Source organism: Triticum aestivum, chromosome 2A (genome assembly GCF_018294505.1).
Source record: "Triticum aestivum cultivar Chinese Spring chromosome 2A, IWGSC CS RefSeq v2.1, whole genome shotgun sequence".
Classification (NCBI taxonomy): Eukaryota; Viridiplantae; Streptophyta; class Magnoliopsida; order Poales; family Poaceae; genus Triticum; species Triticum aestivum.
Window position 1 is genome coordinate 757,039,524 of NC_057797.1, and position 50,581 is coordinate 757,090,104.

General features: G+C 46.7%; 1 protein-coding gene across 1 annotated transcript; it reads right to left on the reverse strand.

Annotated features, from left to right (window-relative positions):
* Positions 1 to 5,434: 5,434 nt before the first annotated feature.
* Positions 5,435 to 49,547, reverse strand: LOC123186493 (mavicyanin-like). The gene is made up of 2 exons (XM_044598253.1): positions 49,341 to 49,547; positions 5,435 to 5,746 (listed from the first exon to the last, which is right to left on the reverse strand). The coding sequence occupies exons 1-2, from the start codon at positions 49,545 to 49,547 to the stop codon at positions 5,435 to 5,437; spliced, it is 519 nt and encodes a 172-aa protein (XP_044454188.1).
* Positions 49,548 to 50,581: the final 1,034 nt, after the last annotated feature.

The window sequence follows — 50,581 nt, forward strand, 5'->3', positions numbered from 1 at the left end:
TAGTTCGAGACAGTTAGTAGTTTAGGCCCTTACGGCTGGTGTCTAGGGTATAAAAGGCAGCGTCCTGAGTCTTGTACCCAGATTAGTTGGGAGTTGAATAAAAAATACCAGAAAACGCCTCACGGCGAGGGGCACCAAAGATGCGTTTTTGCGGTTCCTAAGGTTTCGTTGCTGCTGTTCCTGTGTTGGTCTTGTATCAATATTCGGTACAAGTCTACTCGTTTGGCTTCTTGCTATATCGTTTTTATCCAAAGGCTTTTCTTCTTCTACGTCGGTCTGTTTTTTTTCTGCGACGGTTGCTGCTGTTCATTGATATTTTGCAAGTACCATGAAGGACCGGACCAACCAACGACTCATCGTCTAGCCGAGTCTACATCAGGCGCCGCATGGAGAGGCCTGACCGACATCGTCGTCGGTGGGGCCTCTCCTTCCATTTGCCCGCTCATCGACGGCTGCCGCGGGACGATCCGACCGAACTGAGGCATTTTGCTCGCATGGGGCACGGTGTCGGACGCCATGGTAGCATGGCTTGCTGGATCTGTCTTCTAACGACCCGCTTCCAATAAGGATCCGAATCTCTTGTGATCTGCTGTGCTGTCTTTGAATCGGTAGCTAGCACACACAATACTCGATGAAATACCACAAAATCACATGAAATGTAATGTCAATCCATAGTATTTAACTATTTATTACCTGATAGCCCTAGGGCTAGAATACACAACAAAAACAACAATAAAGATGCGGAGTCCCATCAACGTCAATGACAAAGTTGAGTTTAAACCTCATAACCCTATTTTGTATCCTTACTCTTCGTCTGGAAAATCTGTAACATAAAACTTTGCAGCCATATAGGTTAATACATTGAATGTACTGCCAAGTTACATCTAAGGTGTTATAAAATACCTATCATACATGCATGTTGGCTTGTGCAGTGGTACTAAATTAATATCTTGCATAAATCAAAATTTATCCTACTATCAAAAGATTGTGCTATGTCGGCAAATATTATATGATTTAATTGGGCACCACCAATTCAATCAATTCCCTTTGTTGATTATCCCGCTCAAATTTATTAAATGTAATGATATCTCTCAACATTTCCACTTCTAGCCGCTCAAGTTGTCCGTAACCAGGGACACGGCTAATCAATGAGTTTTATACAGTCTGCAGAGATTGGTGCATGTTCCCCACAAGACACAATCATCACTTTGTAGCTCCCACACTCAATTGTACGGAAATTGGGAGATTGTGATGAGGTCTTCCAGAAGAGTTTCCCTTAACTCTGATAGTGCCCATCCCACCTACATATCTACTAAACCAAGTTAGATCACGTAGTAGTTGTGGCTGCACATGTAAGCTAGTAGTAATAAAAAGGTGGTTGATCTCTTTGAGCCTGATCGAATGGCCCACTAGTTTGCTCTCCCATAATGGTAACACTGTACCTTGCCACCATTTATACTATTTTGCCTAGGTATTTCATGAAACTATGTTGGTCCTATTTACTACATTGCCAGTCACATCTCATCATGAATATCACTTCACATGAACCCCATCCACTTTAGCAAATAAAATATAATATTTCTACAATGATGGCGACAAGGAAGTAAGCTCAGACCTACTCATTGAACTACACTAGGATCATACTACATATTTATCATACATACTCCTACTCATGCATACTACTCAAAAGGGACTAAATGCATAGTAAAATATAGGTTCATGTGCATGAACAAGAGATGGAACTTGTCTTGGTCTTCACTTGTAATAGTACAAAGTCTGATAATATTCTGCTTCGCTCTTTGGTCAATCTGATGTAAGTAAATAACACTCAGTGAACAAGCATGCCATATAGAAGAATAAAAAAGAACACAAGAACAAATATGGCATAGTATAAAAGAACAACAACATACTAAGTATTATATCTAATATAGATTCTTATGATGTTTTAGGATAAAAGGAAAAGAATTAACTCAAAAGAGTTAATGAAAATAAAGATATAGTTAAGCCAGGATTCAAATTTGAATAAATACAAATGGCTTGAATATTTGAAACTAAGTTACATAATGGATGAGGTTTTAGTAGAGATTTATGCAAAAACAATCACCTGAAAAGGATTTCTAGTTTACAAGTGATGATTAAAACAAGGCTTGAATTCAAATTTGAATATCCCTAAAAGTATAAACTAAAGCTAGGGTTCATTGGATAAAAGTGAATCATAAGAAAACAAAATGCAAAATGAATTATTTGAGGAATAATTTTTTTGAATTATAGGAATTCTATGGTTTGAATTCAAAATTCATATTGAATCATGAAAAGTTTGAAAGTCTGGATCAAGTGGTATATATGAATAAAGAATAACCTAACGATCATAATGCAGTAGATTTCACTAAATTTGGACATTTGGTTTGAAAACAAGACCCTATTAAAGGTTTAAATACAAATTTGAACACAATCAAATTTGTATGTTCAAAAGATGAAACCAAGTGTAGCATATGATGATGCATTTCATGAATATCATTTTGCAAAAAGTTCCCTTGGATTCATACTTGGAGCTAAAAAGTTATGACGGTTTTAAATCTCAGGTACTTTTCTGCCAAATTGCCATATAACTCTACGCGGCATGATATTTTGAATTTAAATGGGGAACAACTGGCGACGTGATATTGCTCAGTAAAGGTTCGTTCAGGAAATATCAGGGGCTGTTGTATATGTGTCAATGGACACATGTGCTGCGTCCACGTCACGGGGTCGCGACGCTCATTGGAATCCCAGCAGGAGAAGGTGAAGACGGCGGCGGCCGGCGGCGGGCTCTGGTCGAAGTGGGCGCTGTCCTCCGTGGTCCTCCGCGTCAGCGAAGAGCACAATGGGGCTCCCCTGGTCACAGTGATCACTTTCATAACTTAAATGTCATCGGGCAAAACTTGTGTCAACTACCGCTTGTGTCTGGAGCACGGGCGCGTCGGCAAGATTCGCCGGACGCCAGGGTGGTCTTTTCCGTGTGGATCTGCGCGAGTAAATGGGTCAAAGAGGCGCGCCATTGAGAGAGAGAGAGAGAGAGAGAGAGAGAGAGAGAGAGAGAGAGAGAGAGAGAGAGAGAGAGAGAGAGAGAGAGAGAGAGAGAGAGAGAGAGATGGAGGTGCCTGTGGTGGTCAATGGGGCCTACGGCCGCTAGAATCAACCGTAGAAGCGAGTCTAGCTGGTGGAGCTTCCAGAGCTCATAGAGCTCGACTCTGACGGAGGGTGTCTGGTATTTATAGGGGGTATATGTTGTCTGGGTCAGTGAGATAATCACGAAATCGCGGCAAAGCTAAGCTAGCAACAAATCGACGGGATCAAGCTTATACCATGCAGGAGGAAGGGGATGATCCATGGGGTCCACCCGTCGGCGACTCCAGGTAAGAGAGAAAGGGGGCATGTGGTGGCCCTTAATCTGAAGTGAGATCGGACGGTCCATGTTGCCTCATGCCGCATACTGATTCGGCTGCTAAAACGGACATGGCGTTATCAAGTCTTGTGTTGGGAATTCGTAGGGTTAGAATTTAGAAACAGTGTTTGTATGTGCAATATTACACAAGTACAACCTTGTGGCATTATCAACTCTTGCGTTGGGAATTCACATGGTTAGGAACAGTGTTTGCTCTAGAATACAGTGATGTACTGATGTTCACTTGTAATTTGCAGAAGGACAACTTGCAATCAACCATAGTATTTGATCCTGCCGGAGATCTCTCATTGTCTACTTGCAATCTAGAATACAGATTCCAAAATGAATGTTCTAATATGTACCTTGGTCCCAGTCGAGGCCGAGCGAGGCGAGGTCGCTGAGGATGGCCTCCTCGGAATTCCTGGTGGTACTTGAAGATCACGGTTCAAGCATCCCCAATGTGGAATTTGCTGATCGCCACAAGGGAAGCGGACGCTGAGCGGGTAGCTGGCGGCGGGCAAAGCACGGTCACGCCTAAAAAAGGAGCCTGATGCGGAGCTACAACGGCGAAGAGGTGGGAGAGTGGCAACGACGAGCTAGGCCAGGCGGACGGGTGGCAGCCGGGGTCCGGGGCCGTGGGGAGCAACAACTATGACCATGGTCAGCCGGGGATCCTCGCGCCGCCATCTACACACGGGCGAGAGATGGGATTGGCGAGATGCGTTCGGGATTGATGGATTGTCAAATCTTTCTAAAAAAACATTCACACAGGGCCATAATTCCCTTGACTGATAATTTTAGTTAATAGTTTAAATCAACGGCTGAAAATAATTAGCAGGGGTTTGTGTAATACAAGTTTAAGTTACGAAATATTGGGCTCTCACGGTTTAGAAAGAACATGTTTCAAGACAAATGTTGTATTAGACCAAAAGAATCTTCATTAACAAATCCTCCAAAATGAATCAGCAAAACACAAAGGCCGAATACGTCCAACATACACATAACTACTTAATTATACACACAGATAGTTGTACTTCTCTATACAATAACGTACACATGTGCGTGCGACTGCCGAGATGCACTCAAGCCACGACGTAGGCAACGACACGCAAAACAGCAAGGCCAAACTCCACGGCCTCCACATTGGTTGCAGCAGAGACAGGTGTTGGCGGGGGAGTGTTGCTTGCACTTGGGCTGCAGGCTGGGGCGGGTGACGAAGAGGAGGAGCCTGGCATGACATCGATTTTGACCTTCATGCCGCCTGCACAATGACTAGGGAAACCGCAGATGAAGTAGCGGGTGCCGGTGGCGGTGAGGAAGACAACATCATTCTCGGAGTTGAAGGTGGTGACGGGGGCTGGCGGTGCTGCAGGAGTCATAGTCTGCCTTGCTAACCTCGAGGACGTGGTGTGCCTGATTGGAGTACTTGAAGACGATTTGATTGCTGGTTTAGAAGTTCCTAGAGGACGCCCAAGTGACGTAGTTGGTGTTGAGGTCCCATGCGCTGCCCGGCTCGCCCATGTTGTAGCTTTCCGCAGACGCAGTGCTCAGGACACCCAAGTGACGTAGTTGGTGCTAAGGTCCAATGCGCCGCCCGTCTCGCCCACGTTGCAGGTTACCACATGTTAGCTTATATATTAGACCCGAGATATATGTTAACATGTGCTCCACTTAGATATGTAATACTTCACTAATTACAAGTTCAATTGTAGCCTATAAATACATATTTTCAAGACAAATCAAACAATCATGCTAATTATATATCTAATCTAAGTATAAACCTCTGCCTGCTACAAGTCAAAGTTATGCAAGTCTAGCTTATCAAATTCTAGAATGAACATGTTTCTTGACAAATATTGTATAAGAGAGACAAGAAAAATCTTTATTAAAGAAGAAGCCCGAATACATACAACCTACACATATAATTACTTGGCTACACATATACTTGCTAGTAATAATTACTTGACTATACATGACTTTATACATGTATGTGCAGCTGCACAAATGAACTCAAGCCATGAGGCCAGCAACGGCAAGCAAGGCGGCGAGGCCAAAGCCCGTAGCCTCCACAGAGATGGCGGCGGAGATAGGCGTCGGTGGGGGAGCGTTGCTTGCACTTGGGCCGCTGGCCGGGCCAGGCGACAAAGAGGAGGAGCTTGGCATGGCATCGATCTTGACCTTCATGCCACCCGCACAATGGCCAGGAAAGCCGCATATGAAGTAGCGGGTGCCGGTGACGTTAAGGGCGATGACATCATTCCCGAAGTTGAGGGTGGCAATGGGGGTCGCAGTGCTGCATGAGTCGTAGTCGGCCTTGCTGACCTCGACACTGGTAGAAAAAGGGCCTGTTGTCCCGGTTCGTAAGGGCCTTTTGTCCCGGTTCCTGAACCGGGACTAAAGGGTCGGTACTAATGCCCTGTCCCTTTAGTCCCGGTTCAATCCAGAACCGGGACAGATGGGCCTCCACGTGGCCTGTGCGCGGAGCCCAGGCAGGAGACCCTTTGGTCCCGGTTGGTGGCACCAACCGGGACCAATAGGCATCCACGCGTCAGCATTTCTGTGGCTGGGGTTTTTTTTTGAAGGGGGGAGGGGGTTGGGGTTTTTGGGGGGTTAATTTAGGTGTTTCATATATTGTGTTAGCTAGATATAATTAATAGAGAGAAGTGTCCTCTCTTATGTCCGTGCTTGGTCGACGCTACGTACTATACATACGTATAGAGAGGACTAGATACGCTAGCTAGCTAGTAAGCAAACGAAGAAAACAGAAGATCGTCATGAACATATATGCATACAGAGAGAAGTGATATCGACCACCTCTCCTTCTCTGAGAGATTGGTCGAACAACAAGTTCTCATATATCTATCCGACACTACCGGCTACATATATACAATAATTATCTCTTACAAATATAATCATACGGACTCATGGTCCACATAGTATTCTCCGTCTTCAGCGATCACGTGGTCAAGAAAGAATGCCGCCAATTCCTCTTGAATTGCTCGCATGTGAGCTGGTGCTAGGAGTTCATCCCGCTTCCGAAACATCTAATTTGAAGAAGGGGGTCAATACATATATATATATATGAATGAATGAAACTCAACACAAATGATGGTAATAAAATAAAATTGTGAATGTTGTTATTTACGTACTTCATATTGTTCGTCAGTATAGCCCCGCTCACAGGTCGTGTGGCGAATGGACTCGCACACGTAGTATCCACAGAAATCATTCCCTTGTTCCTGCCACAACCACTTTACAAGAAATAGAGGTCAATCAAACTGATAAGCAAGAATGCCAAATGGTATTGATGAAACTAGCGCTTGAATCAATAGGAGAAGCGCGGAACATGCTACTATAGTACTTACTTTCGGGTGTCTAAATTGCAGCTTCTTCGGGAGTCCTGGAGCTTTTTTGGAGAATTTTTTCCAAACCTTGCCAGATAAAGAAAACAATTACTTGATATATCAGGAAATGAACAAAGTTGCTGATATGGTGGATAATGATCGATTTAACTTACTTCTCGAGCATTTGAGTCATGTCCGCATAGTCCTGGGGATCTTTTCATCTTGAGTCTAAGACGGTTACTAGTCCCTGCTCAAGCTTAAGCTCTAGGAGAATATAGTGGTAACTGCACACGCATGCATAACTCATCAATTACATTACTATAACCTTGACTAATATATAAGGGAAACCGAATACGCACAAGACAGTAACACTCACTTGAAGTTGTAAGGAAAGAGTATTATATCTTTGTTTTCATTTATTACCAACGATCGTAGCAAGTTGGCCTCGGTATCTGCGGCATGAAATTTAACCTGAGTTGCATCTATGAGATATGTGTTAATGAACCCAATATCACCGACTTGTCTTTTCTTCAATTGGCGATCTTCAATCTGCATAATATAGTGAGGATGATTATAAATACATGCAATGAAAGAGCTGAGGTATATAGAGAGACTTAATGACAGAAGTAGTACTACTTACAGACAGTAGCAGGTGACCGTTGTTTTACCGAGGGCCAATTGATTGAAAAACTGAAAGAACTCCTCAAATGGAACAGGCAACAGTTCAATTCCAATGAGGTCATGCTCCTTTTTAACTTTCACATACAAAGTACTCCTCCCCCCAGAGTCTCTGCAGATTTTCAAGTACCAATCATGCAATATTCGCATCATCGTTGATAGAGATCTTTCATCTTTGACGAGAGGCTTCCCGTACTCGTATCTTTGTATCTGCACCTCCATGAAATCATAATGTACATCGTCGGGCAGGTAATCGCCAAGATTGCTATAACCGGGCACCATCCTCGGATCATTAGCGACGTTGTCGCTAGGCACCTTGAGCAGGGGGCACGATTGCTTCGCTTGTTCGCCGAGCTAGGAAATTTGTTTCCCAGCTCGTCGTTCTTTCAGCCTTTGATCACTGACAGTACTTCCCGACCGCTCCGCTTCGGCAAATTCCTTTCCAATAAAGCGCTCATAGTTTCCTTTCGGCGGAGACTTGGGTGGTTTTGTCAGGGCAACCAGAGTGCGCTTCACTTTCACCGGATCTACCTTCTCCTCCGGAGGTGGATGTTTCTTTGCTTTCACCCCTTCAAAGTAGTTCTTCACTTCTTCTCGTGCGATCTCGGCGTTCTTCTCCGGGGTCCTCTCATATGGTAACTTCTCTGGAGTCTTCAGAGAAGGACCGAATCTGTATTTCCTCCCGCCTCTGGCTGTACTGCTAGACGCCGGTAGAGCAGACGGAGCGTTGTCTTCTTTACTTGCTTACGAGGCGGAGGAGAAGGACTACGACGCGCCGGAGCAGCCGGAGCGGCGGCAGGTCTCTTCCGCCCTTGCTGACGAGGCGGAAAAGGAGGAGGCTGGCTGCTCGGGCGCGTCGGCGCAGGCGGAGAAGGAGGCGGAGTGCCGCCACGTGCCGGAGAAGGAGCATGTCGAGTGCCCTGATCGTCACTCGCCGGAGGAGGAGGCGGTGGAGGAGGCGGCGTGCCCTGACTTGCCGGAGGAGGAGGCGGTGGAGGAGGCGGAGTGCCCTGACTTGCCGGAGGAGGAGGAGGAGGCGGAGGCGTCCGGTTCGGAAGGTTGATGAGCTCCTTCCGCCATAGGCATGGAGTCTTCAGAGCAGACCCCAGCCTAGTCTCCCCTTCACCGGTAGGGTGGTCAACCTGGAGGTCCTCAAATCCCTCCGTTATTTCATCCACCATCACCCTAGCATATCCTTCTGGAATCGGCCTGTAACGCCCTCGATGCGGCTATAGCTCCCACGTGTCGAGGCACGACTTAGAGGCATAACCGCATTGAAAGCAATGTCGCAAGTCAGGCAATCATTACAACATCCCATGTAATATATAATAAAAAGGGGGAGATAACATAGTTGGCTTACACTCGCCACGTCACATCAGAGTACATAAATAACATCCATCAAACAAACACTCATGGCCCGACTACGGCGCCAAAAATAGAAAGGAACCCAACATACGACAAGGTCCTGAATCGATAACCCCAACTAGGCACCACTACTGATCATCCGGAAAAGATACGTAGTATCGCTGAGAGTCCTCGTCGAACTCCCACTTGAGCTCGTACTCATCACCTGGAGCGGAATCACCTGGACCTGCATCTGGAGTTGTAGTATCTGTGAGCCACCGGGACTCAGCAATCTCACACCCACGCGATCAAAACTATTTAAGCTCATGGGAATGGATAAGGCAAATATAGGTGGAGCTGCAGCAAGCGACTAGCATTTGTGGTGGCTAACTTATAAGCAAAAGAGAGCAAAAGAGAAGGCGAAGCACGAGCGAGAAGCTAAAGAAACATCCTGCGCAAGCATAACTCCAACACCGTGTCCACTTCCCGGACTCCGCCGAGAAGGGGCCATCACGGTAACACACACGATTGATTCATTTTAATTAAGTTTAGTTCAAGTCATCTACAACCGGACGTTAACAAATTCCCATCCGCCCATAACCGCGGGCACGGCTTTCGAAAGATCAATCCCTGCAGGGGGGTCCCAACTTAGCCCATAACAAGCTCTCACGGTCAACGAAGGAATAGACCTCCACCCAAGACACACCGATCAGACTCGGTATCTCGGTACAACAAGATGATTCGACAGGTTAAAACAAGTCCAACAACACCGCCCGAATGTGCCGACAAATCCCGATAGGAGCTGCACATATCTCTTTCTCAGGGCACGCTCGGATAGGTCAAGCTACGAGTAAAACCAAACCTCAAGTTTCCCCGAGGTGGCCCCGCAGGCTGCCTGGTTCGGACCAACACTCAGAGGAGCACTGGCCCGGGGGGGTTAAAAATAAGATGACCCTCGGGCTCCGGAAACCCAAGGGAAAAAGAGGCTAGGTGGCAAATGGTAAAACCAATGTTGGGCATTGCTGGAAAAGCTTTAATCAAGACGAACTATCAAGGGGTTCCCATTATAGCCCAACCGCGTAAGGGACGCACAATCCGGGAACATAACACCGATATGACGGAAACTAGGGCGGCAAGAGTGGAACAAAACACTAGGCGAGAGGCCGAGCCTTCCACCCTTTACCAAGTATATAGATGCATTAAGATAACATAGCAATATAATGATATCCCAACAGGTAAATAAATGTTCCAACAAGGAACGGCTCCAATCTTCACCTGCAGCTAACAACGCTATAAGAAGGGCTGAGCAAAGCGGTAACATAGCCAATCAACGGTTTGCTAGGACAATGGTGGGTTAGAGGTTCAATCATGCAATTGGGAGGCTGACAAGCAAATGGTAGGCATCGAAGCAGTGGCAAGCAAAAGAGCGAGCAAACTAGCATAGCAAAGATAGTAGTGATTTCGAGGGTATGATCATCTTGCCTGCACAGTTGTCAGAGTTGACTGGATCCTCACAAGCAAACTCAACGGGCTCCTCGGTAGCGAACTCGTCTCCCGGCTCTACCCAAAGACAAACAAGCAACAAGGATACAATCAACCACGGGCAAGACCAAGCAATATGATGAAATGACGATATGCTATGCGGGATGCGATGCGGGATGCAAAATGCAAGATATGACAGGAAATGCATGAACCTGGCATCAACTTGGAAAACCAAGTGTGCCACTGGATAGAGGGGATGAAATCTCTTGAAAACGATATAAAGATCATAGGAATCGGAGCTACGGTTTAGAAATGGCAAGCGTTTTAAGATATGACACCGGTATGCGATTTGCAGCAAGTAGGCATCTAAATGCAACGAAATGAACATGCTACAGCCACCAAACATGAAAACAAAATACATGGCAGTGATGTACACAAGATGGTTGACAAAACACTAGCACTGAGCCATAGGCAAATTCATCCATTAAGAGGTTCAAACAAGCATGGCTAAAACGCAAATGCAAAACAGATTTCAGACTTAGTGAAATTAACACTAGTCTGAAATTTCAGATCACGATGCTCTCTTCGGAGCAGCAAAACAACATGATACAAAACCTGAACATGACAAGTAAGAACATGGCATGGAGCTACTCAACAAGCTTAATAAAACACCCAAAGTGACCTGGGGCCAAAAGGGTTCACAAAATACTCTACCGAGCTCACGAACATAGCTCGAACACAATCAGTTTTCAGACTTAGTGAAAACTGAGACACGCTGAAATATAACTCACGAAGGCATGTAAACGAGCTCGATGCACTCACTACGGTGCAAGTCATGGAAAGGAAAGCATATAACCAGCAAGAAGGCACAAAGTGCTAGCTACACATGGCAAGAACAAAGGCATAGCATGCATGGAACACTAACGGTAGCATCGGCAAAATCGCAAACAAGTTGACGATCTGCCCAGATTAACAACGAAGCAAAAGTTGAGCTCGATTGAGTCAACCTAGAGCACTCCACATATGCCAACAAAGACATGGATGGATAGAGCATAACATAAATATCAAAACTCCCTTACTGATCATCCTCAAAAGAGGCACGGATCACTAGGAAACAAGCTGGACATATAGCATCATGAACTAAAATATCCCAGACTTAGTGAAAATCACTAAGTCCCTGAAATCTGCAATCTCAGGTACCTCTCTTCGCAAGCTTGCACAAGACAACACACACATCCTAAAAATGCATGGGTGGCACCTCTGGAAAGAAGACAAAATGCTTCACAATTCATCCCAAAGGGGCACAGGCATATCATGCACGAATTAAACATGACAAAAATGACAAAAGTGCATGATGAACTAACGGATCTGCAATTTAACTCACGAAGCCTCCTTCTAACAGCATTTTGGGTATCAAGATGACCTCAAATGCAAATGATGCAATGGAATGAAATGATGTACATGTCGAGGCGAAGATTTTGACATATCATACGCCCAAAACGGAGCTACAGTTGCGGAGATACAAGCAGTCAAAGTTAGCACGAAAATTAGGGTTTCGGGGGAGAGAGGTCAACCCAGATCTAGATCCAGCCGCACTGTAGCAGTGGCGCGACTCCCGAGGTTCACCGGCCCGACTTGGAGCTCGCCGGCGTCGGACTTGGCGCGGAGGAGGGGCTCGCCGGCCGGGAGGGAGAGGGCGGCGGGGCCGGTGAGTCGCCGGCGGGGAGGCGCGGACGGCGGCGGGGTCGGCCGGCGTCGGGGATGGCGCGGAACGGCGCGGCGGGGCGCTGCCAGACCGGGGAGGCGAGCGGCGGCGGGGAGGCGGCCCGCGGCGGCGCCGTTCACCGGCGTCGGGGAAGGAGGCAGCGCAGGCGTCGGGGTCGGGCGCGGGGAGCGGCGGCGCGGAGACGGGCCGCGGGGGCCGGCCTCGGGCTCCCGGGCCTCGGCGGCGGCGATGTGGGCCTCGGCCACGTGGCGGCGCGGGACTCGCTGCGGCGGCGGGGCGGACGTTGTCCGGTCGGATCCGGACACGTCCGTCGGTGGCGGGGTTGATCTGTTTTTTTTTAAGGGTTTCGGGGAGAGGGAGAGATCCGAAACGAAGGGGTGTATATATAGGCATAGAGGGAGCTAGGAGAGTCCAAAAGAGGTGCGGTTTTCGCCCACACGATCGTGATCGAACGCACTAGGACATGGAGCAGAGTTTGGTGGGTTTTGGGCCAAATTTGGGGGGTGTTGGGCTGCAACACACACGAGGCCTTTTCGGTCCCTCGGTTAACCGTTGGAGTATCAAACGAAGTCCAAATGATACGAAACTTGACAGGCGGTCTACCGGTAGTAAACCAAGGCCGCTTGACAAGTCTCGGTCCAATCCGGAAATGTTTAATCCCCACACAAGAAAGAAAGCTAGAAATGGCCACCGGAGGAGAACGAAGCGCCGGAATGCAAAACGGACAACGGGGAAAATGCTCGAATGCTTGAGATGAACATGTATGCAAATGCAATGCACGAGATGACATGGTATGAGATGCATGAAAACGAAAACAACACACGGAGACAAAGACCCGAAACCGAGAAATAAATATAACTTGACACCGGAAACGGCAAGAGTTGGAGTACAAATGGGGAAAGTTACATCTGGGGCGTTACAACACTCCACCACTACGAAAAGATCTCGTCCCGAGATCTAGGACTGAAAGAACTCCGGGTACTCAGAACGGAGGTGATCCTCGCGTTCCCAGGTAGCTTCACGGTCGGAATGGTGAGACCACTTAACTTTGAGGAATTTGATTGACTTGTTGCGAGTCTTGCGTTCAGTCTCTTCAAGAATAGCAACTGGGTGCTCACGATAGGAGAGATCTCCTTGGAGCTCAATGTCCTCGAAGTTGACGGTGTGATCAGGAGTCTTGAAGCACTTTCGAAGCTGAGAGACGTGGAACACATCATGAACATTTGCAAAGTTTGAAGGAAGCTCAAGTTGATAGGCGAGGTCGCCTCTCTTGCTGACAATTTTGAAAGGTCCCACGTATCTAGGGGCAAGCTTCCCTTTGATACCGAAGCGACGAGTACCTTTCATAGGAGAGACGCGGAGGTAAACATGATCTCCGATCTCAAAAACCAGATCACGGTGCTTACTATCATAGTAGCTCTTCTGGCGGGATTGAGCTGCTTTGAGGTTATCACGAATGACTTTGCACATATCTTCTGCTTCTGTGATTAAGTCATTACCCAGCAGCTGACGTTCACCGGTTTCAGACCAGTTGAGAGGGGTACGGCACTTCCTGCCATATAGGATTTCAAAGGGGGCCTTGCCCGAACTTGCTTGAAAACTGTTGTTGTATGAGAATTCAGCATAAGGAAGACAGTCCTCCCACTTCATGCCGAAGGAGATCACACAAGCCCTGAGCATGTCTTCAAGAATTTGGTTGACACGCTCGACTTGACCGCTTGTTTGAGGATGGAAAGCTGTGCTGAAGCGGATGTTGGTGCCCATGGCCTTCTGAAAAGAATCCCAAAACTTGGAGGTAAAGATGCTGCCACGGTCTGAAGATATCACTTGAGGAATACCGTGCAGAGAGACAATGCGAGAGGTATAGAGTTCCGCCAATTGAGCTGCAGAGATCGACTCTTTGATAGGCAGAAAATGAGCCACTTTGGTGAGCTTGTCGATGACAACGAAGATAGCATCATTGCCACGCTTGGACTTTGGAAACCCAGTCACGAAGTCCATTTCAATGTGGTCAAACTTCCATTCTGGAATGGCAAGAGGTTGGAGGAGACCTGCTGGCCTTTGGTGTTCTGCCTTCACTCTTCTGCAGACATCACACTCGTTCACGAATTGAGCGATCTCGCGCTTCATTCGAGTCCACCAATAAGTTTGCTTGAGATCCTGATACATCTTCATACTACCAGGGTGGATGGAGAGGAGAGAGTTGTGAGCCTCGTTCATGATCACCTTACGAAGTTCACCTTTGGGCACAACAATTCGATCCTCGAAGAAGAGAGTGTCCTTGTCATCAAGTCGGTAGCACTTGTACTTGGACTGACTCTTTGCAATACCAATCTTCACCTTCTTCACCATAGCATCAAGAAGTTGGGCTTGGCGAATCTGGTCTTCCAAGGTAGGAGAAACTTGAAGGTTGGCGAGGAAACCTTGAGGAACAACTTGCAGATTAAGCTTGCGGAAAGCTTCACAAAGCTCGGGTTGATAAGGCTTGAGAATCAGACTGTTGCAATATGCTTTTCTGCTCAAAGCGTCAGCAATCACATTAGCCTTGCCTGGAGTATACTCGATACTCGGATTGTACTCTTGAATCATTTCGACCCATCGAGTCTGCCTGAGGTTGAGATTAGGCTGAGTGAAGATGTACTTGAGACTCTTGTGATCAGTGAAAATGTCCACTTTCCTTCCCAATAGAAGATGTCTCCAAGTCAACAAAGCATGCACAACTGCCGCCAACTCGAGATCATGAGTGGGGTAGTTCTTCTCATTAGGTTTCAACTAGCGAGAGGTATAAGCAACAACTTTCTTCTCTTGCATCAGTACAGCACCGAGACCTTGGAGAGAGGCATCACAAAAAACCTCGTACGGCTTGGTTTCATCAGGCGGAGTTAGAATTGGAGCAGTGATCAATTTCTGTGATTAAGTCATTACCCAGCAGCTGACGTTCACCGGTTTCAGACCAGTTGAGAGGGGTACGGCACTTCCTGCCATATAGGATTTCAAAGGGGGCCTTGCCCGAACTTGCTTGAAAACTGTTGTTGTATGAGAATTCAGCATAAGGAAGACAGTCCTCCCACTTCATGCCGAAGGAGATCACACAAGCCCTGAGCATGTCTTCAAGAATTTGGTTGACACGCTCGACTTGACCGCTTGTTTGAGGATGGAAAGCTGTGCTGAAGCGGATGTTGGTGCCCATGGCCTTCTGAAAAGAATCCCAAAACTTGGAGGTAAAGATGCTGCCACGGTCTGAAGATATCACTTGAGGAATACCGTGCAGAGAGACAATGCGAGAGGTATAGAGTTCCGCCAATTGAGCTGCAGAGATCGACTCTTTGATAGGCAGAAAATGAGCCACTTTGGTGAGCTTGTCGATGACAACGAAGATAGCATCATTGCCACGCTTGGACTTTGGAAACCCAGTCACGAAGTCCATTTCAATGTGGTCAAACTTCCATTCTGGAATGGCAAGAGGTTGGAGGAGACCTGCTGGCCTTTGGTGTTCTGCCTTCACTCTTCTGCAGACATCACACTCGTTCACGAATTGAGCGATCTCGCGCTTCATTCGAGTCCACCAATAAGTTTGCTTGAGATCCTGATACATCTTCGTACTACCAGGGTGGATGGAGAGGAGAGAGTTGTGAGCCTCGTTCATGATCACCTTACGAAGTTCACCTTTGGGCACAACAATTCGATCCTCGAAGAAGAGAGTGTCCTTGTCATCAAGTCGGTAGCACTTGTACTTGGACTGACTCTTTGCAATACCAATCTTCACCTTCTTCACCATAGCATCAAGAAGTTGGGCTTGGCGAATCTGGTCTTCCAAGGTAGGAGAAACTTGAAGGTTGGCGAGGAAACCTTGAGGAACAACTTGCAGATTAAGCTTGCGGAAAGCTTCACAAAGCTCGGGTTGATAAGGCTTGAGAATCAGACTGTTGCAATATGCTTTTCTGCTCAAAGCGTCAGCAATCACATTAGCCTTGCCTGGAGTATACTCGATACTCGGATTGTACTCTTGAATCATTTCGACCCATCGAGTCTGCCTGAGGTTGAGATTAGGCTGAGTGAAGATGTACTTGAGACTCTTGTGATCAGTGAAAATGTCCACTTTCCTTCCCAATAGAAGATCTCTCCAAGTCAACAAAGCATGCACAACTGCCGCCAACTCGAGATCATGAGTGGGGTAGTTCTTCTCATTAGGTTTCAACTAGCGAGAGGTATAAGCAACAACTTTCTTCTCTTGCATCAGTACAGCACCGAGACCTTGGAGAGAGGCATCACAAAAAACCTCGTACGGCTTGGTTTCATCAGGCGGAGTTAGAATTGGAGCAGTGATCAATTTCTCTTTCAAAGAGTTGAAAGCAATATCACACTCCGGAGACCAAACGTACTTGACGTGCTTCTGAAGAAGATTTGAGAGAGGCTTGGCGATCTTAGAAAAGTTTTCAACGAATCTTCTGCAATAGCTTGCGAGACCGAGGAAACTGCGGAGTTGCTTCACGTTCTGAGGAGGTTCCCAATTCACAATTGCAGACACCTTCTCAGGATTCACGGAAATGCCCTTGGCAGAGATGATATGACCAAGATAAAGAACCTCATCGAGCCAAAATTCACACTTGGAGAACTTGGCGTAGAACTGATGTTCTCTGAGCTTGTCAAGAACCAAACGCAAGTGCTTGGCATGATCTTTCTTGTTCTTCGAGAAAACCAGAATGTCGTCGAGATAGACCAAAACGAATTCATTGGTGTAGGGGTTGAAGATGAAGTTCATCATGCGAGAGAACGTCGGAGGAGCGTTGGCGAGGCCAAAAGACATGACGGTGTATTCATATGAACCAAAACTTGTTCTGAACGCCGTCTTGGGAATATCTTGCTCACGAATACGAATCTGATGATAACCCATACGGAGATCAAGCTTGGAGAATACTTGAGCACCCTTGAGTTGTTTGAACAGCTCATTGATGTTGGGAAGTGGGTATTTGTTCTTGATGGTCTTCTTGTTTACTGGACGGTAATCAACACAAAGTCGACTCGATCCATCCTTCTTCTTCACAAAAAGAACACCACAACCCCACGGAGAAGTACTAGGCCGAATGAGACCCAATCTTTCTTGCTCATCGAGTTGTTTCTTCAACTCCTTCAACTCTTCGGGGCCGAGCTTGTAAGGACGTTTGCACACAGGTTCCGTACCGGGCTCAAGTTCAATAACAAATTCAACTGGCCGGTGCGGAGGCATTCCTGGGAGCTCTTCTGGAAAGACGTCTTGATACTCACAGACAACCGGAATCTGCGAAATAGCATCCAATTCACCCTTCTCATTGAGAGAAAACAACCGGATGGAATTATCCCGAGCGGCAAAGACAATGACATCCTCAGACGAATGAGTCAGTTGAATCTGCCTGGCTGCACAATCAAGCTGAGCTTTATGCTTAGAGAGCCAGTCCATCCCGAGAATAAGATCGATATCCGAGTTACCAAGAACCATAGGAGAAGCAAGAAAATTGAAATCGCCCATCGTGATAGCGACATCTGGCACCTCCAGACTTGCGCTCAAACGTTTGCCAGGAGAAATGATATCCATATGTTTACCCAAATGAGAAGAAACGAACTCATGCTTGGTAAAAAATGGCTTTGACATGAAACAATGCGATGCACCCGTGTCAAAAAGAACTTTTGCAGGAATATCATTAATAGGAAGGTTACCCATGATCACATCTGAAGAATCCTCTGCCTGAGCTGCATTCAGCATATTGACCTTGGCGTGCTTGGGATTATGCTTGACCACAGCTGTACTTGCCGATCTGACAGGAGGAGGAGGAGGAAGACGCCTCTGGTTGGTACACTTGTTGGCATAGTGACCCTTCTGTTGACACTTGTTGCACGTGACCTCTGAAAGCGGACGGTGATACGGAGCACTCGATCTTGGCGCTTGAGACGAAGACTTGTTCTGAAAGCCTGGGTTGGGTGGGTGGGAGAAACCACTGCCACCTGTGCTCTTCTGCTGATACGGCTGACGGAACGGAGGAGGGGGAAGCCAATACTTCTGCTGCTTGACCACTTGAGTAGAGGAAGAAGGAGTAACATCTCTGGCACGCTTCCTGGAAGCATCACATCTCATCTGAGCAGCCTCTTGCTTCAGTGCCATGTTGTAGAACTCATCGTATCTCAACGGCTCAAAGAGGACAAGAGCGAGCTGAATTTCCTCACGAAGACCACCCCTGAACTGATAGATCATGCTCTTCTCATCAGGAACATCCTGCTTGGCAAAACGGGCGAGCTTCTGGAACAACTTGTTGTAGTCATAGACAGACAAAGAGCCTTGCTTCAGATTGCGGAATTCCTGACGCTTACTCTCAACCACACTTTGAGGGATGTGATGAGCGCGGAAATCTTGACGGAAATCGTCCCAAGTGATAACACGTCCACCTCTGGAATCCTTGTACTGCTGGAACCACTCTGCAGCCTGATCTTTGAGCTGGAAAGAAGCGAACTTGACGAAATCTTCAGGCCTGACGTTGCTACATTCAAAATGCTTGCCCAGATCCACTAGCCAATCGTCAGCATCGGTAGCCTCAACACAACCGCTGAACGTCTTTGGGCCATTTGCGAGGAACTGGTTCAGAGTAGCAAAGTGGTGCTGATTATGGCCTTGATTCCCTTGACTTCCTTGATTGCGCTCTTGAAGGATTTGCATGATCAACTGTGTATTTGCATTAGTAGCGGCCATCACAGCTTGCCATGCTTCCGGAGGAGGCGGAGGTGGAGGCGGATCAGGATTCGGAGTCGTGCGCGTTGGAGGAGCCATCCTGAAGAGGTTGACCACCATTAGCACATAGATAGACAACAATATAGAAGCTGAATCCAACGGAATGAAAATTGCAACATATAGTCTTCACATCCGAACAAAATGAACGAATGCATTCCTCTTCAAATGGTCACATATCCATAAATTGAGAAGCCACGAAGAATTAAGGAAGAGAAATAATTCAACAAGGTACGGATCAAGAACGAATAATCGGTAAGAAATCCCAATCTCAAACCAATATCCGTGGAAGAAGAACTAGAGCTACTAGAATTCCCACCTATGAAATTCCCGAACCTTTCCGGTTATGCAATCAGGTGTTGGGGATATAGGGGAAGCACAATATCTCACCCAAACTAGCAAATCCTACATCCAGCTGTATCCATCCTTCAACACATAACCAGGAAAACTTCGGAAACCATCTACCTCAACCTTCGAAAAGCATCCGTTATACAAGTTATGGCGATACTCCCGAACTCCCGCCCCAGTACTGGGTGGCGTCGAGGTTATCTCACCAACGAACTGCATAAAAGAGATTTTCGATGTCGGCGAACATATCTCAAGTATACCAGAATTGCAACGATAAAATTGTGACGACAACACCTCGGAGCTCAACTCCCCGGGACACTGCCACAACCCCTAAAGACAGGAGGCACCAAGAACAATGTTCTCGTCACAAAACCATCGGAACAAAACCAAGATACTCGCGTGATCCTAAAATTTTTTTTAGTGAAATTTGAGAAGAGAAGAGTCAAAACTCTACGCCAGGATGCCTTACCAGAGCGATGAGGAGACTGGGAAGTAAAAAGAATTCCTAAGCTCTCCGATATATAATTCCTAAGGACTCAAAACATTTTTCTAGACACAACTCGGCTGCTAAAACGATCAAGCAATGGGGCTCCTAAGGTCGGGGAAGGCTCTGATACCCAACTTGTAACGCCCTCGATGCGGCTATAGCTCCCACGTGTCGAGGCACGACTTAGAGGCATAACCGCATTGAAAGCAATGTCGCAAGTCAGGCAATCATTACAACATCCCATGTAATATATAATAAAAAGGGGGAGATAACATAGTTGGCTTACACTCGCCACGTCACATCAGAGTACATAAATAACATCCATCAAACAAACACTCATGGCCCGACTACGGCGCCAAAAATAGAAAAGAACCCAACATGCGACAAGGTCCTGAATCGATAACCCCAACTAGGCACCACTACTGATCATCCGGAAAAGATACGTAGTATCGCTGAGAGTCCTCGTCGAACTCCCACTTGAGCTCGTACTCGTCACCTGGAGCGGAATCACCTGGACCTGCATCTGGAGTTGTAGTATCTGTGAGCCACCGGGACTCAGCAATCTCACACCCACGCGATCAAAACTATTTAAGCTCATGGGAATGGATAAGGCAAATATAGGTGGAGCTGCAGCAAGCGACTAGCATATGTGGTGGCTAACTTATAAGCAAAAGAGAGCGAGAAGAGAAGGCGAAGCACGAGCGAGAAGCTAAAGAAACATCCTGCGCAAGCATAACTCCAACACCGTGTCCACTTCCCGGACTCCGCCGAGAAGGGGCCATCACGGTAACACACACGATTGATTCATTTTAATTAAGTTTAGTTCAAGTCATCTACAACCGGACGTTAACAAATTCCCATCCGCCCATAACCGCGGGCACGGCTTTCGAAAGATCAATCCCTGCAGGGGGGTCCCAACTTAGCCCATAACAAGCTCTCACGGTCAATGAAGGAATAGACCTCCACCCAAGACACACCGATCAGACTCGGTATCTCGGTACAACAAGATGATTCGACAGGTTAAAACAAGTCCAGCAACACCGCCCGAATGTGCCGACAAATCCCGATAGGAGCTGCACATATCTCTTTCTCAGGGCACGCTCGGATAGGTCAAGCTACGAGTAAAACCAAACCTCAAGTTTCCCCGAGGTGGCCCCGCAGGCTGCCTGGTTCGGACCAACACTCAGAGGAGCACTGGCCCGGGGGGGTTAAAATAAGATGACCCTCGGGCTCCGGAAACCCAAGGGAAAAAGAGGCTAGGTGGCAAATGGTAAAACCAATGTTGGGCATTGCTGGAAAAGCTTTAATCAAGGCGAACTATCAAGGGGTTCCCATTATAGCCCAACCGCGTAAGGGACGCACAATCCGGGAACATAACACCGATATGACGGAAACTAGGGCGGCAAGAGTGGAACAAAACACTAGGCGAGAGGCCGAGCCTTCCACCCTTTACCAAGTATATAGATGCATTAAGATAACATAGCAATATAATGATATCCCAACAGGTAAATAAATGTTCCAACAAGGAACGGCTCCAATCTTCACCTGCAGCTAACAACGCTATAAGAAGGGCTGAGCAAAGCGGTAACATAGCCAATCAACGGTTTGCTAGGACAATGGTGGGTTAGAGGTTCAATCATGCAATTGGGAGGCTGACAAGCAAATGGTAGGCATCGAAGCAGTGGCAAGCAAAAGAGCGAGCAAACTAGCATAGCAAAGATAGTAGTGATTTCGAGGGTATGATCATCTTGCCTGCACAGTTGTCAGAGTTGACTGGATCCTCACAAGCAAACTCAACGGGCTCCTCGGTAGCGAACTCGTCTCCTGGCTCTACCCAAAGACAAACAAGCAACAAGGATACAATCAACCAGGGGCAAGACCAAGCAATATGATGAAATGACGATATGCTATGCGGGATGCGATGCGGGATGCAAAATGCAAGATATGACAGGAAATGCATGAACCTGGCATCAACTTAGAAAACCAAGTGTGCCACTGGATAGAGGGGATGAAATCGCTTGAAAACGATATAAAGATCATAGGAATCGGAGCTACGGTTTAGAAATGGCAAGCGTTTTAAGATATGACACCGGTATGCGATTTGCAGCAAGTAGGCATCTAAATGCGACGAAATGAACATGCTACAGCCACCAAACATGAAAACAAAATACATGGCAGTGATGTACACAAGATGGTTGAAAAAACACTAGCACTGAGCCATAGGCAAATTCATCCATTAAGAGGTTCAAACAAGCGTGGCTAAAACGCAAATGCAAAACAGATTTCAGACTTAGTGAAATTAACACTAGTCTGAAATTTCAGATCACGATGCTCTCTTCGGAGCAGCAAAACAACATGATACAAAACCTGAACATGACAAGTACGAACATGGCATGGAGCTACTCAACAAGCTTAATAAAACACCCAAAGTGACCTGGGGCCAAAAGGGTTCACAAAATACTCTACCGAGCTCACGAACATAGCTCGAACACAATCAGTTTTCAGACTTAGTGAAAACTGAGACACGCTGAAATATAACTCACGAAGGCATGTAAACGAGCTCGATGCACTCACTACGGTGCAAGTCATGGCAAGGAAAGCATATAACCAGCAAGAAGGCACAAAGTGCTAGCTACACATGGCAAGAAAAAAGGCATAGCATGCATGGAACACTAACGGTAGCATCGGCAAAATCGCAAACAAGTTGACGATCTGCCCAGATTAACAACGAAGCAAAAGTTGAGCTCGATTGAGTCAACCTAGAGCACTCCACATATGCCAACAAAGACATGGATGGATAGAGCATAACATAAATATCAAAACTCCCTTACTGATCATCCTCAAAAGAGGCACGGATCACTAGGAAACAAGCTGGACATATAGCATCATGAACTAAAATATCCCAGACTTAGTGAAAATCACTAAGTCCCTGAAATCTGCAATCTCAGGTACCTCTCTTCGCAAGCTTGCACAAGACAACACACACATCCTAAAAATGCATGGGTGGCACCTCTGGAAAGAAGACAAAATGCTTCACAATTCATCCCAAAGGGGCACAGGCATATCATGCATGAATTAAACATGACAAAAATGACAAAAGTGCATGATGAACTAACGGATCTGCGATTTAACTCACGAAGCCTCCTTCTAACAGCATTTTGGGTATCAAGATGACCTAAAATGCAAATGATGCAATGGAACGAAATGATGTACATGTCGAGACGAATATTTTGACATATCATACGCCCAAAACGGAGCTACGGTTGCGGAGATACAAGCAGTCAAAGATAGCACGAAAATTAGGGTTTCGGGGGAGAGAGGTCAACCCAGATCTAGATCCAGCCGCACTGTAGCAGTGGCGCGACTCCCGAGGTTCACCGGCCCGACTTGGAGCTCGCCGGCGTCGGACTTGGCGCGGAGGAGGGGCTCGCCGGCCGGGGGGGAGAGGGCGGCGGGGCCGGTGAGTCGCCGGCGGGGAGGCGCGGACGGCGGCGGGGTCGGCCGGCGTCGGGGATGGAGGCGGAACGGCGCGGCGGGGCGCTGCCGGACCGGGGAGGCGAGCGGCGGCGGGGAGGCGGCCCGCGGCGGCGGCGTTCACCGGCGTCGGGGAAGGAGGCGGCGCAGGCGTCGGGGTCGGGCGCGGGGAGCGGCGGCGCGGAGACGGGCCGCGGGGGCCGGCCTCGGGCTCCCGGGCCTCGGCGGCGGCGATGTGGGCCTCGGCCACGTGGCGGCGCGGGACTCGCTGCGGCGGCGGGGCGGACGTTGTCCGGTCGGATCCGGACACGTCCGTCGGTGGCGGGGTTGATCTGTTTTTTTTTAGGGTTTCGGGGAGAGGGAGAGATCCGAAAACGGAGGGGTGTATATATAGGCATAGAGGGAGCTAGGAGAGTCCAAAAGAGGTGCGGTTTTCGCCCACACGATTGTGATCGAACGCACTAGGACATGGAGCAGAGTTTGGTGGGTTTTGGGCCAAATTTGGGGGGTGTTGGGCTGCAACACACACGAGGCCTTTTCGGTCCCTCGGTTAACCGTTGGAGTATCAAACGAAGTCCAAATGATACGAAACTTGACAGGCGGTCTACCGGTAGTAAACCAAGGCCGCTTGACAAGTCTCGGTCCAATCCGGAAATGTTTAATCCCCACACAAGAAAGAAAGCTAGAAATGGCCACCGGAGGAGAACGAAGCGCCGGAATGCAAAACGGACAACGGGGAAAATGCTCGAATGCTTGAGATGAACATGTATGCAAATGCAATGCACGAGATGACATGGTATGAGATGCATGAAAACGAAAACAACACACGGAGAAAAAGACCCGAAACCGAGAAATAAATATAACTTGACACCGGAAACGGCAAGAGTTGGAGTACAAATGGGGAAAGTTACATCTGGGGCGTTACACGGCCGACAGTGAAAAGTTGCGCCGGGTTCAGTAGGATAAACAGAGCCAACAGCCGCCTTGACCTTCAAATTCATCTGTTGCGTCATAAGGAGGCAATTTTGAGACTCCGTGATAGCATCCACGGGATAGCTGGCAGGGGCCGTCAAGGCATGCTCCAGCTGAAGCAGCTCGGTGGAAGCCACGCTGCTTCTCCGCTGAGATGGCGGCGTAGCTTCGGGGGAAGCTTCGGCAGTACGTTTGCTGCGATTTGCTTCTCGTTCCTCTATCGCTTGTACCCTTGCTTGCAGCGCCTGCATTTGGGTCTGCTGCAATTTTTTCCTCCTCTCCTGGGATTTGTAACCGCCTGCGTCCGGAAACCCAACCTTCCACGGAATGGAGCCTGGCGTGCCTCGTGTCCGTCCAGGGCGCTCAGGATTCCCGAGGGCCATTGTGAGCTCGTCGTTCTCTCTGTCTGGAAAGAACGTCCCTTGCTGTGCTGCTTCGATATACTGCTAAAGCTTCCTGACTGGTATGTCCATTTGATCGTTCGTCCAAATGCACTTCCCTGTTATAGGGTCCAAGGTTCCACCAGCCCCGAAGAACCAAGTTCGGCAACGGTCTTGCCAGTTAATTGTCTCTGGTTCGACCCCTTTATCAACCAGATCATTCTCAGTCTTGGCCCACTTAGGCCATGCTACGAGGTAGCCACCTGACCCCGTGCGGTGGTGATGCTTCTTCTTCGCAGCATTTTGCTTGTTTGTCGCCGACATCTTCTTACTCTTTTCCGATGTCTTGTGGGCCACAAATGCGGGCCAGTGATCTCTGATCTTCTCATATCTGCCCTTGAATTCTGGTGTCTCTTTATTTTCGACAAACTTATTCAGTTCTTTCTTCCACCTCCTGAATAGTTCTGCCATCCTCTTAAGAGCAAGAGACTTGATTAATTGCTCTTTAACTGGCTTCTCTGGATCATCCTCTGGCGGTAGGGTGAAATTTGACTTCAGCTCAGTCCAAAGATCATTTTTCTGCATATCATTGACATAAGACACCTCAGGGTCTTCTGTAGCCGACTTTAACCATTGCTGGATGCTGATCGGGATCTTGTCCCTAACCAAAACCCCGCACTGAGCAACAAATGCACTCTTTGTCCGGAGGGGTTCAATCGGTTGGCCGTCGGGCGCGATTGCTATGATCTCAAACTTTTCATCCGAGCTCAACTTTTTCTTCGGGCCTCGTCTCTTTACCGAAGTTGTGCTCGATCCGGAGGGCTAGAAAAAAGAACAAAGACTTAATTAATATGTGTACATACCAAAACAATAAATGCATCAATTTGCTAGTCAGCAGACGCTTAACTAATATATATACCTGGCCGGACTCGGTTCAGTCACCGGAGACGTCATCACGGTCTCCTTCTTGCATCGGCATTGGGTCACCGGAGCCGTCCTCACGGTCTCCTTCTTGCACCGGCATTAGGTCACCGGAGCCATCATAATCATAGCCAGCTGCTTCCAGACCATCGGTGTCGTTGAGAAACAACAAGCAGACGGCATCACTTCCTCGTGCGATTATGTCCCCCAACAACTCTTCTTGTACTTCGTCTCGGGCGGTGTCCATAGTTTCTACAAATATTGATAACATGGCAATTATTATTCAAACATGACAGATGGATATATTAGTGGCAAACGTAGAACTAATATTAATTAGTGGCCTCAACACTGCTTCTCTAGGGTTTGGGGTGGCCTCGACGCTGCTTCTCTAGGGTTTGGGGTGGCCTCGACAACGCTTCAAGGATAAAAAAAGAAAAGGAAGAAAAAAAAAGAGGATAAGAAAGAATAGAGGAGTAAGAACTCCTCTATTCTTTCTTCTCCTGTTTTTTTCTTCTTCTTCCTCTTTTTTTTTATCGGGAACGAGGGTCGTCGAGGGTCACCGAGCGGTAGAGGAAACCCTAAATAGCAAGTATCGTGGGTGTGAGATACATGTGGCCGTCGGTATCGGACACTACATCCACGTCCCACAAGTGACATGGGCGTCGAAGCCTGCGTCACTTGTGGGACGTGGATGTACTGTCCGACACCGACGGTCACATGTATCTCACACCGACGATACTTGCTATTTAGGGTTTCCTCTACCGCTCGGCGACCCTCGATGACCCTCGTTACCGATGAAAAAAGAGGAAGAAGAAGAAAAAAAAAGAGGAGAAGAAAGAATAGAGGAGAAGAACTCCTATATTCTTTCTTCTCCTCTTTTTTTCTTCTTCCTCTTCGTTTTTTATTTTCCTCTCATGTTCGACGACCCTCGACCCCTCGGCGACCCTAGACCCCCTCTCGACCCCCTCATGTCGAAGTTATTGGGTAGGGGGTATATCGACAACGACATACCCGATACATACATACATACATACATACATACATACATACATATAACATGCATCCATACATATATGAACAAAATTAATATCTACTAATTAACAACCTAAATAAAAAAACTAATACATATAGGAAGAAGAAGAAAAAAGAAGAGAAGAAAGAATAGAGGAGAAGACTTCCTCTTCTTCCTCTCCTCTTCTTCTCCCTCTTCTTCCCCTTCTTCCTCGCCTCTCTCATGAATGTCCGACGTTCTCGACCCTTGACCCCCTAAACTAGTTCTCAACCCTCGACCCCCTAAACTAGTTCTCGACCCTCCCTCATGTCGAAGTTATTAGGGAGGGGGTATATCGACCCCCCTCATGTCAAAGTTATCGGGGAGGGTTATATCGACGCCCCTCCCGTTGAAGTTAACAGGGAGGGGGTATATCGACAATGACATGCATACATGGAAAAAAATGCTATCCATCTATACATACATAGCCACATACATATATACATGGAAATAATGCTATGAAAAAAAATATGAACAAAAAATGCTATGAGCAAAAAAAAATACACATAAACAAAAAAATACATATATGAACAAAAAATGCTCTGAACAAAAAAAATACACATATATGAACATCTATACATACATATAGCCACATACATATAAACATTATATATACGAACAAAAAAATGAAAAAAATGATAAACCGGGGTGGCGGCGGCTCACAGCAGCGAGGTTGACCGGCGAGGGCGACGGCAGGGGCGGCGAGGGCGTCGGCGAGGGCGGCGGATGGCTCGGGGAGGAGGGCGGCGAGGGCGGCACGGGCTCGGGGAGGAGGGCTCGGGGACGACGGCGAGATCGGGGGCAGCACGGGCTCGGGGCGGCGCGGGCTTGGGGACGACGGCGAGCTCAAGGGGCGGCATGAGCTCGGGAAGGAGGGCTCGGGGACGACGGCGAGCTCCGGGCGGCGCGGGATCGAGGGCGGTGCGGGCTCGAGGGCGGCAAGGGCTCGGGGGCTGCGCGGGCTCGAGGAGCGGGCGGCGGCGACGACGAGGAGCGGGCGGTGACTACAACGGCGACCTCGGGGCGGCGATGGCGAGCACGGGCAGTCTGGCGGCGTCGTCGGGGCGGGATCGAAGAACTGACCCAAAATTTTCACAAGGGTGGCTTATATAGACGGAGCATTGGTCACGGTTCGTGGCACAAACCGTGACCAATGCCCCCCTTTAGTCCCGGTTGGTGCCACCAACCGAGACCAAAGGCCGCCGCTTCCCGCCCTTTGGGCTGCTGAAAAGAGGCCTTCTTCTCGCCCTTTGGGCTGCTGAAAAGAGGCCTTTGGTCCCGGTTGGTGGCACCAACCGGGACTAAAGATGGGCATTGGTCACGGTTTGTGCCACGAACCATGACCAATGCACCCTTTAGTCCCGGTTGGTGCCACCAACCGGGACCAAAGGCCTTGTGCGGCTGCGGCGTCAAAAGTTTAGTCCCACCTCGCTAGTTGAAAGGGGTGCACAGTGGTTTATAAGCCCCACTGCCGCACCCCTCTCGAGCTTCTCTCCATTGCAGGCTTACGGGCCTAATTGTCACTGCTATGCCTGTGGGCCTACTGGGCCTCCTGCGGGCCTGAATCCTAGCCCTTGGATGGGTTTCTAGTCGTATTCAGGCCGTGGGGGCCCAGTAGGTGGCATTTTTTTGTTTTTTTGTTGCTTTATTTATTTTATTTTATTTTGTTTTTTGCTTGATTTTTTAATTCTTTATGCTTTTAGTTTTAGAAAAATTATAAACTTTTTGTTAATGCCATTAGTTTTCAAATTTGAAAACACTTTTTCTGTTTTTTTGTTTTCTTTGTTGCTTTATTTATTTTATTTTGTTTCTACTTACAACAAAATACTTATTGTTGCTATTTTTTTTCCAGTTTTTTTGTTTTGTTTTCTGCATTATTTATTTTCTTTTGTTTTTTGCTTTATTTTTTTATTCTTTTTGCTTTTAGTTTTAGAAAAATTATAAACTTTCTGTTAGTGCCATTAGTTTTCAAATTTGAAAACACTTTTTTAGTTTTTTTTTCTTTGTTGCTTTATTTATTTTGTTTTGTGATTAACTTTACTATAAAAATAGTTTTTTTCCTATTTTTTTGATTTGTTTTTTGCATTATTTATTTTCTTTTGTTTTTTGCTTTAATTTTTAATTTTGTTTGCTTTTAGGTTAGCAAAATTATAAACTTTCTGTTAGTGCCATTAGTTTTAGAAAAATTATAAACTTTCTGTTAGTGCCATTAGTTTTCAAATTTGAATAGTTAAAATATGAATTCTTTGAAATTTGTGTGAATCACAAGTTTGTGATTAACTTACTAAAAAAATGAGAATAGATGCGCTTATAGAGAAAATTCAACCGAAAATCATAGTAAATTTCTATGAATTTCAGAGAAATTCACTATGAATTTAGGTTAAACTTTTCTCTATTAGGGCATCTATTTTCACTTTGAGAGGAGCTCAACAAGGCAGAGAGGGAAGGGCTTATAAACCGGTGTGAGCCCCCTTTGGTTGGCGAGGTGGGACTAAACTCTGCCCGCAACGAGGACCAACCCTTTAGTCCCGGTTTGTGGCACAAACCGGGACTAATGGTCATGGGCCAGGGGCGAGGAGCAAAATTATAAACTTTCTGTTAGTGCCATTAGTTTTAGAAAAATTATAAACTTTTTGTTAGTGCCATTAGTTTTCAAATTTGAATAGTTAAAATTTGAATTCTTTGAAAATTGTTTGAATCACAAGTTTGTGATTAACTTTACTTTTTCCAGTTTTTTTTGTTTTTTGCATTATTTATTTTCTTTTGTTTTTGCATTTTTAATTCTTTTTTGCTTTTAGGTCAGAAAAATTATAAACTTTCTGTTAGTGCCATCACTTTTAGAAAAAATTATAAACTTTCTGTTAGTGCCATTAGTTTTCAAATTTGAATAGTTAAAATTTGAATAATGGTATTACGTGGGCCGAACCATAAGACATTAAAGCATTTCAAATGAATTCTGAAAAAGTTGAAAGTTGGCATGGTATCATAATTTCACCCACATAGCATGTGCATGTACAAAACGGACAATGGTAGCATGTTCGTGTGTTACAAAGTTGGCATGGTATCATCATAACAGTTGCGGGAGAAAGTCTTCACTTTTTCTTCGCTGATGTCATTTTCTTATTGCGCCGTAACCATGGATAATCTTCATTGTTTATCAGAATGCTTGGGTCAGCCTTGACATTGAAGGGAGGAATTTCATGAAACTTTTCATAATCTTCAGACATGTCTGTCTTGCCGTCCACTCCCAGGATGTCCCTTTTTCCTGAAAGAACTATGTGGTGCTTTGGCTCATCGTATGATGTATTCGCTTCCTTATCTTTTCTTTTTCTCGGTTTGGTAGACATGTCCTTCACATAGATAACCTGTGCCACATCATTGGCTAGGATGAACGGTTCGTCAGTGTACCCAAGATTTTTCAGATCCACTGTTGTCATTCCGTACTGTGGGTCTACATGTACCCCGCCGCCTGACAGATTGACCCATTTGCACTTAAACAAAGGGACCTTAAAATTAGGTCCGTAGTCAAGTTCCCATATGTCCACTATGTAACCATAATATGTGTCCTTTCCGCTCTCGGTTGCTGCATCAAAGCGGACACCGCTGTTTTGGTTGGTGCTCTTTTGATCTTGGGCGATCGTGTAAAATGTATTCCCATTTATCTCGTATCCTTTGTAAGTCAATACAGTCAAAGATGGTCCCCTGGACAACAAGTACAACTCATCACAAATAGTGTTGTCACCTCTGAGACGTGTTTCCAACCAACTGCTGAAAGTCCTGATGTGTTCACATGTAATCCAGTCGTCGCACTGCTCCGGGTGTTTGGAGCGCAGACTATTCTTGTGTTCATCGACATACGGGGTCACCAAGGTAGAGTTCTGTAGAACTGTGTAGTGTGTTTGACACCAAGAATATCCGTCCCTGCATATTATTGAGTCTCTTCTAAGAGTGCCTTTTCCAGTCAGTCTCCCCTCATACCGCGATTTAGGGAGACCTATCTTCTTAAGGCCAGGAATGAAGTCAACACAAAACCCGATAACATCCTCTGTTTGATGGCCCATGGAGATGCTTCCTTCTGTCCTAGCCCGTTTACGGACATATTTCTTTAGGACTCCCATGAACCTCTCAAAGGGGAACATATTGTGTAGAAATACGGGCCCCAGGATGACAATCTCGTCGACTAGATGAACTAGGACGTGGGTCATGATATTGAAGAAGGATGGTGGGAACACCAGCTCAAAACTGACAAGACATTGCGCCACATCACTCCTTAGCCTTGGTACGATTTCTGGATCGATCACCTTCTGAGAGATTGCATTGAGGAATGCACATAGCTTCACAATGGCTAATCGGACATTTTCCGGTAGAAGCCCCCTCAATGCAACCGAAAGCAGTTGCGTCATAATCACGTGGCAGTCATGAGACTTTAGGTTCTGAAACTTTTTCTCTGGCATATTTATTATTCCCTTTATATTCGACGAGAAGCCAGTCGTGACCTTCATACTGAGCAGGCATTCAAAGAAGATTTCTGTCTCTTCTTTTGTAAGAGCGTAGCTGGCAGGACCTTTATACTACTTCGGAGGCATGCCGTCTTTTTCGTGCAAATGTTGCAGGTCCTCCCGTGCCTCAGGTGTATATTTTTTTCTTCCCATACACGCCCAAGAAGCCTAGCAGGTTCACGCAAAGGTTCTTCGTCACGTGCATCACGTCGATTGAAGAGCTGACCTCTAGGTCTTTCCAGTAGGGTAGGTCCCAAAATATAGACTTCTTCTTCCACATGGGTGCATGTCCCTCAGCGTCATTCGGAACAACTAGTCCACCGGGACCCTTTCCAAAGATTACGTGTAAATCATTGACCATAGAAAGTACGTGATCACCGGTACGCATGGCGGGCTTCTTCCGGTGATCTTCCTCGCCTTTGAAATGCTTGCCTTTCTTTCGACATTGATGGTTGGTCGGAAGAAATCGACGATGGCCCAGGTACACATTCTTCCTGCATTTGTCCAGGTATATACTTTCAGTGTCATCTAAACAGTGCGTGCATGCGTGGTATCCTTTGTTTGTCTGTCCTGAAAGGTTACTGAGAGCGGGCCAATCGTTGATGGTCACGAACAGCAACGCCTTAAGGTTAAATTCCTCCTGTCTGTGCTCATCCCACGTACGTACACCGTTTCCATTCCATAGCTGTAAAAGTTCTTCAACTAATGGCCTTAGGTACACATCAATGTCGTTGTCGGGTTGCTTAGGGCCTTGGATGAGAACTGGCATCATAATGAACTTCCGCTTCATGCACATCCAAGGAGGAAGGTTATACATACATAGAGTCACGGGCCAAGTGCTGTGATTGCTGCTCTGCTCCCCGAAAGGATTAATGCCATCTGCGCTTAAAGCAAACCATACATTCCTTGGGTCCTTTGCAAACTCATCCCAGTACTTTCTCTCAATTTTTCTCCACTGCGACCCGTCAGCAGGTGCTCTCAACTTCCCATCTTTCTTTCGGTTCTCACTGTGCCATCGCATCAACTTGGCATGCTCTTTGTTTCTGAACAGACGTTTCAACCGTGGTATTATAGGAGCATACCACATCACCTTCGCAGGAACCCTCTTCCTGGGGGGCTCACCGTCAACATCACCAGGGTCATCTCGTCTGATCTTATACCGCAATGCACCGCATACCGAGCATGCGTTCAGATCCTTGTATGCACCGCGGTAGAGGATGCAGTCATTAGGGCATGCATGTATCTTCTCCACCTCCAATCCTAGAGGGCATACAACCTTCTTTGCTGCGTATGTACTGTTGGGCAATTCGTTATCCTTTGGAAGCTTCTTCTTCAATATTTTCAGTAGCTTCTCAAATCCTTTGTCAGCCACAGCATTCTCTGCCTTCCACTGCAACAATTCCAGTACGGTACCGAGCTTTGTGTTGCCATCTTCGCAATTGGGGTACAACCCTTTTTTGTGATCCTCTAACATGCGATCGAACTTCAGCTTCTCCTTTTGACTTTCACATTGCGTCCTTGCATCACTACTAGGGAAAAGCCTAGCAGCAGCGCGGGTTTTCGGCCTTTTAGTAGCACGGGGTCCGGCGCTATAGCTAACGTATAGCAGTAGCGCTGGTCCACCCGCGCTACTGCTACACAAGTGTTGCAGCAGCGCGCTTAAAGGAACCTCGCTGCTGCTAATAGCTATAGCGCGATTCCCCTGTGTGCGCTACTGCTACAACCGCGCTGCTGCTAACTTTTCTCCACTCGCTACTGCTAATTTTAGTAGTTTTTTTTGTTTTTTTCGGCATATTTGTTTTGTATTTGAACAGGCTTTATAGAAGAATCTTTAGCACATACAAATGTCATCATGATACACATACAAATGCCTGCGAGACCACAAATGTAATCATAGCATATACATACAAATAGTCTCGTCATAATGATCATCCAACACAAAGTGGTATCTTGTCATCATCTCAAAAATAGCGATACATGCAAGTCTCGAATACTTGCAACTACAATGTCATCCATCTAAACAAAGGTATACGCGAGAAGAGCTATCACTATGAGTGAGAGCGGAACTATGCAGTACATGAGATGGCGGTTACGAGTCCTCTCTCGCGCTATAGTGAACCTCAAGTAACTAGCTTCTCCTTCTTGTCTGCTTTTGAAGCCTTTATGGCTGGCGTCCGAGAACCCATTCACTTGCGCCTGGCACTCATGCCACTCGTTGTACACCCCCGGAACCTTCCCTTTGTACACGACATAGCAGTTCCATCTCGCCATCAAGAAACTAGGTACCTGTTAGAGATGCATGTTCATGAAGAGGATGTACAATCATATATATGCAACAAAATATACTAGAGAACACCGAAAAAGAAAGGGTTAGCAACTAGATGCAACATACAGTATGCAAATTAATTAACTAGAGATACGCAGGTCATCGTACGCAAACTAACAAAGTTGCGTTACGCAAGTTTGGCAGGGATCATGGACATCACAAAGTTGCATCGCTACAAATAGTATACAAGTTCAACCGACACATATCATCATCATCGGCATCATAAATCACTAGAAGTTCCATCCTTCCATATCATCGAGGATGGACCCTAGCTTCTTGAACGGCGTGAGGTCTAGACATTGCATGCCTATGCGAGTTCGGACGTCAGCTCGCGATATAGGGCCATGGTGGAACATCCCCTTCTCATCGACGACTTCTTTCATGATGATCGTCGCAATGTCGCTTTGGATGCGAAAGAAGTCATCTCTAAATTTATAATTCGCTTCCCCATGAGATTCTAGCCACTTGTGGATATGATCATCATTTCTGCTTCTCATGCGAAGCTTTTGGTGATCCGTGTTGAACTGAATCATGAGATGGAGGATGTACAATCCATCCTTCTTGCTTGGTTTTGGGACTTGGATGCAGGAGAAGTTAGTTTTATGCGTGAAACCCATCTTCTTGTTCCTTTGTTTCCTGATCTGCATGTGGCCACCTCTAAAGCTAAAGCCTTGGAGAGCATCATCTAGAATATTCATTATGTGGGTGTAGTCTTTTTTCTCGTAGTCTATGGAAGGGTCAAAATACACGGCGTGGGAAACTTGCGGATAAAGAACGATAAGGACGGTGCGCCCGTTGCTGCGGGGAAAAGACACCTCAAATTATTCCCCATAGAGAGAGAAGGAATGATTGAAATGTATGAAAGGGTTGTTCAAAACTGACTTACTTTGGATGATAAGGCACGAGGACAATTTCCCGGTCCTTATTCTGTACCATGAAGTTTTGGAGGTAGTCCCTAGCAGTTTCACGCTCAAAGTCGCCGAGACTCAAGAAAGACTCGTGCATGTAGTACGGATCCGCCACATAGATTTGCGAGACTTCTTCACTGTTCATGACAGAGCTCATATGTAGCGCAAAAAGGCGAACGATTGTAAAATCGAGCCGCCTTGTCAGAAACATCTCAAAGATATGGTCAAACCGCAAGAAGAACACCTCCGCGGGCCGTGTCTCGACGTAGCACTTCCCCTCAGGTACACGAGCCGCGTATGTCGAATATCCTGGATCCTTTGAGGCTAGTAGGCTTTTCTCAGTCGACAGCACATGGCCGTGCAGTCTCCTGAGATCCCTTGATAGTGCCTCCAGCGGTTTCGGCGGTAGCATCGGCTCGCCCGTGAGATGGAACATGGCCGCACCTTTCACGGGTACACGCTCTTCAGAATGCATCGTTTGGCTGCTATGTGCTCTGGCTTGTTTGGAGGCAGCTATCTTCCCCGATCTCTTTCTCTCCTTTTTCTTGGGCACACCTTCTAGACCCTTCCTTAACCCCTGCCCCAGTGTTCCCGGGCTAAGTACTGTACGACCCTCGCGCTAGGATAGTTGAGCCTGTGTTGAGGCGGCATCTTCAGGCGTGTCCTGTGAGGATTTCATGAAGAGAGACTTTTTGCAATCCCTGCTACGACCTTCCTGCCCGGGCATATTATCCATATCCTCATTAGCAAGCTGATAGCTTGATTCGTCATATGGTTGACTCATCAATTCTATGTCACAGTCATACGCGTTTGTATTGAGGAAATCCATAGGGTCGACCTCCGTCTCATCATCCATTCTCTGTTCTACAGGACAAATTACATCAGCCAGCACTATTGCACCCCCTTCATCATGTCTTCCGCCGCTCTCACCCGGCACTACATGAGCTGGTAATTGCGTAGGTGGGGTGGTGGTCTCCTCACATGCTTGTTGATGTGTGGTTATTGGTGTGCTCTCGGCCGGCTCCAGACGAATAAGATTCTTCGGCCATAGCAGCACCCAACCCTTGCAGCTTCCAATCCGCGGCGGGGTCTCATTGTCCGCTCCCACATGCTGTACTGGAGGAGGCAAATCCTCATGCCCCGATTTCACACTGGACAAGCTAACCCTGAAGTGCCCAGCAGGGATTGGCTGGTTGTGGAACATGGGTTGCAAGGGGTCCATTATCATCCCCTTTCCTACGTCCACCTTCTGGCCTTTGATTAAGTAGAGTATGGTGCACGGGGTTTCTTTTTCCTGCAAACACATATGTCTGTGGCGTAAAACATCCGAAAGGCAACAAAAATGGAATATTATATATATATATATATGGTGGTGCGACATGTAATTACCGTGATGGCGTCGAGCTCAGCCAAAGACGAAGGCCCACCGAGCACGCCAGAGACTGAGGACGGGCTGCTATCAGCGGGAGCGGCTGTGAGAGGAGGCCCGGTTGCGTGGGCAAGTGATGGTGCGATGATGTTGTTGTTCATGGAGTTGCTCCCGTTGAAACTGGGCAACGGGAAATCATGTACCGTCTTGTCTGGATTTTCCTTCGTCTAGTTGATGATAACTCGAACCAAGTTAGTAGCGAAATCATTTCTGCAGGCAGTTACAGCTGCATTGATTGCCTGCTGTAACAACTCATATTTGTCCTCGGCTGCTTTTTTCGCGTCCTCAGCTGCTTTTTTCTCGATCGCAAGCTTCACCTTCGTGTTGATGTCTGCCTGACTAAACTTCTTTTTCTACTTCTTGGCCTCCGGGCCCTCGTTGCAAAACACCTTCCACGTGGCGCCATCTCCAGCGCCGTGCACACGACCATATTGCGGCCACTGGCCCAAAGGGAGTCCCTTAAGTTCGTTCAAGGCCCGGTTGAGAGGGGTGTCCCACTTGGGCCTCATCGGAGAAGTAGGGTTTTCGGCTGCAAGCTGGTGTTGCTTCTCCAGTAGTCTAATCAATTTCCTCGTGATCTTGTCCATGTAAAAAACCTTTTTCTCCTTGTCCCACTTTTAGCGGGCCCTGATGAAGTCATGCTCCAAGGGGTTGGTGAACTTCGCGAAGGGGTCTGGGAGACCCGTGGCTTCACGTTTCACGTCCTCCTTATCCCATCTGGGCCTTTTACCGAGGTAGCCACGGCTTCCGAGGCGATGCTTCCCCGTGTTCCTTTGCTGAAGGCTCTTGAATTTCGCAGCCTTAGCCTTGGCGTCCTCGGTAGCGCAAGTGTCCTTGAACTCTTCGAACTCCTCTTCCGTAAGTGTCGGATTTTCCTCCAGAATCTTGGACAGGGGTTCCTCAGCCTCAATAGCTCGTTTCACCCTCGATTTCCAGGAGGCCAAATCATTGCTGAACATGCCCATGGCGTGATTGTTAATCTTTTTCATCTTCGGATCATCCCACGGTTGTTCTATGTTATCATCCCGATCGGGGAACTTGACTCTCTTGTGCAACTTCGTTAGGAGCAACTGCGTCAAATGTTCTTTACTCCTTAAGTCATCGTCATTGATGCTCACGCATTCCCGTAGGATGCATCCTACTTGGTTCCCATAGCACTTGCGAGCTTCTTCCGGCTCTAACGGCTCAAACTTGCCAGGTGCCATCTTTGTGATCACAAGTCGTCCAATCCCTAGTTTGTTAGGTTTTCGTATCCTCTGCTTCTTATGCCTCTTTTCGGTACCGGCATCGGCGCCGGTATCTTCCCCGGCAGTACCTTCCCCACCGGTCTCAGCGCCGCCATAGGTGCCAGCGCCGTCGGTGTCGGTGTCGGCATCAGTACCACCATCGAGGCGGACCTGCAAACCTTGCTTAGCAGTCAAAAAGTTGAGGTAGTCTTGTTCACCCTCATAATCCATCTCGTCTGCATCTTGGTCAGAAGGCCCAGTTTCTTCGTTGTTCGACATGTTTCCTATGATTATGTGTCCTCATTTATTTCTAAAAGTATGAATAAATGAGAAATGAGATAAAAAAGAAATCTATGTGCCAGCACTCGATATGCCAACTATGTAGCACAAATCATGCCTTTATTCACGGGAAATTTCGGCATGACCTTTGCTAAAAAATGGACACATCGAGCGCTTGAAATTCACCGGAACGGAAATGAATCAACATTCCAGCGTAACATAGGCAACTCGGATCATTTACCAAAACATGACATGTCCAAAACATGACATATCCACATATCACATGTCCAGTTCAAATTTGCATATAAATTCAGCAAATTTTGAAACCTATCTAAATTCATAACTAAATAGATAACCTAATTAACATAACTAAAACCTAAGTAAATTAACCCTAGCTAGCAGAGAGAGAGAGAGAGAGAGAGAGGGGTGGTTTACAGAGGGTGCAGGGCGAGGAGGCAGGCCCGACGACGACCGAGGTTGGGAGGGGAGGAAGCAGAGGAGGGAGGCGAGGGCCGACGGGTCGGGGGCGAGCGCCGGCGCCGGGGGCGAGCACGCCTAGGTCGGGGGCGAGCGCGGCGGGGTCGGGCCCGGCGGGGTCGGGGGTGAGCACGCCGGGGTCGGGGGCGAGCACGCCGAGGTCGGGGGCGGGCGCGGCGGTGCTATGGGGCCGGGGAAGAGAGAGTGGGGATTTGGGGGAAAAGAGACGGGATGAAGCAGGGAAAGTGAGAATTTTGGGTTAAGTGGACGTAGCAGTAGCGCGTTTACATGAAACGCGCTACTACTATTACGAGCAACTATAGCGATTTTTGCAGAAACCGCTACTGCTACCTAGACTAGCTATAGCTCTTTTTCACTAAAGCGCTACTGCTATAACCAATTTCTCTTTTTTCTTTTCCTCAGCATAATAGGAACATATATATTACATCATTGGACCCTTGCATAATAATGGCTAAGTGTGTATACAAAATAGGAACATATATATATATATTACATCATTGGACCCATGCATAATAATGGCTAATTAATGTCGGAAATATGCCCTAGAGGCAATAATAAAAGCATTATTATTATATTTCCTTGTTCATGATAATTGTCTTTTATTCATGCTAGAATTGTGTTATCCGGAAATCGTAATACATGTTTGAATAAATAGACACCAACATGTCCCTAGTAAGCCTCTAGTTGACTAGCTCGTTGATCAACAGATAGTCATGGTTTCCTGACTATGGACATTGGATGTCGTTGATAACGAGATCACATCATTAGGAGAATGATGTGATGGACAAGACCCAATCCTAAACATAGCACAAGATCGTATAGTTCGTTTGCTAGAGTTTTCCAATGTCAAGTATCTTTTCCTTAGACCATGAGATCGTGTAACTCCCGGATACCGTAGGAGTGCTTTGGGTATACCAAACGTCACAACGTAATTGGGTGACTATAAAGGTATACTACGGGTATCTCCGAAAGTGTCTGTTGTGTTAACACGGACCAAGACTGGGATTTGTCACTCCGTATGACGGAGAGGTATCACTGGGCCCACTCGGTAATGCATCATCATTATGAGCTCAAAGTGACCAAGTGTCTGGTCACGGGATCATGCATTACGGTACGAGTAAAGTGACTTGCCGGTAACGAGATTGAATGAGGTATTGGGATACCGACGATCGAATCTTGGGCAAGTAACATACCGATTGACGAAGGGAATTGTATACGGGGTTGCTTGAATCCTCGACATCATGGTTCATCCGATGAGATCATCGAGGAGCATGTGGGAGCCAATATGGGTATCCAGATCCCGTTGTTGGTTATTGACCGGAGAGCGATCTCCGTCATGTCTACATGTCTCCCGAACCCGTAGGGTCTACACACTTAAGGTTCGGTGACGCTAGGGTTGTAGGGATATGTATATGCAGTAACCCGAATATTGTTCGGAGTCCCGGATGAGATCCCGGACGTCACGAGGAGTTCCGGAATGGTCCGGAGGTAAAGAATTATATATGGGAAGTGCTATTTCGGCCATCGGGACAAGTTTCGGTGTCACCGGTATTGTACCGGGACCACCGGAAGGGTCCCGGGGGTCCACCGGGTGGGGCCACCTATCCCGGAGGGCCCCATGGGCTGAAGTGGGAAGGGATCCAGCCGAAAGTGGGCTGGGGCACCACTTCCCCTAGGGCCCATGCGCCTAGGGTGGGGAAACCCTAAAGGGGGGGGGGGCGCCCCCTTGCTTGGGGGGCAAGCCCCCCACCCCTTGGCCGCCGCCCCCCTAGGAGATTGCATCTCCTAGGGCCGCCCCCCTAGGCTCCCTATATATAGTGGGGGGAGGGAGGGCCTCTCACCTACGCCATTGGTGCCTCCCTCTCCCTCTCCAACACCTCCTCCTTCTGCATAGAGCTTGGCGAAGCCCTGCCGGAGTACTGCAGCTCCATCACCACCACGCCGTCGTGCTGCTGCTGGATCCATCTTCCTCAACCTCTCCTTCCCCCTTGCTGGATCAAGAAGGAGGAGACGTTACGCTAACCGTACGTGTGTTGAACACGAAGGTGCCGTCCGTTCGGTGCTAGGATCTCCGGTGATTTGGATCACGTCGAGTACAACTCCCTCATCCCCGTTCTTTGAATGCTTCCGCTCGCGATCTACAAGGTACGTAGATGCATACAACCACTCGTTGCTACATGAACTCATAGATGGATCTTGGTGAAACCGTAGGAAATTTTTTTGTTTTCTGCAACGTTCCCCAACAGTGGCATCATGAGCTAGGTCTATGCGTAGTTCTCTATGCACGAGTAGAACACAATTTGTTGTGGGCGTTGATGTTGTCAACTTTCTTGCCGCTACTAGTCTTATCTTGCATCAACGGTATTGTGGGATGAAGCAGCCCGGACCAACCTTACACGTACGCTTACGTGAGACCGGTTCCATCGACTGACATGCACTAGTTGCATAAGGTGGCTGGCGGGTGTCTGTCTCTCCCACTTTAGTTGGAGTGGATTCGATGAAAAGGTTCCTTATGAAGGGTAAATAGAAGTTGACAAATCACGTTGTGGCTTTCACGTAGGTAATAAAACGTTCTTGCTAGAACCCTATTGTAGCCACGTAAAACTTGCAACAACAATTAGAGGACGTCTAACTTGTTTTTGCAGCAAGTGTTTTGTGATGTGATATGGCCAAAGTTGTGATGAATGATGAATGATATATATGTGATGTATGAGATGTTCATGCTATTGTAATAGGAATCACGACTTGCATGTCGATGAGTATGACAACCGGCAGGAGCCATAGGAGTTGTCTTTATTTTTTGTATGACTTGCGTGTCATTGAGAAACGCCATGTAAATTACTTTACTTTATTGCTAAACGCGTTAGCCATAGTAGTAGAAGTAATAGTTGGCGAGCAACTTCATCGAGACACGATGATGGAGATCATGATGATGGAGATCATGGTGTCATGCTGGTGACAAGATGATCATGGAGCCCCAAGATGGAGATCAAAGGAGCTATGTGATATTGGCCATATCATGTCACTTTTATTATTTGATTGCATGTGATGTTTATCATCTTTTTGCATCTTGTTTACTTAGAACGACGGTAGTAAATAAGATGATCCCTCATAATAATTTCAAGAAAGTGTTCCCCCTAACTGTGCACCGTTGCGACAGTTCGTTGTTTCGAAGCACCACGTGATGATCGGGTGTGATAGATTATAACGTTCACATACAACGGGTGTAAGACAGATTTACACATGCAAATGCTTAGGTTTACTTGACGAGCCTAGCATGTACAGACATGGCCTCGGAACACAGAAGACCGAAAGGTCGAGCATGAGTCATATAGAAGATACGGTCAACATGAAGATGTTCACCGATGTTGACTAGTCCGTCTCACGTGATGATCGGACACGGCCTAGTTAACTCGGATCATGTTATACGTAGATGACTGGAGGGATGTCTATCTAAGTGGGAGTTCATTAAATAATTTGATTAGATGAACTTAATTATCATGAACTTAGTCTAAAATATTTACAATATGTCTTGTAGATCAAATGGCCAACGTAGTCCTCAACTTCAACGCGTTCCTAGAGAAAACCAAGCTGAAAGACGATGGCAGCAACTACACGGACTGGGTCCAGAACCTGAGGATCATCCTCATAGCTTCCAAGAAAGATTATGTCCTACAAGCACCGCTAGGTGACGCACCTGTTCTCCCTGCAGAACAAGACATTATGAACGCTTGGCAGGCACGTACCGATGACTACTCCCTCGTTCAGTGCGGCATGCTTTACAGCTTAGAGCCAGGGCTCCAAAAACGTTTTGAGAGACACGGAGCATATGAGATGTTCGAAGAGCTGAAAATGGTTTTCCAAGCTCATGCCTGGGTCGAGAGATATCAAGTCTTTGACAAGTTCTTCAGCTGTAAGATGGAGGAAAACAGTTCTGTCAGTGAGCACATACTCACTATGTCTGGGTAGCATAACCGCTTGACTCAACTGGGAGTTAATCTCCCGGATGACGCGGTCATTGACAGAATCCTTCAGTCGCTTCCACCGAGTTACAAGAGCTTTGTGATGAACTTCAATATGCAGGGGATGGAAAAGACCATTCCTGAAGTATTTGCAATGCTGAAATCAACAGAGGTAGAAGTCAAAAAGGAACATCAAGTGTTGATGGTGAATAAAACCACTAAGTTCAAGAAAGGCAAGGGTAAGAAAACCTTCAAGAAGGACGGCAAGGGAGTTGCCGCGCCCGGCAAGCAAGCTACCGGTAAGAAGCCAAAGAATGGACCCAAGCCCGAGACTGAGTGCTTTTATTGCAAGGAAAGTGGTCACTGGAAGCGGAACTGCCCCAAATACTTAGCGGACAAGAAGGCCGGCAAAACGAAAGGTATATGTGATATACATGTAATTGATGTGTACCTTACCAGTACTCGTAGTAGCTCCTGGGTATTTGATACCGGTGCAGTTGCTCACATTTGTAACTCAAAGCAGGAGCTGCAGAATAAGCGGAGACTGGCGAAGGACGAGGTGATGATGCGCGTCGGGAATGGTTCCAAAGTCGATGTGATCGCCGTCGGCACGCTACCTCTACATTTACCTACGGATTAGTTTTGAACCTAAATAATTGTTATTTAGTGCCAAGTTTGAGCATGAACATTGTATTAGGATCTTGTTTAATACGAGATGGCTACTCATTTAAATCCGAGAATAATGGTTGTTCTATTTATATGAGAGATATGTTTTATGGTCATGCTCCGATGGTGAATGGTTTATTCTTAATGAATCTCGAGCGTAAGGCTACACATATTCATAGTGTGAATACCAAAAGATGTAAGATTGATAATGATAGTCCCACATACTTGTGGAACTGCCGCCTTGGTCACATAGGTGTCAAACGCATGAAGAAGCTCCATGCAGATGGACTTTTAGAGTCTCTTGATTACGAATCATTTGACACGTGCGAACCATGCCTCATGGGTAAAATGACCAAGACTCCGTTCTCAGGAACAATGGAGCGAGCAACCAACTTATTGGAAATCATACATAATGATGTGTGCGGTCCAATGAGTGTTGAGGCTCGCGGTGGCTATCGTTATGTTCTCACCCTCACTGATGACTTGAGTAGATATGGGTATATCTATTTGATGAAACACAAGTCTGAGACCTTTGAAAAGTTCAAGGAATTTCAGAGTGAGGTTGAAAATCAACGTGACAGGAAAATCAAGTTCCTACGATCAGATCGTGGAGGAGAATACTTGAGTCACGAATTTGGCACACACTTAAGAAAATGTGGAATAGTTTCACAACTCACGCCGCCTGGAACACCTCAGCGTAATGGTGTGTCCGAACATCGTAATCGCACTCTATTAGATATGGTGCGATCTATGATGTCTCTTACCGATTTACCGCTATCTTTTTGGGGCTATGCTTTAGAGACTGCCGCATTCACTTTAAATAGGGCTCCGTCGAAATCCATTGAGACGACACCGTATGAATTATGGTTTGGGAAGAAACCTAAGTTGTCATTTCTAAAAGTTTGGGGATGCGATGCTTATGTCAAGAAACTTCAACCTGAAAAGCTCGAACCCAAGTCGGAAAAATGCGTCTTCATAGGATACCCTAAAGAAACTATTGGGTATACCTTCTACCTCAGATCCGAAGGCAAGATCTTTGTTGCCAAGAATGGATCCTTTCTAGAGAAGGAGTTTCTCTCGAAAGAAGTAAGTGGGAGGAAAGTAGAACTTGATGAAGTATTACCTCTTGAATCGGAAAATGGCGCAACTCAAGAAAATGTTCCTGAGGTGCCTGCACCGACTAGAGAGGAAATTAATGATGATGATCATGAAACTTCAGATCGAGTTGCTACTGAACTTCGTAGGTCCACAAGGACACGTTCCGCACCAGAGTGGTACGGCAACCCTGTCTTGGAAATCATGTTGTTAGACAACGGCGAACCTTCAAACTATGAAGAAGCGATGGCGGGCCCAGATTCCGACAAATGGCTAGAAGCCATGAAATCCGAGATAGGATCCATGTATGAAAATGAAGTATGGACTTTGACTGACTTGCCCGTTGAGCGGCGAGCCATAGAAAATAAATGGATCTTTAAGAAGAAGACAGACCCGGATGGTAATGTGACCATCTATAAAGCTCGGCTTGTCGCTAAGGGTTATCGACAAGTTCAAGGGGTTGACTATGATGAGACTTTCTCACCGGTAGTGAAGCTAAAGTCCGTCCGAATCATGTTAGCAATTGCCGCATTCTATGATTATGAGATATGGCAAATGGACGTCAAAACGGCATTCCTTAATGGTTTCCTTAAGGAAGAATTGTATATGATGCAGCCGGAAGGTTTTGTCGATCCTAAGAATGCTGACAAGGTGTGCAAGCTCCAACGCTCGATTTATGGGCTAGTGCAAGCATCTCGGAGTTGGAACATTCGTTTTGATGAGATGATCAAAGCGTTTGGGTTTACGCAGACTTATGGAGAAGCCTGCATTTACAAGAAAGTGAGTGGGAGCTCTGTAGCATTTCTCATATTATATGTAGATGACATACTTTTGATGGGAAATGATATAGAACTCTTGGACAACATTAAGGCCTACTTGAATAAGAGTTTTTCAATGAAGGACCTTGGAGAAGCTGCATATATATTAGGCATCAAGATCTATAGAGATAGATCAAGACGCCTCATAGGTCTTTCACAAAGCACATACCTTGATAAGATATTGAAGAAGTTCAATGTGGATCAGTCTAAGAAGGGGTTCTTGCCTGTGATGCAAGGTGTGAAATTGAGCTCAGCTCAATGTCCGACCACGGCAGAAGATATAGAAGAGATGAGTGTCATCCCCTATGCCTCAGCCATAGGTTCTATTATGTATGCCATGCTGTGTACCAGACCTGATGTAAACCTTGCCGTAAGTTTGGTAGGAAGGTACCAAAGTAATCCCGGCAAGGAACACTGGACTGCGGTCAAGAATATCCTGAAGTACCTGAAAAGGACTAAGGAAATGTTTCTCATTTATGGAGGTGACGAAGAGCTCATCGTAAAGGGTTACGTCGACGCTAGCTTCGACATAGATCTGGATGACTCTAAGTCACAAACCAGATACGTGTATATTTTGAATGGTGGGGTAGTAAGCTGTTACAGTTGCAAGCAGAGCGTCGTGGCGGGATCTACATGTGAAGCGGAGTACATGGCAGCCTCGGAGGTAGCGCATGAAGCAATTTGGGTGAAGGAGTTCATCACCGACCTAGGAGTCATACCCAATGCGTCAGGGCCAATCAAGCTCTTCTGTGACAACACTGGAGCTATTGCACTTGCCAAGGAGCCCAGGTTTCACAAGAAGACAAGTCACATCAAGCGTCGCTTCAACTCCATTCGTGAAAATGTTCAAGATGGAGACATAGATATTTGTAAAGTACATACGGACCTGAATGTAGCAGATCCATTGACTAAACCTCTCCCTAGAGAAAAACATGATCAACACCAGAATTCCGTGGGTGTTCGATTCATCACAATGTAACTAGATTATTGACTCTAGTGCAAGTGGGAGACTGTTGGAAATATGCCCTAGAGGCAATAATAAAAGCATTATTATTATATTTCCTTGTTCATGATAATTGTCTTTTATTCATGCTATAATTGTGTTATCCGGAAATCGTAATACATGTGTGAATAAATAGACACCAACATGTCCCTAGTAAGCCTCTAGTTGACTAGCTCGTTGATCAACAGATAGTCATGGTTTCCTGACTATGGACATTGGATGTCGTTGATAACGAGATCACATCATTAGGAGAATGATGTGATGGACAAGACCCAATCCTAAACATAGCACAAGATCGTATAGTTCGTTTGCTAGAGTTTTCCAATGTCAAGTATCTTTTCCTTAGACCATGAGATCGTGTAACTCCCGGATACTTTAGGAGTGCTTTGGGTATACCAAACGTCACAACATAACTGGGTGACTATAAAGGTATACTACGGGTATCTCCGAAAGTGTCTGTTGGGTTAACACGGATCAAGACTGTGATTTGTCACTCCGTATGACGGAGAGGTATCACTGGGCCCACTTGGTAATGCATCATCATTATGAGCTCAAAGTGACCAAGTGTCTGGTCACGGGATCATGCATTACGGTACGAGTAAAGTGACTTGCCGGTAACGAGATTGAACGAGGTATTGGGATACCGACGATCGAATCTCGGGCAAGTAACATACTGATTGACGAAGGGAATTGTATACGGGGTTGCTTGAATCCTCGACATCGTGGTTCATCCGATGAGATCATCGAGGAGCATGTGGGAGCCAATATGGGTATCCAGATCCCGCTGTTGGTTATTGACCGGAGAGTGATCTCGGTCATGTCTACATGTCTCCCGAACCCATAGGGTCTACACACTTAAGGTTCGGTGATGCTAGGGTTGTAGGGATATGTATATGCAGTAACCCGAATATTGTTCAGAGTCCCGGATGAGATCCCGGACGTCATGAGGAGTTCCGGAATGGTCCGGAGGTAAAGAATTATATATGGGAAGTGCTATTTCGGCCATCGGGACAAGTTTCGGTGTCACTGCTATTGTACCGGGACCACCGGAAGGGTCTCAGGGGTCCACCGGGTGGGGCCACCTATCCCGGAGGGCCCCATGGGCTGAAGTGGGAAGGGATCCAGCCCAAAGTGGGCTGGGGAGCCACTTCCCCTTGGGCCCATGCGCCTAGGGTGGGGAAACCCTAAAGGGGGGGCGCCCCCTTGCTTGAGGGATAAGCCCCCCACCCCTTGGCCGCCGCCCCCTAGGAGATTGCATCTCCTAGGGCCGGCGCCCCCCTAGGCTCCCTATATATAGTGGGGGGAGGGAGGGCCTCTCACCTACGCCATTGGTGCCTCCCTCTCCCTCTCCAACACCTCCTCCTTCTCCATAGAGCTTGGCGAAGCCCTGCCGGAGTACTGCAGCTCCATCACCACCACGCCGTCGTGCTGCTGCTGGAGCCATCTTCCTCAACCTCTCCTTCCCCCTTGCTGGATCAAGAAGGAGGAGACGTTACGCTGACCGTACGTGTGTTGAACACGGAGGTGCCGTCCGTTCGGCGCTAGGATCTCCGGTGATTTGGATCACGTCGAGTACGACTCCCTCATCCCCGTTCTTTGAACGCTTCCGCTCGCGATCTACAAGGTACGTAGATGCATCCAACCACTCGTTGCTAGATGAACTCATAGATGGATCTTGGTGAAACCGCAGGAATTTTTTTTGTTTTCTGCAACGTTCCCCAACAATTAAGTGTGTATACAAAATAGGAACATATATTTCCATTTTGCAAAAGCATGAAATATTAATCACACCTCTATCTCGAGATCGAGCACACGGTGGAGATGATGATGTACGGAGGTCAAAAGTGCACAAAGCTCTTCTTGACAAAGAAAGATCTAGTTAGGGGGCAAATAGGTCACTTAACTAAATGCTACATCTACCTAGCTAGCTAATTTGGGAGGAGACAACTTCAACTAGTGGAGGGGGGAGGAAAAAGAGAAAGGAGATGAATTAATGGAGGTTAGTTATAGCTAGGAGTAATGAAGAGAGAGAAAGCTAGGTAGAAGAGGGAGAGTAATGGGGGAGAAGTATTGAGGAAGAAGAAGAGTGAGAGAGGGAGGATGTGGGAGGTAGGGGAAAGGGAGGAGAGGAGATGGGGAGGGGAGGTGGAAAAGGTGGTGGGTGCTGCGTCTTAGCAGTAGCGCGGGAGAGAAAGCGCGCTGCTGCTAAGAGCGTAGCAACAGCGCGCTTTCCTGTCACGCGCTACTGCTAAACGGGCCAACCCTGTGCACAATTTCAAAATTAGCAGCAGCGAGGTGACAAAAAAGCGCGCTGCTACTATGGCATTAGTAGCAGCGCGCTTCCTGGCGCCGCGCTAGTGATAAACTTATGTCGTTGTGTACTGTCGGTGGATTTTCGTAGCAGCGCGGTTTAAGCGTCACGCGCTACTGCTAAGTTTGCACCAGTAGCGAGCTTTCCGTAGCCGCGTTGCTACTACTTAGCAGCATCGCCTGTTTTTATGCCGCGCTGCTGCTAAGATTCTGTGTATAAGGTTTTCCCTAATAGTGCATCGACAATGACCCGGCGGAGACCATCATCATCGGGCACATCATCTGGTTCCTCTTGATCTTCAGCAGCTTCACCCGTTGCAGCATCATTGGGCACATCGTCTGGTTCCTCTTGATCTTCACCAGCTCCCCCCGTTGCAGCATCACCGTATTCAGGGGGCACATAGTTGTCATCGTACTCTTCTTCTTCGCCGTCTTCCATCATAACCCCTATTTCTCCGTGCCTCGTTCAAACATTATAGTGTGGCATGAAACTCTTGTAAAGCAGGTGGGAGTGAAGGATTTTCCGGTTAGAGTAAGACCTCGTATTCCCACATTCAGTGCATGAACAACACATAAAACCATTCTGCTTGTTTGCCTCAGCCGCATCGAGAAACTCATGCACGCCCTTAATGTACTCGCAGGTGTGTCTGTCACCGTACATCCATTGCCGGTTCATCTGCGTACATTATATATAATTAAGTGTCCAAATTAATAGAAGTTCATCATCACATTAAAACCAAAGTGCATACATAGTTCTCATCTAACAACATATAGCTCTCCAGAGCATCTAATTAATTAAACCATACATTGAAACTATGTAAAACATTTCAATGCGAAAACAAATGCGATCATAATCGCAACCAAGGTAACAATTGATCCAACGGCATAATGATACCAAGCCTCGGTATGAATGGCATATTTTCTAATCTTTCTAATCTTCAAGCGCATTGCATCCATCTTGATCTTGTGATCATCGACGACATCCGCAACATGCAACTCCAATATCATCTTCTCCTCCTCAATTTTTTTATTTTTTCCTTCAACAAATTGTTTTCTTCTTCAACTAAATTTAACCTCTCGACAATAGGGTCGGTTTGCATTTCTGATTCACATACATCCTACATAAATAAAATCTATGTCACGTTGGTCGGCATAATTTTCACAAACAATAAATGAACCAATAGTTATAAAGATAATATATATACCACATCCGAATCATAGACAGGACGAGGGCCAACGGGGCGGATACCAAAACCATCGCACTATATAAGATGCAATAATAAAAGTAAGAAAATAATACAAGTATCTATATAAACATACAAGTAAGAATATTTTTCCTTGCAGAAAGAAGATAAGAACAAGAGGCTCACCATGGTGGTGCCGGCGATGAGCTCGGCGCGGGTGATCGACGACGGTGAAGACGGGGACGGGGCGTGACGGACCGCTAAACCTAGACAAATATTCTGGAAAATGAAGCTTGGAGGTCAAGCTTGGAGAGGAGAAAGCTTAAGTAGTGTGGCTCGGGCATTCCACCGAGCACCTTGTGTGCATAGGAGGTGAGCTAGAGCACCACCAAGCCCTCTCCCCCTCGGCCAGAAAAAAATAGAGCAGTGTGCTCTGCTCTTATGCGAGGGGGTATATATAGGCACTTCATTGGTCTCGGTTGATGGCATGAACCGGGACTAAAGGGGAGCCTTTGGTCCCGGTTCAAGCCACCAACCGGGACCAATGGTGGTGGGCCAGGAGCGAGGCCCATTGGTCCCGGTTCATCCCACCAACCGGGACCAAAAGGTCCAGATGAACCGGGACCAATGGTCCACGTGGCCCGGCCAGCCCTGGGCTCACGAACCGGGACCAATGCCCCCATTGGTCCCGGTTCTGGACTGAACTGGGACTAATGGGCTAACCTGGCCTGGACCAAAGCCCCGTTTTCTACTAGTGCGAGGACATCGTGCGCCTGAGGGGAGTACTTGAAGACGATCTGGTCCTCGGGTTGGAAGTTCCTGGAGGACGCCCATGTGCTGTAGTTGGTGCCGAGGTCCCACGCTCTGCCGGGCTCGCCGACATTGTAGATTGCAGCCGAGGCGGTGCTCAGGATGGCCATGGCGGCCACAGAGAGGAGAATGTTTCTGGTGACGGCCATGGCAGTAGGACCTGCTGGAAGCAAGGCAGTGAGAGCTAGTAGAGGAGATACTAGTCGGATGCTACTATACTGAACCTTGAGGTGAGATTATGTTGTCGGGTCCTATATAGACAAACTCATGGCCACGTGGGTTGAGAAACGCGGGCGATAGGTGAAAGCGTAGAATATAGAGTACTCCCTCCTGTCCTTTTTAATTTGCATATAAAATTTGTCTGAAGTCAAACCTCGTAAACTTTGACCAAGTTTATAGGAAAAAATTACCAACATTCAGAATATGAGATCAACAACATTAGATGCGTCCTGACCTTAGTTTTTATATTGTATAAATTAAGCATTGTAGATGTTAATATTTTTTTATTTAAATATGGTCAAACTTCATGAAGTTTGACTTCAGACAATTCTTATATGCAGAGTAAAAAGGACCGGAGGGAATACGTAGGAACACGAGCTAGGTATGCAAGTAGTACGTACTTGGTCATACTCAAACACCTAGATAGATATATAATAAATAATAGACTGAAGATGTTAAGACCTTTTCAAGTGTTCTCATGGCATATATAGAAGCCATTGTACTTGGCCTGCTGCTTCAATACCGACGCAGTCTGGGCTCCAATCCTCAAAGGAGACGTAGTTGACTATCATAACTGATAAATCTTGTATAAGTAGACCCATAGGGCCAGCCGCATTTAAACTCTCAGTCTAAAAAAAGTTTTAACCTCCTCTATTAAAATTGGCAGGTTTATTGTATATATGAACTCCCCGTCACAACTTTCAACTTAAGAGGTAAAAGCTCCAACATTGCATCATCCTGAATTGCAAAATAACGGCTCATGAAAAAAAGACTGAGCGGTAATATTACATTAAAGTAAATTTTATGTACTAACGAGGACTACTTTTGATTATAGTGATGAAAGATTTTCGAAGGATAAGTATTATTTGTCAACCAATGTTGGATAGAAGTCTGGTATATTTGTATTATTTGTCGTACTCATAGCATCTTTATGCTATGTATAACACTTGAAATCTATCATTTC

What these genes read in the sequence shown, in the direction of transcription:
- LOC123186493 (XM_044598253.1), bottom strand. Translation starts at nt 49,547, where the DNA reads ATGGCCGTCACCAGAAACATTCTCCTCTCTGTGGCCGCCATGGCCATC. An exon ending in CGCACGATGTCCTCGCACTA is followed by an intron (nt 5,747 to 49,340) that starts GTAGAAAACGGG and finishes ACCAGTGTCGAG; the next exon opens with GTCAGCAAGGCCGACTACGA.